Raw genomic sequence first — 71567 nt, forward strand, 5'->3', positions numbered from 1 at the left:
TGTGAGACCTCTTAACACATTCAGCGGTGACACCCTCCACACCTGATGATCGAAGATCTTGATGAGAGGGCAACGAGGTCCAAGATCGCTTCTCATGCTCATTTTACTAATTCTGCATTTATTGCTTCTTTTTAGCCCCATGATGTTGGACATGCTCTTTATGATTCGAGTTGGGTCAATGCCATGCTTGAAGAGTTAGAAATTTTTGAGAGAAACAAAGTTTGGGTCCTTATAGAGCCACCTCCCAATGTTCGCACCATAAGCACAAAATGGGTTTTCATAAACAAATAGGGGCAGGATGGGTCTGTAGCGAGAAACAAGGCTAGACTAGTGGCTCAGGGTTTCACTCAGGTAAAAGGGATAGACTTTAGAGAAACCTTTGCACCCGTAGCTAGGCTAGAAGCCATTAGGATCCTTCTTGCATTCACGACATCCGAGGGTTTTAAGTTGTATCAAATGGACGTCAAGAGTGCTTTCTTAAATGGTTTCAATCACGAAGAGGTCTATGTTAGGTAACACCTAGGCTTTGAGCACCCCAAATACTCACATAGAGTTTACAAGCTTAGAAAGGCTTTGTATGGGCTTAAGTAGGCACCTACAGCTTGGTATGATAGGCTTAGGTCTTTCTTTTTATAGCATGGGTATGTGATGGGGTCAACTGATAACACTTTGTTTACTCTCAGGCATGGTAATAATTTCTTACTTATTCAGATATATGTGGATAATATCATTTTTTGGGGTTCTTTTCATGCACTTGTAGCCAAGTTTGCCAAAACTATGAGTAGGGAGTTCGAGATGTCGATGATGGGCGAGCACAACTTCTTCCTTGGGCTACAAATCAAGCAATGCAAGCAAAGTACATTTATCCACTAAACAAAGTACATCAAAGATTTACTGAAGAAGTTCGATATGAGTGATGCGAAGCCTTTGGCAACACCGATGGCTACCTCAACCATGCTTGATCCAGACGAAGATAGCGATGAGGTGGACAAACGGGAGTACTGGAGTATGATCGGCTATCTCCTATACTTGACGACGATAAGACCTGACATCCACTTCGTCATCTGCTTGTGTGCTCGCTTCTAGGCTTCACCAAGGATGTCTCACCGCCAAGCGATGAAACGCATTCTGAGGTACCTCAAGCACACTCTTGAGTATGGGCTTTGGTTTTCTGCTTCTTATTCGCTTTCTCTTCGAGGTTTTTCGGATGCGGATTTTGCTGGTTGTAGAATTTACAGGAAAAGTACCTCTGGTACTTGTCACTTCTTAGGTATTTCTCTTGTGTGTTGGTCTTCTTGCAAATAGTCTAGCGTTACGTAGTCTACTACTGAAGCTGAATACATAGCTGCTACTAGCTGTTGCTCACATATTTTATGGATGGTTGCTACTTTGAGGATTTTTAGGTTGAATTTCAGGAGTGTGCCACTTTTGTGTGACAACACCAATGCCATAAGCTTAGCCAACAACCCAGTTCAACACTCTAGAACCAAATACATAGATGTGAGATTCCACTTTCTAAGAGACCACAATGAGAAGAGAGATATTGAGTTGAGCTACATAGATACCCAACATTAGCTAACCGATATATTCACTAAGCTTCTAGATGCTACAAGATTTGCCTATTTGAGAGGAGAGCTTGATGTGTGCCACCCTATGGCATTGTGTGAGGAAGAGTTGTCCTTTGTACATACACTATCTTACTTTTGTTGTATTTGCATTACATTTTATTATGTAAGATAATCATAGTAGTTGAGCTTTGACTTGTATGTCTTTAACATTTTTTATTGTTAGACTAGAATTTAGACTAAGCTGAGTAGTTGTGTGGAGCAATCTTTTAATCTTAGGCTCTTTTTGATGCTTTGACATGATACATTTCAAGCAAGCTTGCTTTTCTTAAGATAAAATTTGGCAATTTTATGAATCATGTAGGCTATAAAATGCTACATTCCTAATCACCATGTTCGTAATTGTTTAGGCTTAGTCAATGCTTGTGTTAAGGCTAGTCTAATGAATATCTTGCTCTAGGTTTTCTTGGTTCACGACAGTGGATTGGAGAATATTGCACTATATTTTCTGTCTTTGTTAAATGTTTAGCTCATGATAGAACCTTGGGGGAACATGTGATCCTTGTGTCGCAAAGTCACTACTTAACCTAATCTTGTAACCATCTTGATAACTTATGTGAATCGAATACTCATAAAAAATCAAGTCTCTTGTGCTAAAATATGATCCAATACGATTGTCTTAAGGTCTCAAGGTGTTTATCGTACCCAGTCGTGCGACAGTTTGCTTGAATAAGAGGCAACTTAAGGATAAAATAAAATTCAAAGAAATGTGCCTAACTGTTTAATTCTTTTTAATCACTTGATCAATCTAAGTTTAGGTTTCATATGTGAGTGTTTGCAAAGACTATAGTAATGAATCGTTGTTTGCCTAGTTTGAGATTAAAGTTATTTAGTTCTTAATGCTTGTATTGACTTGGCACGAGTGGAAGCTTATGTGGTGGTCAACTTGCACATGATTCGGCTATGTGAAATTTAATGTGTCGATCAACTCTTCGGGTTTAACTTGTCAAGCTTCATGGTCTTGTTTCACGGTCTCTTTTTGAGCCTCTATACAATTGTGAGCTCCATCCTTTCCTTTCCGGAGCCCTTTTGACATCTCTAGCACTTGCAAATACTTTGTGGTATACTTGTGAAAGCTCAATAGGATTGCATATTCATGCATTGCATAATGTTTTGTCTTTGATGTTTGCATTTCCAAAGGGGGAGAGCATATGCACAAAGAAGAGAATATGCTACAAAGGAGGAGAAATGAGAAAATTTGCAACAACTCTCAAAGGAAAATGAAAATGTGCATTCATCAAGGGGGAGCATTTGTGTTTAAGTTTTTGAGCTTTTCTTGATCTTTTGAGGTTTTGGCTTGTATTTGCCTATCTTTGGCCTTTTGCAATCTGTCTTAGGCCAAGTGATTTGTGTTTACCCTTTTTTCAAGTTTTTGGTCACTTGGATGTAATTTATTTCTTCTATCCTAAATATTTGTACTTTGAGGGTTGTCAATACACTCATTAAGGGGGATTGAGAAACCAAGTGGATAAGTGCCTTGGTTTGCATGTGATGAGGTATTGATAATAGTTGATGTGTCTTGAACCTGGTTAGCATGTGTTTGCGGCTGCTTGTTTTTGTTTATGTCTAACTCGAGTTGGTGGTGTTTGAAATTGGAGAATTCTTCTTTGTACGTAGAAAAATTACACACACCAGAAGTTCTGGTGTGAACATCGGATGATCCGATATTCACCAGAAGTTCCAGTATGGGCAGTGTATACTCGCTAGACTATTTCTCGCAGAGAGCAATTTTTCAGGTGAAATTGGAGATCAATGCACCGGAAGGTCCGTTGAGTGTGGTGGCTACACCGGAGGGTATCATCAGAGTATTTTCAGTGCTGAAACAGAAATGAAGGCAAACACCGAATAGTCTAGTGATGGACTTTGAGATCGCTAGAGTATTTTATGCAGAGAGGAGATTTTTGGCGCCAAAGTTTGATTATGTACGCCGGATAGTCCGGTACTGAGATTGTGAACACCGGATTATCCGGTGATGGACACCAGAAGCTTTCACCGGACCTTTTCTTGCACAGAGCAAAATTTTTCTAGAACAAATAGTGTTACACTTACCAGATGGCCCGGTGTTCAGGAGCAGAACACACCAGAACATCCGGTGTTCACGTTTTCTGCATGATGTGCTCTGAGTTGAAGTTTTTGATTTAATGCTAATCTGGAGATGTTTTAGAGTGTGGAGAAATGTGTTTGCTTGTTTCAAGGTGTACAGGTAACGGATGCAACTTGGCGGTCGACGACAGGTGATCGGGGCTAAGCGGATGCTTGATGCCGGACGATCAAGGAGGGCCAGGCAGAGTCGAGGGTGATCCTAGCTATACACATGAAGGTCAAGAAAAGCATGCAACAGAAGATGAAGATGACGTGTTGAAAAAGTGAATTGAAGGGGATGCCGGTGCAAGTTACAAGGCGGCCCGAGGGATCGGGAGCAGGATAAACTTGTCAGCGGTCAAGATCGCAGACGGAGGACACACGTCATTATCAAAGCGCTAGCTTCATATAGAAGCAAGTGGAGGCTAGTCACGTTTTGAGAAGCGTGCTAGGGTTTCGTGGTTTAGCCTCAAAACCATGGGAATACTTGAGGAGTACGTGGTACCATCGTGAAGTTTGCGTCGAGGCGAAGCTAAGTCGTAAAGGCGCCGTGGTCGTTCGATGAATGGAGAAGAAAATAGACTAAAATACCCTCGATGGTAGGTAAAAGTGTACTACAAGAGAGGGGTATTTTAGGAAAAAACTAGGAAACTTTGGTCAAATTTTTTAATCCTATAAATAGAGGGGTAGGGCTATGGGAGAGGGTGAACCAGTCATTTGAGCTCTTATACCACCCATATGAGAGCATCGTGCTAGGATTTTAGAACAGAGGAAGATGAGTGCTTAGCCTATGTAATAGGTGAGAGTTTTGAGAGATAAATCTTTATAATCTGTTTAAAATAGGGCTGACCTCTTTAAGTAATAAAGTTTATTTTGTTTCATATGCTTGAATTCCTCTCCTTCTAGTTTCCTTCTCTCGGTTCATATGCCTTGTGTGCAAGTTTTTCCTTTCTGGTTTTGATTTTTGTTTTTGTTTTTGGGCCAAAATTTTAGCACCTTGTGAGGCCATTCTTCTAGCTGCTACAGATATAAAATTCGCATACACATGATTATGTAATGGGTCTTGAATTCCCTTACCTTTAGACAATCAACTTGGAGAGTTTCGTTACTCGATGTTCATCTTTTCTTGTTTATTTACTAGTTATAATCTTTTGAGTGCTAAGACATATGGATTGATATTAAATAGAACCTACAGTTCATATAGTATCCCTGGTGTTATATTATCTCGATTTTCTCTTTTTAAAACTTCTCTCAATTTTTTACTTTCGCTTGGGTTTTAAGCTATATTAAATAGATACATTATGAGATAAGCATAATCTAAGATCGCACCGAGAAGCAGAAGTTGCCTGCACAAGCTATCTGCATCCTATACGAGTGGAAACTGATAAACGAGACCAAAGTTCTATGCCATCCGCACATGCTAATTTCGGAGCACTTGCTACGGGATCCTGCTCGCTCTAGGTGTCACGTTCCCAATCACTCGCTACTTCAACCATTAGCCAGTTCCACCCATTCCATGCATGTATTGCACTCCCGAAAAATGTTGCACGTGTATTTGGTGATTGGCTGCAATATAGACCTCAAGTTCTAGATTGGACAAGTGTATTATGTTGGCTAATTAGAAATGAGATTATTTTTTATAAATCAAAACCAAATACTTACATGCAAAAGAAGAACTTACTGGATTTCATAATGGTCCCTACTGCAAAAGGAGAAGACAAGATGTCAAATAAGGGACGTGCCGTGTGCTGAAGACCACAGTAATAGAGATCTTCGTTAAACATGAGTGAATGTTTAACTAGGAGACTTTCTGCTTAAAGTTTGTTTTTCATTGTATTTTTTATCGGTGTTATATTATATTTTTTATTTGTCAGCCTTGGGTAAAGATCAGAATAATAAAATATTCTCTTATTAAAAAAGTTCCATGCATGTGTGGGGAGGGGATAAGCACAATGCACTGGGGTTTGGAGACCCCATGCCACCCCGCCAAGAAATGCATGCCACACTCACCGGGCATCGATCCCGGCCGGCCTGCTCAAGCATTTCCATTTTTAACTCCACCGCACGGCGCGTTTCCTATTTAACACGTACGCGCGCTTGCTCTTCTCGCTTCACGACCTGTGTACGGGTACAGATGAAGCTTCTTCCCGATAGAGTTCGGGTCCGTACTTCAGTAGTAGCTGAGAAGTGAGAACACGCTAGCTACTTCGCCTTACACTTAGTTACGGCTGCATATACGTCCGTGTGGGAGGGGAGGAGGAGAACAGTTTGGAATGGGCTGCAGGTCTGCAACGGTGAAGGCGCTAGTCCTGCTCCTGATCATGATGGCGCCGGCGGGCGCGGGCCGGCCGCGGCGAATCCTCGTAGACACCGACGTGGACGCGGACGACATCTTCGCCATCCTCTACCTGCTCAAGCACGACCGCTCGGAGTTCGACCTCAAGGTACGCAAGCAAACTACTAGCTTTGCTTGTAGCTAGCTTGCATTTTGCTTATTAGCTAGAAGATCACTCCTTGTATGCCTGCTTGCTCTTTTTCGTTTCTGGAAAAGGATAGCAATAGCATGCGGCGGCAGCTTGTGCAGTGCAGCTTATTTCGTTCGTTCTCTCGATCGTTTTCTCGCTCTCGATCGGCATGGTGCGTCGTTCCGGTGCTTTAATCTGTCCGTACTTAGCTACTTAAAACCATTTCAGTGCAACTTAAATACAATTTAAAATCTAATGGCTGAAATCACCTAGATGAAAGCTCATAAATGTATCATAGAGTTTAAATGTATTGTTGTAGTCGAGTGGTACTTAAGTAGTACAACTTAAGATTCAATAGCTGAAATTACTTGGATGAAAATTAATAAATATATCGGATGATTTAAATATATAATTATATTCAAGTTGTACTTAAATGATAGTTAGCGGAACATTTTCTTTTTATCCCGGAGTGGTGCGGTGCGCTTTCTCAGGCGGATAACATTGGCACCTTTTGCAAAAGGGCTTGTACTTGGGAGTTGAGAATAGGCTAGAGTCGGAATCGGATGGCACACTACCGGTAAATGGTTGTTGCAATCGGAATAATTAATTTGGATGGCCGGATGAAGAAGAACGTATATGCTTTATGCAGTCATTTGGTCATGTGAGGCAAGCTAAAGTTTATCTAATTCTGATATTTCCTCTCTTAGGAATAATGATTGGATTAGAGAGCTAAATAAGCACACATGAACCATTGGATATTAATCGGAAACCTGTTCTTTTTTTTTTTTGGTGGTGTGGGGTGGGTCTTTCAAGAAAATGCCTTGGAAGAAAGTGCACACACTTGGTCAAGAAAAAACACATTTCTTACCGTACTTTGTGATCCTAAGGTTTGTTATTATATTGCCTAGAGCTGGCATTTTGCTCTCGTCACCATATTCGTTCTTGGTCCACACTGGACTCTTATCTTTGCTTACACCTTTGTATTTATTCCATCTCCACTATATATACTCGGGAGTTGAGACTGAACATATGCATTTCGGGAATCGTCGCTTCTAAATAAATATAGATATTGAGGGTAGGCATCCTTTCGGTGGAAAATAAACATTATGCAAAGTTGCAAACCCATGTAGAGCTTTTTTTTCCAGAGCAAGAGACGAAAATGATTTTCTCGAACAACGATAGGAAAAATGAATAAAAGCAGGCGTACGCAGTGCCGGTGGCCGACCATTACGTGAGAGAGTTTGGCAGGGGCACGGTGGTGCAGTTTAGCTTGCCAGCGTGGTACACTGTTCGGACTTCGGCCGGACTGCTGCACACTGGTGTGCGCCTGCAGCGAGCGAGTTATCGGTGATATTCGAGAGTTTCGTAGGAACGAGATTGCGAAATCACAATTTGGATCATCAATACACCTCAAAACTTAAACGAAAGTAAAAATAAAAATAAGTTTTAATAAAAAAAATCGATGCAACATAACTTCACGAATGTTATATGAATCAAAGGTTTTATTTAAGATCAATCTATATATCTTAGCATCCAAAAAATCATAACTTATAAAGAAAAAAAAAAGATGAACACCGAGCAACGAAACTCTCCAAGTTAATTTCTAGAGGCAAGAGAATTCAAAATCCCCATCACAAAAATATGCATATACGAATTTATACTTCTAGCAGCCAGAAGAATGATCTCACATGGTGCTAAAATTTTAACCAAAAATCAAAACGAAAATCAAAACAAGAAAAAAAAACTTACAAAAATTACAAGAGAACCAATAGAGAAAAACTAGAAAGAGCGGGATTCAAACATATACAAAAACATAAACGTCATTACTCAAATAGGTCAGTCCTATTTTAGACGGATTACAAAGATTTATCTCTCAAAACTCTCACATATTACATAGCTTAGGCACTCATCCTTCTCTCCTCAAAACCCTAGCTCTAAGCTCTCAAATGGGTACCACAAGAGGGCTTAAGTGGCTGGTTCAAATTCTCTCATAGCCCTACCCCTCTATTTATAGACTAAAAAACTTTATCCCTATGTTTACTAGCTTTTTCTCAAAATACATTTCTCTTGTAGTATACTCCTACCTACCATCAAGAGTAATTTGGTCTATTTTTTCTCCATTCATCGAACAGTCGCGGCACCTTCATAACTTAGATTTGCCTCAACGTAAGCTTCGCGATGGTGCCACATACTCCTCCAGTCCTTCTACGATTTTGAGCCAAAACACAAAATCGTATAAACGCTTCTCAAATTATGACTCGCCACCTTGCTTACACCTTAAGCAAGTATTTCGATGTTGATACGTGTACTCCGTCATACGATCCTGATCGCCAACAAATGTCTTCTACTCCCGATACCTCGAGCTGTCTTGTCACTTGAACTAGCATCCCCTTTGCTTGACTTTGTCAACACGTCGTCTCCATCCACCTTCCATACTTTGCTTGACCTCCACGTGTTCAGCTAGAATCACCCTTGACTCCGTTCGGCCTCTTAGATCGTCCGGCACCAAGCACTCCGCTTGACCCCAATCATTCCATCATCGATCGCCAAATTGCATCCATCGTCTGCACACCATGAGACAATCAAACACATATCTCCAACTCCAATTCCGATTTTTTCATAATCAATATGCTCAAATGAAATCCCAAAACAATTCAAATCAGATCAAAGTTTATGCAAAACTGAAGATCATCAAGCCAAATAAATATCAATATCAATCACTCATCACAAGTAAACTAATGCACATTTCAATTTAGTTTCTCAAGTTTTCTTTCAGAATAAAACATATTCTAGCCTCGACATCCATAAACATACACACCCGTTCATTCATTATTACAATAATTTCAGCCATAGCTTGTTGAGCTAAAAGGTAATAACAGAGTGCAAAGTTTTAGCAAGATAGACAATGTTTTGCCAAAAGGTCATGTAACTGTAGAATCTTATGAAATAGATGACCTACTTCTTGTTTACCTAACGTTCCTCAAAAACGTACAAACAGAAACATAAACTTTAGAGAGACAAAGTGAGATTGAAAGTTGCAAGGAAACATGACTCCACGGATAGAATATTAACAATAGGCTCTATTTAAGACCATTTCATGTGTCTTTGAGCACAAAAAGTTTAAAACTTGAATAAAGAACAAAACAAAAAGACAGGCACCGAAATAAGCAACTCTCCAAGTATATGATCTATAGACAAGGGGATTCAAGACCCTCTCAAATACATAAGTATATGAACGTTTATACCTCTAGCAACAAGAAAAACAACTTCCTAAGATTGAAAAATCATAACTAAAAGGCAAAAACGAAAATCAATAATAAAATCACAATCAAAAAAGAAAAATTTACAAACTTGCAAGAGAACCAATAGAAAGATATTAGAATGAGGGGAATTCAAGTATATCAAAAACATAAACTTCATTACTCAAAGAGATCAACCCTATTTTAGACAGATTACAAGGATTTTTCTCACAAAAACTCTCACCGATTACATATGCTAAGCACTTATCTTCCTCTCATTTAAAACCTTAGCACTAGGCTCTCAAATGGGTGACACAAGAGGCTTAAGTGTTTGGTTCAAACTCTCTTGTAGCCCTATCTCTCTATTTATGGGACTAGAAAACTTGATCCCTAAGTTCCTTAGCTTGTTACCAAAATACTTCTCTCTTGTAGTACAAACCTACCTACCAACGAGGGTATTTTAGTCTATTTGTTGCTCTATCCATCAAACGGTTGTGGCGCTTTAACAACTTAGCTTTGTCTCAATGCAAGCTTCATGATAGTACCACATACTCCTCCAATCCTCTTACGCTTTTAAGTCACTACCGTGAAACTATTTGCACGCTTTTCAAAATATGACTCACCACTTGCTTACACCTTAAGTAAGCACTCTAATGTCGATATATGTACTCTGTCTTGTAATCCTAACCGCTGGCAAGTCTCCCCCGCTCCTGATCACTCGGGTCATCTTGTCACTGGCAGTGACATCCCTTTTGCTTGACTTTATTAACACGCTGTCTTTATCCTCCGTTTCATGTTTTGCTTGACATCCACGTGTACAGTTAGGATCACCATTGACTCTGTCCGGCCTTCTTAGCGTCCGGCATCAGGCACATGCTTAGCCCCGGTCATCCGTCATCGACCGCCAAGTTGCATCCATCACATGCACACTATAAGACAAGCAAACATATTTCTCCAACTCTAACTCCAGTTATTCCATAATCTAAATGCTGAAACCAAGCTCAAGCAATCCAAAACTCGACAAACTAAATCGACAAACTTGCCAATGACTCATCACATATAAATCATTGCACATTTTAACTTGGTTTCTCAATCTCCCCGTTGATGAGTGCATTGACAACAGCTCAAAGCACAAAGATTTTGGTTTGAAGAAGATAGGCTCATCCAAGTAATCAAAAACTCAAGAAATAGCAAAAACATATCACTTGGCATAAGAAAGGTTGAATAAGGCCTAAGAGAGGTAAAGACAATCCAAAAATCTCAAAAGAGCAATAACAACTCAAAAACACAAAATCAAATGCTCCCTTTGATGAATGCAAATTTTCAATTATGCAAGATTTTTCTTTGATTTGGTGCAAATCTTTTTTTCTCTCCTTTTTCATTCACCCCCTGGCAATGCAAGCATCAAGGACAAAATATTATGCAATGCATGAACATGCAATCCTAATGAGCTTTCACAAGTATACCACAAATAATTTACAAAAGCTAGAAACATCAAATGGCTATGAAAAGTAGAAGATGGAGCTCACAAATGCACAAAGGCTCAAAAAGGAACAATGACACAAGAACATGAAGTTATACAAGCTAAACCCGAAGAATTAGTTGTCGCATTTAATTTCACATAGTCAAATTTTGTTTAAAGCGACCATCACATAAGCATCCACTCATGCCGAGACAATATGCATTAAGAGCTAGCCAACTTCAATCTCAAACTAACAAAACAAACATTCATGATAGTAGGCTAAGCAAACGCTCACATTTGAAACTAAGACTTAGTTAGATCAAGTGATTTAAAACAAAATCGAGCAATTAGGCACAATTCTTTCTTTTTTATCCTCAAGTTACCTTTTATCCAAGCAAAGTGTCGCGCGACTGGGTAAAAAAACACCTTGAGACTTCAAAACAACCGTATTAGATCACATTTTAGCATAAGAAACTTGATTTTTCAAGGTTATTCAATTTTACGCAAATTATCAAAGTTTCACAAGATCAATTCAAGTAGTGTCTTTCAAGGAGCACATGTTCCCCCAAGATTCTATCATGAGCTAAACAGTTGACAAAGACAAAACATAATGCAATGTTCCTCAATCCACTGACTTGAATCAAGAAGCCTAGAGCAAGATATTCATCAAACTAGCCTTAACACAAGCATTGACTAAGCCAAAGTAATTACAAACATGGTGATCAAGATTATAGAATTTAATAATTTACATGATTCATAAAATTGCCAAATTTCATCTTAAGGAAAGCTAGCTTGCTAGCTTGCTTGAAATATTTCATATCAAAGCATCAAGAGGAGTCTAAGATTAAAAGCTTGCTCTGCACAACTACTCAACTTAGTCCAAAATCAAGTCTAGCAATCAAAAAAGCTAAAGACATAAAATCAAAACTCAACTACTATGATTATCTTACATGATACGATGCAATGCAAATGCAAATGCAACAAAAGTAAGATAGAGAATATACAAAGGCAACTCCCTCTCACACAATGCTATAAGGATGGCACAACCAAGCTCTCCCTTCAAGTAGGCAAATCTAGTAGCAACTAGAGGCTTGGTGAATATGTCAACTAGCTGGTGTTGGGTATCAATGTATTTCAAGTCTATATCCCCTTTCTCATTGTGGTCTCTTAGAAAGTAAAATCTCACATATATGTGTTTGGTTCTGGAGTATTGGACTAGATTATTAGCTAAGCTTATGGCACTAGTGTTGCGTCACAAAAGTGGCACACTCCTGAAATCTAACTCAAAGTCCCTCAAGGTAGCAACCATCCACAAAATCTATGAGCAACAGCTAGTGGCAGCTACAAACAACTTCAGTAGTAGACTGTGCAATGCTAGACTGCTTACGAGAAGACCAACACACAAGAGAAGTACCTAAGAAATGACACATATAAGAAGTACTCTTCCTATCAATTCTACACCCAGTAAAATCTGCATCGAAAAAAACCTCGAAGAGAAAGCGAAGAGAAAGAAAAAAAAACTAACTCGAGAGTGTGCTTGAGGTACCTCAGAATGCGTTTCACCACTTGGCGGTGGGACGTCATCGGTGAAGCTTGGAAGCACGCGCAAAGGTAGACGGCGAAGTGGATGTCCAGTCTTGTCACCGTTAGGTACAAGAGGGAGCCAATCATGCTCATGAACTCCTGCTAGTCCACTGCTTCGCCATCTTCATCTGGATCAATCACAGTCGAGATACTCATCGGTGTTGCTAAGGGCTTCGCATCGCTCATGTCAAACTTCTTTAGTAACTTCTTGGTGTACATCATCTAGTAGACGAATATACTCCGCTTGCATTGTTAGTCCAAGGAAAAAGTTGAGCTCGCCCATCATCGACATCTCGAACTCCCTACTTATAGTTTCTGCAAATTTGACCACAAGTGCATGAGAAGAGCCATTAAAAATGATATCATCCACATAAATCTAAATAAATAGGAAATCTTTTCATGCCTGGGAGTGAATAAAGTTTTGTCAACCTACCCCATGACATACCCATGCTCTAACAAGAAAGATCTAAGCCTATCATACTAAGCCCTAGGTGCTTGCTTAAGCCTATACAAAGTTTTCTGAAGCTTGTATACTCTATGTGGGTTTTTGTTGTGTTCAAAACCTAAGGCTTGCTTGATATAAATCTCTTACTGTATAAAACCATTTAGGAACACACTCTTGACATCCATTTGATACAGCTTGAAACCTTGGGATGCCGCAAAAGTAAGAAGGATCTTAATGGCTTCTAGCCTACCTATCGGTGCAAAGGTCTCTCCAAAGTATATCCCCTCTATTTGAGTGAAACCCTAAGCCACTAGTCTAGCCTTGTTTCTCACTACAGACCCATCCTCCCCCTACTTATTATTTAAAACTCATTTTGTGCCTATGGTGTGAACATTAGGGGGTAACTCTACAAGGATCCAAACTTGTTTTCTCTCAAATTTTTCAAGCTCTTCATACATAGCATTGACCTAATTTGAATCAGATGAAACATGTCCAATATCATGGAGCTCAAAAGAAGCAACGAATGCAGAATCATTAAAATGAGCATGAGAAGCGGACTTGGACCTAGTTACCCTCTCATCAAGATCTCAGATCATCATGTGTGGGGGATATCGCTGCTAAATGTGATGAGGGGCCACATGCTATGAGAAAACCTCCCCATCAAACACAACTGGTACAGCCTCGAGAGTCGCTGAAGTAGATGTAGAGGCTGCAGAACCCTTTGCTAGAATAGAAGTAGGAGCCAGCACTGGAGCAGGTGCGATCAAGGGAAGTAGTGGATCATCCTCATCATCACCGAGAGCTGGAAGGTTACTATCTACAAAGATGCTCTTGCACATCTCCTGATCTCCTGCACACTCAAAGGCAGAACTAGCATAGGGGTTGTTTCATCAAAAGTTACATCACAGGATTCCATGATGGTGTTAGTGTCAAGATTATAAACCCTGTAAGCATGACTATGAAGAGAATACCCCAAGAAAATGCCATCGAAAGAACATGACTTGAACTTGTCGAGATTGCCATACTTTAGGATAAAACACTGACAACTGAAAACTCTCGAATGTGAAACATTTGGCTTCCTCCCAAAACGTAACTCATAAAAAGTCAAATTCAAGATCAAGCACAAGAAAAACCGATTTGAGATGTAGCACACTGCGCTAATTGCCTCAGCTTAAAACTTCTTGAGAGTCCTATGCTCATCGAGCATCGCCCTAGCCATGTCCATCAAAGTCATGTTCTTTCTTTCAACCATACCTTTCTGTTGAGAAACGTGTGTGGCAAAAAATTGATGCTCAATGCCATATTCAATGCAGAAAGTATCAAAGAGATAGTTTTTGAACTTGGTGCCATTATCACTGCGAATTACTTTCAATGCACTTGAGAGTTCTTTAAGCAATCTCAAAGCTAAGCTTCGAAAGTCTAAGAACACTTCATCCTTACTTACAAGAAAGAAGACTCAACAGTAGCGAGAGTAATTATCAAAAATAACAAGTACATACCACTTCTCACCCTCCAAACAAACCCGGAAAGGAACAATAATGTCTATATGGAGAAGTTCTCCTTGTTGTTCATTCATCACCAGATTGACTAGTTGGTGAGGAGCGATAACCATCTTTCCATGCCGACAAGGAGCACAAACAAGGTTCTTCTCAAACTTGAACTTCGGCAATGCTTGGATCAAGCCTAGGGTACTCAAACAAGTAAGCAAATCAAAGCTCATGTGCCCTAGTCTCGTATGCCACATCCAAAGCTCAGAAGAAGGTTGGACAATTAAACACCGAGAAGAACCAAAAAAACTCAGAAAAATCATCTCCAAAAACTCTCTTAACTCGAAAAATCTTGCAAATCAAAGCTCCAAAAGAATTAAGAACTTAAGAAGTATCATGCTTGAAACGCACTTCCAAGTCCTCATCAATCAACTAAGATACAGAAACCAAGTTGTATCCTAGATGCTCAACTAAAGCCACATCTTTGACAGTGAAACTCTCATTTACCTTTACCGTTACTTTGGTCTTCACTCTACCTTTTCAATCATCCTCGAATATGATGTACTCATGATACTTCATTGGGGTTAGACTGGAGAACCATGATGAATCTCCAGTCATGTGATGTGAACAACCAGAGTCGATGAGCCACTTGTTCTCTAGGCCTCCGCCTGTCACCTACATATGAGAAGAATAGAAAGTAGATGGCTTAGTACTGGGGTTAGTTAGAAACCTCCTAGGAATCCAGTACTGGGTCATCTTCCCTGAAGCAGAAACAGTATGAGCATGCAACTTAACACCAACACGCTAGAGGTGAGTATCACGATGAGGAAAACGTGGTCCACCTAAGCGCTGGGAGTCAAAGCCTCTTACATGTGGATCAAAACCATATGAGTCATGGTAAAATCCACACCGGGCAACACCTCTAGGAAAAGATTGAAAAGCACTAGAGACTCATGGGTAGGAGCTGGGAAAAGGCTCATGTACGAGGGGCGGTACATGTTCTGGTACTCCACTTTCACTCACACCTCATCTTTCATACGGTGAGAGCAAAACCCAACCAAATGACCCTTCCTTTGACAGTAGATGTAATTGTAAAGTCTCTCGGGAGTTCAACTGCCGGTCACTCCGGGCTCTCTCACAGGGGCTCTCACCTTAGGTTGTGAAGTTTTCTTGGGCTGTGGTGTAGGTTTATTCGTGATGGGTTCTGATGTGGGCTTCTTCTTGATGGGTGCTGGTGTAGCATCAATGTTGGACTTTTAGTTTCTAGGGTAATAGGTGTAGTGAATGCAGTCTTACTCTCCCTATTGTAAGCCACCCTCTCAAAACCCAACCCAAGAGTCAAACCCACCTTGTTAGCACACATCTTGGTTTTGGCCAAGATCAAATTCATTTTTTTCTTGCCCTCTAAGTACTTCTCCACTAGAGAAAGGAGGTAGTCATTCTCTATCAAAATCTTTTGAAATTGCCCTAACCCAACTGAGCTTATCCTAAAAGACTATGCAGGTGGAAATGTTTGGTAACACATTATTTGAACACCCAGCACTCTCCAATCTAGAATCTAGCTCCTTAAGGCGATTGTCTTTCAGTTCAACATCCTTTGCAAGTAAAGGACAATTCTTGCAAGCACCTCAGAGAGTAGACCTAAGCTCCTCCTCAAGGAGCTTCTTCTCGGCACTTTCAAGCCGACAGGCAACTTGAGCATGCACATTCCGAAGCTCGGCAAGTTTAGCCATGACAATCAAACAACTCTCACACTCCTCAACATCAGACCTAGACCTAAGCAATACAAGTTCAGTAGACACAGACTCATACATAGGCTGGTCCTTCAAATCACACACAACTTTCTTAAGAAACCTATCCTGGCTAACAAGAGCACCATTCAAGGTATCGATTTGGATGGAAAGCTGGTCGTAGAAAAGAAATACCTCGGAAGGATAAAACTCGGGGTTGCTGTCGTTGTCATTGTTATCCGCCATGAAGTAGAGGTCGGTAAAGTCCTTGGCCTTCTTCTTGCTCTTCACTTGAGGTTCCTCCTCCTCCGAGCTCTCCTCCTCGCTTGAAGAGGTGTCAATGTCGCTAAGAACCACCATAAATGCCCTAGAAGCCGCATTGGCCGCCTTGTTGGCCATCTTATCACTATTCTTCTTGAAGAAGGGATTCTTGTTCTTCTTCTTATAATTGTTGTAGTCGTGGTTATTGTCCTTCTTCTTGAGCTTTGGGCACTCCACCTTGAAGTGAGTGGTTTTACCACACTCAAAACAAGCGTGAGAAATCCATTTCCTCCGGTCTCTTCTATTGTTGTAGAAGCGAGTGAACTTCATCGCAATGAGCGCAAGGTCCTCATCATGCAATGCGTCCACCTGCTCCTCTATGATAGAAACCTAGAAAGACAAAGCAAATCCACTTTGTGAAGTGTTAGCATAAGAAAATCTAGCTCCAGCCTGATTTCCACCACTAGGTCCGGAAACCAACGCCATGTTCTGAGATAGGGGGGTTTTGGAGACTGATCCGAGCCACTTTGGCTATCTCGATCGACTTGAGCTTGCTGGAGAGTTCATCACAAGTTAACGTGTCATAAATTGGTGACTCTTCAATGCTCGAGATCTTAACTTCTCATATGCTATGGTAAAGAGCATAGAGAAGCTTGATCACTCTCTTATAGTCAGAATAGGGCAAAACACAAGTGGATCTAAGGTTGCTAACAATCCATCAAAACAAGCAAACATAGCATCTAAAGACTCTCCAGGGTTCTGTATGAACATCTGGTATTCTTGTTTGTACGTGCTCTAGCGTCTGGCCTTGATCTGGCCTTGATCTGGTTAGTTCCCTCATAAAAGACACTAAGAGTGGACCAGATCTCGCAAGCAATACGGAGGTGTTGAACTTTGTCAAACACATTACGACTCAGGCTGGTGAATAATATATTGTGAGGCTTATTGTTGGCCTCATATTGTTCAATCTAGGCCGGAGAAGAACGAGCAACATGAATCACACAGTTGGAGTCCACAATCTCCCATATTGCACTTCCTTGGTTTAGGAGATAAGCCTCCATGTGCGCCATCCAGTACGAAAAATCTCGACCATTGTCACACCCCAAAATTTTAATTTTAGGATGTGAATAGTTTAAAATAATATAATAGCATTTTATTATTTATTTAAAAGTCTTTCCAAACTTTTGGCATTTTTAAAAAGAGTTTATTTTTGGTGATAAATATTTTTTTGAGTTCAAAGCTTTCCAAAATGCCTCTCTGAAATTTTCCTGGATTTACCTTCTCTTCCTATTCCTAAGGCTTTAACTAGAAGTTAGTTGAGTGTAATTGCTATTTATTTGGATTTTATTTTTGCTTTTATTATTTTCTCTGAAAATGATTTAATTCCTAAAACCTTAAAATCCTCTTGGACTGAATCTTAACCAAACCCAGTCTCAAATTCTAAGCTAAGCCCAGCCCACAACCTATCTAACCCAACCTAACACTCACTCCTCACCCCCTCCTTTTCTTTCACCTGGGCCGAAGCCCATTCCTTCGTTCTTGGGCTGAGCCAGCTGATGCCTAACCCCCTCTCCCTCTCTCCTCTCTCTGTCATGCTGGGACCGTGCATCAGCTTCCTCCTCCTCCTGCTCTCTCTCCCTAACCACTACCACCACAAGTTCTCCACTCCGTGCCCCTCTCCGTAAGCTCCCTCTCTCGCCTATAAATCCCCACTCGGCTCCCTTGTTCGGTTCCGTACCCCATTTGCTGCCTTTAGCGCTTGCCCCCGCATCCAGTCGCCTTCTTCTTCTTCACCTCCTAAGGCCGAGCGCCATCGCAACTGTTTGCTGTTACTGAGCTGCCTTAATCTAACCCGACCACCTCTACGGTACCACAAGCCATCGAGCAACCACCCTAACGGCTCCTCATCGACAATCCACATCGGGAGCACCCCCTTCGACGAGCATCTTCATTGGTGATCGCATCTCGTCATCTTCCCGCCTCTCCGTGCCACATCTACCCAAGCCGAGTTCGTCTACGGCTTCCTCGAGTCCGTGCAGTGCCAAGACGCTTCTTTCCCGCCAACCCCAACCACCGCAACCCCGCTGCCTTCGGCCGTAGTGCGTTTCTGCCTGCCATCCTCATCGGCACGACCACCTCTGAGCGCCATCATGTCGATCTCCCCATCGATGAGTTCTCCATCTTCTCCTCTCTATTTTCCATCGTTCCCCATCAAGGTTGGTTCCCTGTAGCGCTTGCGTGCATTACTCCAGTGAGACCCGAGGCGGCGGCGCCATTTCCATAGCCGCCGACCGCCAACACCCCCCCTAATCACTCCACCCTTTAGATCTCGCACGGACAGCCCTGATTAGATCGGGGCGTACCCCTTCTTTTGATCCCAGTCAGCACCTCATAATCCAACAGGGTGCGCCCAGTCAACGCCACGTGTCTACCACCTCAACAGCCCAATCAACCCTTTTGCACAGTCAGCATTACCTTTTGTTCTCATTCCTCTCTTTATTGCGTCAGCCTGACCTCATCATTGCGCAATGAATCCCTTTTCTAGTAGAGAAATAATTCCAATAATTCCTAAAACTAGGTCTTTTTACAGTTTAGCCTCTAAATTCTCCTGTTTTTAACAAAATACCCTTCTCAATATTGTTGTTATAAATAGCCCTGCCTTTTATAGAAAGACCCCTATAACTTCAAACATTTATAACTTTTTTATGCGAGCTCCGTTTTAAACGATTCTTGTGCTCTCGCGATCGTAGTAATGAGTACTTTCTGTTAGTAGGATTTTTATAGTGCTTTGCTACTGTTTGGTATGCTTTTGTTAGTGTTTACTTTTTGTTATTTGTTGGTAGTCCCTGTGATTAGTCGATAAAATTCTGGAATAGTTCGAGGGACTTCAAGATCAAGATTTTGAAAATCGATGAGCAGCATCCAGACAAGTGTCCTTGATCACATTGATCTCATTGTAGGAAAGCGTGTCTTTTACTTTTAGTTGCATGCTTATCAATATGAATCATATTGTTAGGGTTTACTAGTGATTATACTTGTCGCTTGTGTGTAGTTTGGGTGTCAATGGTAGAAATGCTTAGTCATGCTATCGAGTCAGGTGATTTAAATATTAATCTATTTAATGATCCATGCAATATGAATGGGTTTGGGTAATCTTTGTAGCAACATAGAATATAGAGATTCTGAGTAGGAGGTGGTATGATGATCGTGCGGGTATGCACAGGTGTGGCTATATACTGTGGGTTGGTGGTAGTACCTGCTTGGGATCCTAAGGATCGGTTCTTGAAGTCTGTAACCCAACTGAACAACCACGAGGCTTATGTGGGTACGGCCTAGCCAATTAATTAGATGTCATCCTTATTCTTTACGCACCAGTGGACAGTTGAGTGGCATAAGAGGGAACCTCTGCAATAAATGGAATCCCTGTTAGCGGTGAAAACTTAGTGGGTGCATATAGATTTGGAGGCGCTTTGTAAAGGCCTTGTAGTAAGACCCCCGCTCTACACCCTGGAAGTGTGAAGCAAAACAGGAATGATGACTCGTGGGTAAAGTGTACAACCTCTGCAGAGTATAAAACTGATCGATCAGTCGTGCTCACGATCAAGAGCGAGCTTCGACTTCTTCATGATTAGTGGGGGATCTTGGATGGTTGGTTTTTGTAGTCGAGTGGTGGTTGCCCGATGAGTTGGTAGCCAAATATGGGTGAGTTTGGTAGTCAGATGGAATCCGATGAGCAGTTCTTGTAAAGTCAGTGTTGTCACACATAGTAAATAGGATTGTTATGTCTTTTTAGTCATAGATTAGGATAGCATAGATGCAGTAAACTTGAGTCAAGCCTTTTTTGTCTTAAGCCTTCATGTCGTGCTTTCCCACACTTACAGAGTATGATATGTACTCACACTTACTATTTCCAATAATAAATGTTGCTTAGTTGGAGAAGACTACGAGTAGATCAAGTAAGCTGAAGACTATAATGAAGACAGAGCGTCCTAGGTCACGTTGCTCCTAGTCGATTTACTGTGGTGTGCCCCGAAGCTTTCGTTAGAGTTTCCTCTTGCTCTTCCGCTACTGTTTAAAACTCCAGTATTTGTTTCGATAAAGCTATTTTTATTCGATATAGTATTATTTATCACTAATGATGTCACTATATGTATGATGAAACTGATCCTGGCATATATGTAGTTTACCTCCGATTTGACCTTGTAAAATCGGGAGTGACAACCATCGAAGAACGGAATTTTCTCACTTCTCTCTATTGTCACTTAAGGATCACAAAGCCGGTTAATGTCAACAAATTATCAAACCGACGCTGATACCAATTGTAAGACCAAGAACGGCAACTAAGGGTTGAATAGGCACCTTACAAATTTATTACGAAATAGATGGCCTGCACCTTGTTCACCCAACACCCCTCAAAAACGCACAAACGCAAGCATAAACTTTAGAGAGACAAAATGAGATTGAAAGTTTCAAGACAACATAACTCCATGGATAGAACATGAACCATAGTCTCTATTTAAGACCATTACATGTGTCTTTGAGAAAAAAACTTAAAACTTAAATGAAGAACAAAGCAAAAGGACAGTCAACGAAAAAACAACTCTCTAAGTTGATGGTCCAGATACAAGGGGATTCAAGACCCTATCAAATGTGTGGGTATATGAACATTTATGCCTCTAGCAACAAGAAGAAGAACTTCCTAAGGTTGAAAAATCGCAGCTCAAAGACAAAAATGGAAATCAACAAGAAAATCATAACCAAAAAAGGAAAACTTGCAAACTTGCAAGGGAACCAATAAAGAGAGACTAGAAGGAGGAGAATTCAAGCATATGCAAAAACATAAACTTTATTACTCAAAGAGATCAGCCTTATTTTAGACAGATTACAAGGATTTTTCTCTCAAAAACTTGCATATTACATAGGCTAAGCACTCATCTTCCTTTCCTGTAAAACCCTAGCACTAGTCTCTCAAATGGGTGGCATAAGGGGCTTAAGTGGCTGATTCAAACTCTCTTATAGCACTAATCCTCTATTTATAGGTCTAGAAAAATTGACATCTAAGTTTCCTAACTTGTTACTAAAATACCCCTCTCTTATAGTACGCTCATATCTACAACTAAAAGTATTTTATTCTATTTCTTACTTTATCCATCGAACGGTCACAGTGCCTTCATGACTTAGCTTCACCTCGATGCAAGCTTCGCGATGGTGCCTCCAATGCTCCCACGGTTTTGAGACCCAACTGTGAAACCCTCTACACGCTTCTTAAAGCGTGACTCGCCATTTGCTTACATCTTAAGCAAGTGCTCTGATGTTGATACGTGTACTCCGTCTTGCGATCCTGACCGCTAGCAAGTCTCTTCCGCTCCTGATCCCTCGGGCCGCCTTGTCATTGCACCATTATCCATTTCGTTTGACTTTGTCAACATATCGTCTTCATCCTCTGTTTCATACTTTGTTTGATCTCCACGTGTACAGGTAGGATCACCCTTGACTTCACCCAGCCTCCTCATCATTTGGCACCAAGCACCCGCTTAGCCCTAATCACCTGCCGTCGACCATCAAATTACATCCATCACCTGCACACCATAAAACAAACAAACACATTTCTCCAACTCTAACTCTAATTAGTACATAATCAAAATGTTGAAATCGAGCTCAAGCAATCCGAAACTCGACAAACTAAATCAACAACTTTATCAATGACTTATTACATATAAATCAAAACACAATTCAATTTAGTTTCTCAGCAACATCAAGCTTTTCCGAGAGTGACAACTTGGAAATAGCTTTCGCTTCTCCCCGATGGTTCCCTTCGAGTAGCTTAATATTGGTCAAGGATGTCTTTTGGGCGGCAGAGCTTGCCCAAACTTACAATGCATCAGTAGTTTGATTAATAGGCGAAGACGGTGGTTGAAAAATAAGTTAGTTTTAAACTGTTAAAAATTAGCAGAACTGATTTAACAGAGCACGAATTGGAATGAAACTGAGATACTCCAGAGTCCCACCACCAGGAGCAATATGATATTTTGGTCATGTACTGTTGTTCGAGTAAAAGATGGTTATTGTCATAATTGTTTTTCCAACTGAAAGTGTAACAAAAGATATGTTCTTCTGTGAAAATAGTCGTATTTGGAATCTGTGCGCGCATAAGACTCTTAGCTCATCTGAAGTGCATTGTTTGTTCTGCTCTAATTTTTCCAGTAACTTCGGAATAATTTGGTAGTATTTCATTTGACACAGGCTATCACTATCAGCGCAAACTCATGGACCGATGCTGGCCATGCAGTTAATCAGCTGTATGATCTACTGTACATGATGGGTCGTGATGACATAGCAGTTGGTGTTGGAGGGGAGGGTGGTATGTCAGATGACGGTAGGATTTATCCCAATGTTGGTGGCTATTTCGCGATAATTGAGCAGGTTCGGTAGACTGTGCTCTCTAACCACATCTGTTTGCCACTTCTGCACACAGAATGCTAGATTATCACTTTTGCCGTGGACTCCAGTTCTTCAGTAACAAAACAGTTTGTGACTGTAATTCTCCAGGAAATGTCAACAGTGGGGGGATGTCGATACCGACAGACGATTCCGCAGGGAGGAAATGGACGATTGGATGTCAACACCAACTATGGAATCAGACGAGCATTTCTTCCTCAGGTACATAATTCAGAGAAAGGTTCATCCATTATCACAAAATTATGTTGCCGACGAATTCAGGAATTGTAGACCAGAAAGTTACAATTGTCTACTCCTTTTTGGTTCTTGAATAAGGGCAACAGGAGATACTCCCCTCTTCGACAACCAACGACTCAGCAAGTGATGATTGACACAATAGCTGCTGGACCGACGACTGTCTTCCTTATTGGCACACACACGAACTTTGCACTGTTCCTCATGAGCAATCCGCATCTGAAGAAAAACGTGGAGCACATTTACATAATGGGTGGCGGTGTGCGATCACACAATCCCACTGGCTGCTGCCCTAAGAACAACACGCCATGTGTGCCTCGACAATGTGGCGATCATGGTAACATGTTTACAGCTTACACCATAGACCCATATGCCGAGTTCAACATATTCGGGGATCCTTTTGGCGCATATAAGGTAACTTGGCTGCTCACGACTTGTTTCTTGTAACCAGATTTTAGCATCTAGTTATGCAATGATGCATCTGGAGCTAGTCTTATCTATTCATTTGGCTTTACAGGTCTTGCATTCTGGTATCCCTATCACCCTTGTGCCGCTTGATGGAACCAACACAATACCGATCACTGAGCACTTCTTCAAGGCATTTGAGCAGCAGCAGAACACTTACGAGGCAAAGTACTGCTTCCAATCTCTGAAACTTGCTCGGGATACTTGGTTTGACAACCAATTCTACACGGTTAGTTTCTACATCTGGTGATGTTCTTTTCTGAATACACACTTTATCTGTTGCTTTAACTTTTTTTCTTTTGGATGAATCCAGTGTTACTTTATGTGGGATTCTTTTATGTTTGGTGTGGCACTCTCGATTATGCGCAATGGTGAGAAAACGAATGGTGAGAATGATTTTGCTGAGATGGAAGTGATGAATGTAACTGTTGTTACATCCAATGAACCATATGGCGTTCATGACGGATCAAATCCGTTCTTTGATGGACGTGCGACGCCTAAGTTCGACTTACTGGAAGGTGGTGTACATAGTGGTCATGTTCAGACTGGACTTGATGATCCTTTTTGTGTAAGGAAGGGGAGCATTAAAGGGAAATGCCAGGTAGGTACTTTTTTATTCAGAAAAGGACAAAAATATTACATAATATCAGAACCTGTAGAGGTATATGGGTGATTACAAATTCGAGATAAACAAAGATCTCAGTGTTGTTCTTATATGCTAATTTATAATCATGTAGATTTGGGAGTCATGATTCATGATGATAGATAACATGATGAGCCTGAATATTTACCAGGATGGATACACTAAAGAAGTGCAAGGTCCTGGTTCGGCTGCTGTACTTGTTGCGATGAAGGCAAAACCTAATAGAAATGCTAACAGCCCACTTGATAGAGAGTTCTTCAACAGCTTCCTGGAGGTAGTTGTTTCTCTAGTGCTGGTATAATATTTATCTAACCTACGGTTGTTGAGTGTGATCGAAAATGTCATTTTAAGTAGCTTTGCTCGATCTTGCGGTATGCCTAAGTAATGGCAGAAGATGATAGAAAAAAAATTCTGATTTCGTGTCATGCACTTGAACCTGTACGTGGTAAAACTGCTAGCTCTTGAGTCATGCCTAAGATGACCGAGGAAATACATTTGCGTTTATGTATAGACTTGCACACCATAAGTTCTAGAAAAAAATCCATTTTCTCCTCCAAACTATACAATTGGTCCAGAAAACCCTGAAACTATTAAACCGTTTATTTAGCCCATTGGTAATCCAAATCCGAATCATTTTGCATCTTTAACAGTGATTTTGTACATGGAGACAGTGGTTTTGCTAAGCCGAGGAGAAGATGAGGGGGTGGAGACTGGGCGAGACCGGTCGGGCTAGGGGTTTTGTGCTACGTCAGCCAGCTTATGTGGTAGGTCCAGTCAGCAAACCAGACTACTAATCAGCTCAAACAACTGTCAAAAGTGTAAAATGATCCAGATTTAGATTCCCAAGGGGTTAAACATACGGTTTAATAGTTCGAGGGTTTTCCGAATGAAATGCATAATTTAGGAGAGTAAAATGGACTTTTTCCTAAGTTCTATGTTATGGAATCCCCATCAAGAAACTTGAACATAAGTAGTGGGTTCCTAGGTATATTTTAATTTGGTTATAGATCTTATTGTGTAGTGTAGGCATGGGTGGAGCTAGGTGGGGGTCTGTCCGGGACTACCAAATTTTTTGTCTAAAATTTTCATAGTATATAGCCTAGAAAAGAAAAGAAAACTCAGAGAAGAAAGAAATGAGATGGCCTGGAAAAAGAACGAGAGAAAGATAAAAGGAATTGGGCTCAACCTAGAAAGAATTAGTGTTTTGGTCCAAAGGTTTTTTCTTTCTAAGTTTTCTTTATTCTTTTCCTTTTCTATTATGTTTTCCAATTGATTAATAAATTCCAGAAATCAAAGCAAGACTAAAGAAATACCAGAATACTTCAATTAATTCCTAAAAAATATGGGGGGCTGTTTGGAACTTAAGGAACACTCTAAAAAAAATTTAGCTCACGAATTGCTTTTAATGATTTCTAATTACCTTTTTTATTTTTCAAGTTGAGTTTAATTCAGGGGAAATTTGCTATAATGTCAGATTAATTGTAGTAATGTAATATTCTATTTGTGTATGACCTTATTTCATATTTGAACTATTTATATTGTAATTTTTGCAAAATTTCAAACTTATTTGTTTAATTTATGATATTGTGAGACCTTCTTAATATATTTGCATTAATTTTGGTAAATTTTATACTCGTATATTAAATTTGCAGTATTATGAAAAAGTGCACACCTAACAGAAAAATCCTTGCTCCACCACTGAGTGTAGGGATTTAAGGTGTTTTAGCACCACCAACAGCATGCTCAACCTAAGATGACCAATGCAGATTATTACGATATATTAATGAAGAAATAGATGGAAAAAAGAATAATGGCACAAGAAAGGATTCCCTGCAGTTAACACGTTGTCTAGTGCTCTGTTTATAAGTAAATATTCTCTCATAATCTCACGCAGGTTCTGAATCATCCTGCACACTCAGGCCGCTTCAACTTCACTGACCAGTTCCCTCACTACAAAGAAATTATGTACAAACCTGGTTTCAGAAATCGGATTAGAGGAAAGCCCGTCATATTTGACATGGACATGAGTCCAGGTGATTTTGTTGCTCTCCTGTGTCTCCTGAAAGTAGACATAGAAACAATTGACCTCAAGGTCAGTATCATGTGCGCTCAGCTCCCTTCTGATAAATTTATGAAAACGGATTAAGGAAAATAATGTAGTCAAAATTACCAGGTATTAAGTGTGTTCTTACCTATGCAGGGGATACTAGTGAGTGGGAATGGTTGGGCAAATCCAGCAACAATAGATATTATCTATGATGTTCTTCATATGATGGGCCGTGATGACATTCGAGTAGGACTGGGTAATGTCACTGCGCTAGGAGCCCCTGACCTCGGTTGTGAATACGTCAAGGCTATACCACATGGTTCTGGGGGGCTTCTTGACACCGACACGCTTTTTGGACTAGCCCGGATGTTGCCAAGAAGCCCCAGAAGGTACAAATGCATGGCTTCACCGAAATATGTACTTCTTAAAACTACATAATTTGGCTTTCTTGTAGCATAAATATGTAGATCTTAGTGAACTCATTTGTATGAATAGAAACACTGGTAATATTACTAGATAGTACTCTGTTTCTTTCTCTTTCTGCTGTCCTCCTTTGTACAGTTTTCTTTCTTTTTTGGCTTTATATTAATATATTTACCACAGTAGGGGAATGTTTCCCTCAAAAAAATATTACTACACCGTAAGTACTATGACAGATGTAGAACATGAAGTATCAAATCTCATCTCTTTTATCAGGTATACAGCAGAAAATTCAGTGAAATATGGTGCTCCAAGGGATACTGCTCACCCTGAGCTCAGGCAGCCATTGGCTTTTGAAGTATGGCAACATGTTACAGAAGAACTCAAATCTAATAACAAGATAACCGTCCTAACAAATGGTCCTCTCACAAACATAGCTAACATCATTCTGTCTGACACAAACGCAAAATCGACAATCGAGGTTAGCCTGCTAGTTTCAAAATCTTTGAACTAGTATATTTTTGCAGGGAAATTGTTTAAGTCAAGTTTTTACTGACCTTCCTTTTCATTGCGCACAGCAAATTTATATAGTCGGCACCCACTTGGCTGATGGAGATGGAGAAGAAGGCAATCTGTTTACCGTCCCGTCAAATAAGTTAGCTGAGTTCAACTTCTTTCTTGACCCTAAAGCTGGCAAGATAGTTGTAGAATCTGGTTTAGACATTACCCTCATTCCTCTGAGAGCTCAGCGCCAGGTGTCTTCTTTTGAAGACGTCCTAAAATCACTACGTTTTGCTGAGAAGACTCCTGAATCGTCATTTGTGTATCAGTTGCTGCTGTTGATGCAGAAGCTGCAAAAGGAACACCATGCATTCAGTCACATTGTAAGTTGCCTTTACAGTTCTGTTCCTCTAACTGCCATAGTGGAATACTGGACATGATCTCCTAGTCACAGGAAGAAAAAAAACTTCCAAACATATGTTATCTGGGTTCGGGATGATGTTATGGATTCCGCATTCTCCTTTTTGTGATAAAGCATTCAGCATTCTCCATTCGTCCATAATCATTGTCTCATCCTGCATCATTATTCAGCAATAGCCAATAATGGTGAAAGAGGTTATGTTTTCCAAAGCCTTTCATTCGAACGGTTCATCCTGCATCATTTGACTTGGTATTAGCAACCTTTTTAATTTCTGCCTTTTCTTTTCCCTCAAATTGCAGGATATGTTCCTCGGGGAGCTTCTGGGCGCGATGTTCTTGGCTCAGCAATCACATCGTAATTACTCAATCACTGAGAGGGCTATCAGTGTTCGTTACGGTCATGTGAGCATCGATGGCCAAACGATCCTTGACGAGACGAATGGGAAGCTAGTGAAGGTATTAGATCATCTCGATTCAGATGCTTATTACACAGAGATTGCGAAGCTGCTCGCTACCAAGAAGCAGTCTGCCATTGTGGGTAGTTTTGATGAGCAGAAAAGAACGTGGAGCAAAGGAAACTACAAAGATCGCGATTCCGGCCGGGTTCGTTAAAAATAACATAGCCTAATGGAAAGCAGTAGCTCTTTTCCTTTCCTTTTTAATCCCAATGTGTCAAAGTTCACTGCAAGCAGCGTTGAGCTGCCTTAAGATGTGCTGAATTTGTACCTCCTGGGAGGAACCCGGGGTTACGCTGTAACGTCTTGGTCCATTCTAACGATGCGACGGGGGCAAATGCCCTAAAATTCTTAAAGAGAGAAACTCGCTGCAAGAGAAAACAGTGTCACAAATTTGCAGTTTCAAAGCATTTGTGCAAGACCACAAGTTCTCGTTAATTGTCTGTGATCAGGTATTTCAGCTTGTGTGACTTGGTAGTTTTTGCTACATCAGAATCTTGTGATCAGGTATAGGCAGCATTTTTTTTTTAAATGAACTAGGCAGAGATCTGCCGATTGTATTGATAAAGAAGCAGGACCAGATAGGACAAAACAATGGCGCCAAAAGGAGTTAAGCGATGAAACAACAACTGCTACAACTAAAGCAAATAAAACAACAACGACAATAATCACGATAGAGAAAAAACCAACAACAACGACGACTATCAACAACGGATGGTTAGATGAAAGCCCCAACACGCGCCGCACCACCTCTGTCATCGATGTGCCGCCTCGAAGAGCACGGCTGCTCTTCACCGAACCGACCACCACCATACAGGACCGGCCGCTGTGGAGCCATCATGCCCCGCAGGGCCACCACAACCACCGGACACCAGCCGTCATCAATGGAGCACCAATTGAGCACCATATCACCATATCGCCGAGCATCGGCCTAGCTGCCACCATGCGGGGCTAGCCGTCGCCGCGACACCAAGCCTCCTCAAGCCCCAACACATCTCGACTTGCGCTTGCAATCGTCGAAACCCCGGTCTTAACCAAGCGAAGAGGAAGCCATCACAAAGCCGACTGCACTGCATCGAGCAAGCCACTACTGTGCATGGCCCATCACTACAGTGCCGCTGCAGCACCGCATAGACCCACCAACCGAAGAAACGGACCAAATGCGATCACCTCCGAGGCCACCTCAAACATCGCTTTGATCACAGTGTGCGGGCACCGCCCCACACCCGCTGCCGGACACAACACTTTGGATCCAGTTTGCCTCACCATCAGGGATGTGCGACCTCACCTTGCAACCCGTGCAAATCCTCCTTCCACCGAGCCACCACCAAAATCATGGCTGTACCACGCAGACAAATGCCCAAATGCTGCCAACAACACCGACTCGGCTCCTTGGTGGCCTCCAACCTCGAAACTCCTCAGCAACGCATCCACCGCACCGCCGAAATGTGCGCACACCTACTAGATCTGGCTGTCGCTGAGCAGAACCGCCGTCAGGCTACCCACTGTACCGGGGTGGCAACAGACTACACCATCAGGGTGTGTGGCCTCGATGCACTGTGGTGCGTTTGTAGTGCCCATTCAGTCAAACCTCCACTCTAGAGCTAGTAGACGTCGGTCCCGTCGAGATCGCCGATGCGCTCCGCACCGCGTCTGCCATGGTGCCGACCACCAGGGTGGTGGCGCCGAAGCATAGAGCCACCTGAGTTGTCCCCTAGGAGAGACGCGGGGCGTGAGGAAAAACTGAATTTAATCGATCGAGTCACCCTAGGCAGCAATAATTTGTATGAAGCACACTAATACTGAATTAATCGCTGCTATCGTGTTGATGATACCTAGTGTTGTTGCAGGATAGTCACAAGGAGGAGGAGCTACGCAAAAGGCTTGGCAACCAAGCCATGGACCATGGTTTGGTTTACCAATGAAAATAGGAGCACGGAAGTTCCAACAGTAATTGGGAAACTACTCCATATGCTGATTCGAGGATATCCACTGGATCATCAAGAAGGTCCTGCTGCATATCATCAGATCAACACCTCGGATCATACTGGTCCTCACCAACTAGGTTTATTATACTTATACCTTCTCGTCTTTAGTTCCTCTCGCACGGATAGCTGGTTCTCTCATGCGAGTATAATTTCTAGCCTCTGTACCAATTAGGATGAACACAATCATTTCAAAAAGATAGACATTTAAATTCATTTCTAAGTGAACTCAAACATAAATGATCTAAACATATATTTACACTCTCAACCAATTGAGCTAGACCACATTTCACTATCTTATGTGCGTGGGGCAACATGGCTTGTTGACTTTTTCTTCATCGCCTTCACGTCCTCTCTCCCCGTGGTAATACTGAGGGGGCGAAACTAAATGAATCAGGCTCCGTTTGGTATTTTTGTTAAGGGATGTTAATTGTTTTCTTAAGAAATATAAAGAGGTCCACTACTGCTCTCACTCATGCGTCGTGTATAGGACCGAGAATGATGAATAGAGAGAAGGGTGAATAGTCACCTTATAAATTTATTAGAAAATAGATGATCTACTTTTTATTCACCTAACACTCCTAAAAATACATAAACAGAAAGTTCCAAGGCAGCATGACTTCACAGATAGAATATGAACCATAAGTTCTATTCAAAACCATTTTATATATCTTTGAGCACAAAAACTTAAAACTTGAATGAAAAACAAAAAAAAAGACAGTAACCGAAAGAAATAACTCTTTAAGTTAATGGTCTAAGGACAAAGAGATTCAAAATCCTCTGAAATACATGAGTATATGAATGTTTATACCTCTAGCAATAAGAACAACTTCTAAGGTTGAAAAATCATAGCTCAAATAAAAAACAAAAATCAACAAGAAAATTACAATTAAAAAAGAAAAATTTGTAAACTTTCAAGAGAACCAATAGAGAGACTATAAGAAAGGGAATTCAAGCATATACAAAAATATAAACTTTATTATTCAAATAAATCAACTCTATTTTAGGCTAATTATAAAACTCTCACCTATTAAGTATGCTAAGCACTCATCTTTCTCTCCCCTAAAACTCTATCACTAAACTCCCAAATGAGTGGCAAAAGGACCTCAAGTGGTTGGTTCTCAACTCTTCTATAGTCCTACCTCTCTATTTATAGGTCTAAAAAACTTGATCTTTAAGTTTTCTAGCTTGTTACTAAAATATCATTTTCTTGTAGTACTCTTCTACCTACCATCAATGATATTTTGATCTATTTTGCTTCATTTATTGAACAGCTATGACGCCTTCATGATTTAGTTTCGTCTCGTCGTAAGCTTCGCGATAGTACCACATGCTTCTCCAATCCTCCTACGGTTTTGAGGCACAAGTATAAAACCCTCTGTATGCTTCTTAAAATATGACTCGTCACTTACTTACATCTTAAGCAAGTGTTCTAATATCGACACGTGTACTCCGTCTTGCAATCCTAATTACCGGCAAGTCTCTCCTGCTCCCAATCCCTCGAACCGCCTTATCACTTGCACCGACATCCCTTTCATTTGACTTTATCAACACGTCATCTTCATCCTTCGTTTCATATTTTGCTCTACATGTACAGCTAGGATTACCCTTGTCTCTGCCTAGCTTTTTGATCGTCCGGCTGTAAGCACCCGCTTAGCCCCGATCACCCGTCATTGACCACCAAGTTGTATTCGTCACCTGCATACTATGAGACAAGCAAACATATTTCTCTAACTCTAACTCCAGTTAATCTATAATCAAAATACTCAAACCAAACTTAAGCAATACAAAACTCAACAAATCAAATCGATAATCTTATCAATCACTCATCGTATATAAACTCAAACACATTTCAATTTAATTTCTCACCGTGTCTACATTCTGTGATTCAATTGCCAGTATAATGCTATATATTATGGGACCATCTCTATTTTCATACCATGTAGATTCTCCATCTATCTATAGCGGTTTGTGACAAAACAATTCTTAAAGAATTAACACCTTGCCCTCCTTCCCTTAATTTTTAATTTTATTATTTTTAAAAAGAGGCTTTTAATTGTTGCCACTACCTCAATTTTCATTGAAGGCCATATAAAAACTGGCTCCACTTTGAAGCGCAACCGTCAAAGGTGCGAAAGTTAGAGATCAAATCCCCGACTCGTTGGTTCACTTCCCTTGAGTTTACCAATCAAGCATTCGCTTGTTCGCAGATGAGTCCTTCCCTTACCTTTATGTATAGTTGAAAGCTTAAAAAAACTAAATTGAAAAAATGTAAAGGTATAAGAAAAAAAGCAGACGAGTCTTGCAAAGAGAACCAAAATAACACAATCACGACAAGAACGGAAATATTTGGTAAAACCATCCACAAAATTGTTTGAGCTCAACCACAAATGAGTACGGGAGATTGTTGTTCTCTTATAAATTTCTCAAGCCTTTTGGATACTCGTGGAACCTCGAATTTTTTGTTTTGTTTTTGCCGTGCTTTAAAATTTGGCTATCATTTATTTGGGACTCGCTCTCGCTGCAAGACACGAGCACTCGAGAATTTTGTTTCAAAACATCGAAAACAACTGGCAACACTAGTCTTGCTACCATATCTTTGATTAAAAATTAGTCTATTTAGTTTTTAGTTAGTGTCATTTAGTTAAAAAAAGGTATAAAATTAAAAAAAAATTATCTTAGTAAAAAATAAATTTATTTATACTTCAAATTTGTACCAGAATCATATACACATATTAGGTCAATTCGTATACATTTGATCAACTATCAAAATCGTAAGTATGATGTAGGTAGCTCAACCAAAAACAAAATAAATTTGCATTGCCTACATGATGTGCCTTGTCTATTACTTACTTGTGACGGACTTGAGCTACACAGTACTTCTTAATCTATTATCTTAGTAAGAATTTTTAAAAAAATTTCATTAATTTTTATTATAAGTTTTAATTGTTGATTAATTGTATTTTACATCGACTCTTTATTTAGTTATTTGATTTTTTATAAGACTATATTTGATATTGATCCTTATTTTTCTATTTAACCCTAATTTTAATTATTATTAAATTTATTTTATTTGGCCTCTTTATTTAGATATTTTGCTTCCCAAATCGTATGAAAATCGAACTGCTAATTTTTTATAATTTTTAATTCTAAATTTAGGTATTTATTAATCGTATTTGATATGGACTATTTGATTCAGAATTTAGCTATTTATTAATCGTATTTGATATGGACTCTTTGGTTTAATCTAGAACTTTAGATGTTCATAACAATGAGTGGTCTAGATTTTTTTGATTAACGTGGTAATTTCAACCATAGCTACTCACCTCGCTCTCAGCTATCTCAACATCGGCACAAAGGGTTACTATTTGCATGAGCAACTTGTCACAGTCACAAACATCTGTATCATGTTGTTTTGACTACAGAGGTATGTTATTCGTCATCCTCTCTAGTCTCATTGTCTGCGACGCCCCCATTACAACTACAGAGGATATTAGAGTATATAACATGTGATACACATAGGTCCAGTTGTTATAGTAGAATAAAATTAGTTTCTATCTTACCTCTAGAGTTACTTAATATGCAAGCCATATGCATTCTATATATTCGACCATCAAGACTCAATACAATGCGTCGGCCACAGTAATCAATCCGCATACTCTTTCACTAACCTTGGCTGAGAATGAACTGAAGGATGATGGCACACTGATTATTGCAACATCATTGGAAGAGGGCCACACAGATCTGAAGGAGCTTGATGTGAGCATAAACATGTTCCAGAGGGTTGGAGCTCGGTGCTTTACGCAGGCAGTCACAAATAAGCCTGGTTTTGTGCAGCTGAACACCAATGGCAATTTCATCTCCGATGAAGGGATTGATGAGGTGAAGAAAATTCTGAAGGATGGTAAGAACTCGCTGAATGTGCTCGGCCCACTAGATGAGAATGAGCCTGAGGGGGACCCTGAAGATGGTGATGAGGAAGAGGATGAGGATGCCGAGGACGACACGGTGGGCTCGATTCGAAGCTGCAGAACCTGAAGGTTGAGCAGGATGATTAACCATGCATAGGTTAACTAGCTCTAGCTTCAGTAACCTTCTGAATGTCCACCAGCTAGGTTAAATTCACTTATAAACAAATGCACTGTGGCTCCGTTATTTTGAACCGAGCAAAGCAGCCTGGGGATCGCCTCGCGTTTTCTCAGAACTTATTTGTAGCTTCCTTCTGAACTTGTTTCATGTTTTAGAAACATCTGCGTTGTCAACGTCAGGTGACCCTGAACCCTCGATCCATGGCATGTGTTCACTGTGATATCTTCGGATGCTTTGTTGTGACACCTTTTGAACCCTGTAGTATCTGTTGCATGTGTGGCGTGAGGCGTTGGTGCCTATGTCGGCGACGGCAAAGATACTGGTGAAATTGTGTGGTGTTGCTAGAATATGCAATTTCCTTTTCGAGTGCATCGAATGGATTATTAAATTCGGCCTGGAAGCGTTTTGCTGCTAGGAAATTCTCGTATTCTAAACTGTCGTTGGAGTTTAGTTGTTTACCACCGAGTCGGATGAGCCAACGGTCCACATCGACGGGCGACCGCCCATCTGTTTCCATTATATAAAGGATCAGCTACCTGTCTATCCAATGATATGTACTTCCTTCGTGCGTAAGAAATGTGCTACGTCAGCTAAAAAAGAAGAAGAAGAAGAATTGCTACCTGTCTACCTGATGGTATACTCTCGTCTAAATAATAATAATGGTATACTTCGTGTCTAAGAAATAGTACTGCTCCGGTTCTTGTATCGAAACGCCACATCATCTTCCGTCTCCTTTGAATTATATAAATATAATGAGCGAATGGTTTTGTGCTACACCATGAAATTTTCAGTATTGGTTAAGCTACAATCGTGAAAAGACACAAATAAATGAGAAAAACCATACAAGTTGATATAGTGTCTACATCTTTGATAAACTTAGCCCATACAACCTCAATTAATAAAGGACAACACCTCATTATAATAAAAGGAAACTTAGCAGGCCTTGACAGTGGTGTGAGGCTTTGTTTGATATGGCTTTAACTTCAACCCTTTATATTAGATATTGAGTTTATAGACTAAAATAAGATGGTTTAAGTCTTCATTTTTAGATTGAAATGGAAAGAAAATAATTTATTCAAATTTTTTTGATGTACCTGTAGTTTTAACTCGACAAATTTCTAAAGTTAGAGTATACAACTTTAATAATCCTTAGATCTAGAGCTCTGCAGATCTTAGATCATTTCTAACCATATTTCCTTCATTCGTTCCCTTCCCGATACCCTTCTCTGTTTCTATCTCTTTATTTTTTCTATCTTCAACTGCTTTTCTTCGATAGGAATCGTGAAGAAAAATGAGAGAGAATCCCTTCGTGATGAAAATCGTAAAGAAAAATCTTTGAAATGATGAAAAGAACGAAAATCCCTTTACGACAGGATTTTCGCCTACGACAGGAATTCATAGCATAGTCTTAGCTTTTTATTTTTGCTTTTTTTAATCAGGATCCCAAAAAATGTGAGCCACGGAACTAGTGCAACAAGGTGTCACGAGTGCCACCGATTAGGTATTCAAGGCAAAATTATGTTGGCAATATAGAACGACATATCGATATGGCCGAGGACAAATTAAAGGTGGGCAATAATTGCCGCGGCGGCTAAGCGATGGTACTGAGCGCCGTACGATAGGAATAACGTAGGAATAATGGTTGATAAGATCGTTAGAAAATGAAGAGGCAAGAGACACCTAGCATGTAAACCTCTTTGTTATTTTCAACAAATTTGTAATGGTTTTAACTTTTTGGCGATATAGTCAGGTGGTGCACTGGTCACCCATCTGTTATACCATATGCTATATATTCAAATAAAAATTTAGGATTAAAATTTTATCAGATTTTGTTTGAATTGAGCGTGCAAGCAAAAATATTCTCAGAAACAATTATCCGAGGGCCTAAACGGAAAAGGGGAACGGATGGCCTTAAGCCGTCCTCCGCCCGCAGTGTCGGGCGCCTCCTCGCCTTCCTGCTTCAACTCTCCCCCTTGCGCGATCAGAGGGAAACCCTAATCTTTTCCCTCCTCGCCGCCGGAGCCAGCCGTGGGGGAGCTCGGTCCCGGGGGTCCTGTGTCGATCCTTGGCATCTGGGGTTCCGAGATGGGCGATCACAAGGAGGTCTTTCGCTCCCTCCGAGAACTCTTCCCTCAGGTACGATCGGCTCTTGTTCGTGTCTCGCGTACAGCTCTTGAGATTTCGTTTGTGGGAGGAGGGAAAAGAAGGATTTTGTAGTGAACGTTTATTGAGACGATTGTAGCAGAGGGTAGGGTTCTTGGCACATGGAATTCCAGTAGGGGTTTGAGTTGCTAGTTGCGGTGAGGATAGATGCGATTTTAGATTTCAAGAGTCGAGGTATTTCACCGCGCGCATGGGTGGGGATGCAATAACACTCTGAGAATCCGTGACGATGAGCAATAAAATCGGGTTCTGGTGTCTGGTCAATTTCCGCTTTGAGGTTTCCCCGTAAGCTTATGTATGACAGAACAGGTTTAGTGGTGAGGTTCATCGGCTTTTGTTGGACAGAAACTTGATTTACTTTCTTGCATGTTTGTTTTCCGGACGGTGTTCCATTTGAGGAAGCTGGCGGACATGGTGTTTTAGCTATCTTAAAAATGAAGACACTATTTACGTTTGTGCGAGTATTAATTCGTTTTTAGGGGCGCTGCCTGTCACGAGCATCGGTAATCAGCATTGCAGGGCTTGTGTCGTCCATGGCTGTCTTCTGAGAGGCAGATTGGTTACGTCTCTCTTGTCTGCAGGTGGACCAACGGATACTTAAGGCCATTGCCATCGAGCATTGTAAAGATGTTGATTCTGCGGTGATTGCTGTCCTTGATGAAGTCATGCCGTCTATGATTGGTTCGGCGGGAGTATCGTCCACTTATCATGAGGTCGTGCCACCTATGGATGATTCTGCCACGAATTTATTTGCTAATCACAGCACACGTGAAGTGGGAAGTTCATCATCTTCCGGTGAGTATAAAGACTCAAGTTTTAGTCAATTTGTACTTAGTGTTAAAGGTATTTCCTTGGGCTGATTTTTTTTTACATATATTGTAAAATAGATGTGATGAAGATGTATTGCTGATAGTTTGCATAGTCTTGTGCACAGATAGTACCCCCGTCCTTTTTTTTTTCCTTTTTGGTTCTTATGAGTTTTATGATAAGGCTAAGAAGTTCCCAAAACAAATACACGCAATTATGTCATTTGGCTCACTTACCAGTGGCGTTTTAACTAGTTCAGTGATGCTGTTCTTCATTGAATCAAGTATATTTTCTCTTGGATATTGTTGCCATATATTACCTTTCCAATTTTTTGAAGTTGCACTAATGAGTTGGCTGTTTCCATACATCAGGACATGATATGCGTGTTGATGAGGTTGATGGAAGTGTTCATTCTGCACAACACACATCATCTGTGGAAGTTAAAACTGGTACACAAGAAATTGTAGACAGCGAACTATATGTGGGAAGACTTACATCGATACAAGGGATGAATGAAGAACTAAATTTACCTTCCCATCCTATCCCAAATGGTAATCAGCATGACTTGATTCCTGACCTTGATGTGAGATATTCAAATCCCAGTTCCGAGAGAAAGTTGGCTAACTCGGATAATGAAGTTGGATATGGTGGATATATATCAAGTGAATGTTTTTCTCAATCACGGATTGGGGAAAAGGGTGGTGACAGCATAAGTATTAAAGCTACACAACTCCATGAACAAGATTCTAATAATATAATTTCAGTTAAGGATTGCATTCCCCAGAACAATTCATTGAATTTCTTTAGTGGTTATTCGGACATAAATGATGGTTTTGATTCCTTCTTCTCCAACCTTTGGGCTGTTGCTTCCAACAATGAAGTATCTTCTGGAATTCTGAGTGCTGAAAAAGGTGCTTTTGCCTCCGTTGTGGATGTTCCTTGTCCAGATACAGAAGTATCTTCTATTGGGGCTTCTGGAGTTGTAGAACAGAAGAATACCAACAACTCTGGCACTGGTTATGACAAGCAGCCATCAGGGGATGTAATTGAGAATGGTGACATACTCTTGTCTTCTAAAACAGATATGCTTCCTGATCTTAATTTGAATCACTTTTCTTCTACGGCTTCAACTCATTCAAGCCATTCTGATAGTATTCAATCACTTGAGGATTCTATTGTTGATGCCAGAAGCAATAAGGTACTATATTTAAACTTGTTCTGCACTGATGTTTTTGAAAATTTGTCGGTATTATCTTTTCTGTTGTATATTCACTTACATGTCACCGTAGCAGAGTTCAATCATTTTGGGCTGTGGTTAGTGCATCCTTTGTGTATTGGCGAATCCCAGGGATGTCTATGTAGCCTACTTGCTAGGTTGTTGTGTCTTTAGCATGACAGCAGATTTCTGAAAAGGAAACCCTTCCAGTCCACTAAAGGGTAAAAGACCACCATGTAAGTTGGTTGAATAGATTGCTGACTGGGAGCCATTTAGAGCCGTCTGGGCTAACTCATTTCTAGCAGTATTCTGAACCATACCTAATCCCATACTTTAAACTGCTGCCATCTATTTTTCAGAATATTACCTTTGTGAAGATTGGTCATTGTTTTAGTTTGCTAAGGATCTGTTTCTTTATTGTATATGAGCATGAGTTCCTGAAAACTTCTGTGCAAGAAGCTGAATCAGCCATGAGCCATATTTCTTATTTCACTTTCTGATAAATGCTCAAATTTAAAACATTGCTTGTTGGTTTAAACTATAAATACTGATTTTGTTAAAAGTAGGGTTAAAATGTACTATTGTATTTAATGGTTGAATTATAGATTATTGTTGATATTAGCGACTTATTCTTGTGCTATGACATAATGCAGAATGATCTGTTACCTTCTCTAGAGTTGGTTACGAAAATGATAGAGGATGTAGAGCTTCTTGAAGAAAAGGCTAAAGTAGCCAAGCATGAGTCATCTGTTGCGGGGACAGGCATTCTGACAAAAGTTGAGGAGCTCAAAGAAATGTTGACTCATGCAAAGGAAGCAAATGATATGGTTTTTTTCCTTTTTCCTTTGACCTAATATTTCATAATACTTATTGATTTGTCTAGACTCAAGAGTCAAACCTAATGGATATCTGACAATTTTTCTATTCGCAGCATGCTGGTGAAGTTTTAGGCGAGAAATATATTTTAACCACAGAGGCACGTGAGCTTCAATCTCGACTTCAGAGGCTGTTAGATGAGAGGAATAGATACCTGGTGGTAATTGAAGAGGTACATTGTTTCTTTAATTCTAGCGTTATTTTAATTTTTTTATAAAGTACAATGTTGAAGGAATGCCACCTCATTGGTTACAGTTAGCATGATGTTTATTCTTTAATGTTTGAAGACATTTGGAAGTTTTCTACTCTGGTTGAGCTTCGTTCCAAAACATGGAATTTATGGTCCCTTCAGCTCTAAATTTCCTTATTCTTCGGCTATATTTGATTTTTTTTGTTCTTTAATTCTGACTCGATTAAATTTCATGACAAAATCATAGGTGCTAAAAATCGAACATTATTTGTTGGTTATGTTGGACCTATAATTGCATTAAATTATATAGAAGTTGAATGAAGCTCATGTGATCTTTAAATTTAATATTTATAGATACGCCAAACTCTTGATGAAAGATTGGCTGCTGCACAACAAGAAATTGGAGCAGCTGAGAAGGAAAAGGTTGAAAAAGAGACCGCCGCTCAGGCACTACTTGATGAACAAGAAAAGATGATGAATTCTATTGTTGAAGAATCAAGAAAATTGCAGAAAGAAGCAGAGGAGAACTTGAAGGTTTAATGTCCTTCCTTCATAGTCTGGGTTTTGACCATTTTATCTGTGTTATTTCCTTGTTTTGTGAAACATGCTGCACCTGTGTACAATTGATATTGATATTTGCTCTATCCAGTAAAAATGCTGAACGGATAATTTAGTCCTGAGGAGTTCAGGCACATTTTGTCTTTTGGCATTGATAAAAGCAATAATTATGTTTAACAACAAATGACATTATGAACTAAGCTAAATTATTTACTGATGTTATGTTTATATTGTTTGACGGACAGTTGAAGCAATTTTTGGTTGAGCGGGGTCAAATTGTTGATACGCTGCAGTAAGTTATCATTTCATCTCAGTAAGCTATTTAATTTAGTAATAACTAGTTCCGTTTGAACTTTGAACTATTTTATCTTCATCTTTCAAAAACGCTCACTAACATATCATTCTTACACATTCAGAAGAATGTCTTTTATAATATTTGTCCAGCTAAACAGGAATTGAAACATTGAGTGAGATAATTCTTGCGTAACATTTTTTAATTATTTTACTGTAATGTCGACAATTTTTCTAGTCGTGTTTTGTCTGCACTCTGCAGTAATGTACAGTCAGCCTGCCAGCTCAAAATGATTTATAGTGAGGATAGTAAATTAGGTATAGTGTTTGTGAGCTCAAATTTTACAATCCTGTAATTCATATCCTTGTCCTCATGCAGAGGTGAGATGGCTGTGATCTTTGAGGATGTCTCGCTGCTCAAGCGAGTGGTGGATGATCGCCTATCGTTGAGCAAGTTGCAACGTTCAACAATGTCGAGCCTCTCCTCTTCATTGCATTCATCGCTTCACAAGAGCGGGAGTTCCTCGGATAGGGCTATTGAAGCAGTTGAGTCTACAGATAAGCACACAGTTGCTGAAGCTGCAAGTCCAGTGGCTAAAGATCTGGATGGCAACGAGAGAATCGTTGAAGTGTCAGATGGCAACGACAGTACTGATAAAGGCATTTGCATGCGTCAGGTTTCCAAGGAGGATGGCTGGGAATTTCTTGAAGATGTTCAAGAGTAGCAGGGTTGCCATTGGATCTTGATGAATAGAGAGTATAATAATTATGTATAATCGTTCTGTTCGCTAATTTAGTGGATTTCATATGAATCTGGGAATTGTCATGGAATAGCTGACGGTAGCAGTTATAAATCAGATGAGTTTATAATGCTGCTGGATATTATTGTATATATTTGAGATCCTAGCATAATTATATAACTGATTAGTGCGACAACCTCCTCTGCCACTGTTTTGTGATATGGGTGACACATTTTTATAGCTTAATTATTAATTATATACTCCAATCCAACTTTTAAACGTTATTTGGAAAGAAAATGGCAACATCATGTAGGAACACGTGTCCATGTCCTAAATGACAGTAAATAGAACTGGAGGTAGTAACAGATTTTGCATCCAATCTACTCTCCTATTACAAAAGAGTGCCGTTTTGATTATCAATGTCTCTTCAAATATTTTGATTGAATTTTTAAAAATATCGTAACTAGATTTGTTTTGAATAGTACTTTCATAATATTACAAATTAGTGGTCAAATTAGCTTGTTTATGACTGTCACATATTATTCATTGCTTAACCTATGTGTGAGATGCCATAGTACATCCATTATACTCATGACCTCTTCATATGGAACTTATACTGAACTCTCCTACTCTTATTATTATCTCCGTCTAGTCTACTCACTAAACAAATATTGCCTTAGCTTAGATGAATTCCAAGTGCACATGTCGAGATTACAAGACATATTCACCCATCCAAAGACACTAGTAATGTTCGTTTGCTCACAAAAGTTGACCAATGTTAGCATCTAGCAGCTATATCATCACTAGGGTATCCTAATTCAAACTATTACTTCTAGTGTCTATTGATATCAAGGACGTATCTACTATAGGGGGAGGGGGCTCAAGCCCCCACTCTCAGCGCACCTGAGAGCCCCTACACTCCCTCCTATTTTTTGGGTATGAAAGTGGAAAAGGAAGAAAAGAAAATGATGAGAAAGAGGAAGAAGAGAGAGCACTCACTCAGTGTCAGAGGTGTGGTAAGGACACGTTCAAGGAAAGCAGGGTAGCCTCGACAAAAAGTCATAGAGGTCTCCATCCTCTCAATGCAAGCCACACTTCCACTTTAGGTAGTGTTTGTTTGGGGTATTTATAATGTAAACAGATTACAGGGTTAACATATTATGTTAATTTTTGTTTGTTTCAACACTCGTCATAATTGTATTCTGTGTAATCAGATATCGACATGTACAAACTCGATACCCCTCCCACCCCTCCGTAATGAGAAAGTGCTACATCGCAGCCCCATCGTTGTCTCCAACCACTTGATTGCGTTGGCGGCCATACATCTCCATTGCTTTCTCTCTTCCCCACCACAACCCCACGCCTCCCCTGCTTCTTGGCATCTGTCATGTCCTCCCCTCCTGGCGAGCATGCCATGGCAATTGATTCAATGAGCACGTGACGAAGATCGATCCGGTGAGCACGCGGCGACGTGGTCCAGTGAGTAGGCGGCAACGACCGACGAGCACACGTAGGTGGTGGTGCATGAATTCATGGACTCCGCAAGCCCCTGCTTCCCCAGTGCGGAGCTCTATCCCGACGAGGTCGGCCCCGTGAGGAAGATCATCGCCAATTGAGTTCTTGCTTTTCATCGGTTTGAGCTCCCATTTGCTAACCAAACATCGTAATGACACTCGATCCCTTTCTCTAATAGAACCAAACAAATCAAGTGATTTGCCCATTCCACTCTAAATTCCATATAATGGAATCCCATTATGTTTGCGTTACCGATTCTACCTTATTATCAATCCCGCCACTCAAAAAGGTACCAACAAAGCCGAGAGGACTCTCGAACACTCTCCTCTCCACTGTAGCCCTCTCTTGTAGCTCTTTCTTCACCAATCGAATCTCCACCAAGTTCATGAGGAGCTTCTCTAAGTAGGTGTTGGCGTGATGACGTTCTATTTTCCCCTCTCTCCTGATCTTGCCCAAACCAATCCAAATCCTGATCCCTCCATCCACTTTCTCTGTATGTGCCCTCCCTCTAACATGGATCCAGAATCAACTCCTCACCAATCCTCTATAACTAATCCTACAGTTACCATAGACTTTGATTTCCAAAGCCTAAATATCTCGCAAAAAGAAGAAATCAAAATGATCTTGAGGAACAGAGTCAAGATCAGTTATCCACCCCTTTCAATCTACTCTTCAAAATTGGACCTCCATCGAGAAACATCTCGCTCCTAATGTGATGAGATCGACTTGGGGCTGTATATTTTACAGAGCCACTCAAATTTTCCCCAATTTGTTCATTGTTCATTTCAGTGAGGAAGATGATCTCAGGTGGATTTGGCAACGTCAGCCTTGGATTGCAGAAAGGGAAACCATGCTTGTCAAGTGGATTGATCCACAAGGGGGTAGGCCAATGGAATCCTTCACTTTTAGGTACCTTCCAGTGACTGTCCATCTCTACGGTATCCCAAAAACTCTTCGATCCATGAACTTAGTCAACAAGATCATTGAGAAAATTGGATTTAAGGATGAATCAACTGCGTTAACAGAGAGCATTATGTTCAAGCCTTAGGATTTTGTTCTTGCTAGAGTTTCCTTAGATGTGAACAAACCGCTCCTAGATAGTGTCACCATCAGCATCTCTCAAACGAAGAAAATCAAGGTTTATGTTCATTATTAGAAGCTTGCCAAGATCTGCAAATTTTGTTGTTGCTTGTTTCATACTGTTTCTACTTGCATCCAAAGGCAACAAATCATCTAAAAATTAAGTCCTAGTGAAGCTGCTAAAGTCCCTCAAGATGTTTATGGAAAATGGAGAACTCAAGAAATGGAAATCTCTATTGAGGCTAGAGAGGAACATATGAGCAAATCGCAGAATTTTTACATTCAAACTTTTAGAGATTATTTTCAGAACATTGCAAGTTCATCCAGCTCATCGGACAGTGCAGCAGTTCCTCCAACAAGTTCAGCTTGCAAAACTCTTAATTGGCAGTCAATGCAACCCACTAGTTTGCAGATGGTACCTTTCAATGCAACAAAGATGAGAGAGTTGGAAAGTCTTAGGCAGGCTCTAGAAGGGGTCGGTGAATGTAGGTGGGAAGCAGAGGCGCGAGAAGGAATATTTGGCTCTAGTCAGGGGAATTATCAGATGGATCAGAGTATGCAATTGCAGCCAGACTCAGGCTCAGGAATGACCCCAACTGTTTGCGTTTCCAACTACCAGAGCCAGCATTGCCAGGCCTAGAAAACTCAATGGCAATATCAGAATCCCTTCCATCAGAATCAACAGTGGCAGCATCAAGCAAACCCTTTTGTCTTCCAAGTGGCTCCCTCTTTCAACCTGCAAGGTGACAATATTCAAATTAAAAGTGCAGAAAACCAATCCAGTCAGGATATCCTTGCTCTTCCCTTTCCTGAGATGACTATTCACAACCCTGTGCAGGAATTTCTAAGCTCCTCATCCAACATATTTGATCAATTGCAGATTACATTTTCCCTTGGTAACTCTAATGCTTTCTTCACAAATCAAGAGACACTCCACGTTGCACAATGGAGTAAGCCATATAAAAAAATCAGATAATCTCTTAACATTATAAGGAAAAATCCTAACTCCTCCCATTCATTCAAGAGACAAGGCTCTCCCCTACCTCAGCCTATCTCTAAGAAACATACTAGTCCCCCCATTATTCACCCACCTAAGTCTCCTCCTCTGCCTTTTTCTTAAACAGCCCAATCGTAACCCAACCAGAAACCAAGAAGACGCAATGGAGGTCAGTCTGGTAGGTGGGATAGAGAAGCTGACAATAGCTTGGGCAGCAAGCTACTTCAACAGCCTATTATTCATGGCGGTCAAGCTCAAGATGATGGAATCCTCACCCATTCCTACCTGGGCAGTATTCTTGCTGGGGGTGATGGATTCAATGCTGCAAGTCATGGTGATCCAACTTTGCGTGCTTATGGAGGTACTCCTGTGTCTGTTTCTAAACAACATGGTGATGATGGGGCTTTGGCGCCAGCCTTCAAGGTGCCACAGGTGCCATGAATCTCCTTTCTTGGAACTGTAGATGGGTGGGTGGCTCCCTCCATAGTTCTAGGTTGCACCACTTGCAAAGGCTCATTACTTCAACACAAGCTAAGGTAATCTTTATATCAGAAAAAAAAAACCAATAAATTCTCAGTTAATGATCTAATCTTCAACTTTTTGGTTTATGATAGTTACATTGTCCTTGCTGATGGAATCTCTGGTGGTTTGTGGCTTTTGTGGACTGAAGAAGTTGACATAGCAATGGTCAAGTCTAGTCCTAACTATACCCTAGCTAATGTTAGTGCTAATCAAGGTTTAGTTTTTAGATTGGTTTATGTTTATGGAGATCCCTATCATGTGAGGACCAGGAGTATTTGGTCTGATGTGGCTACTTTTTCTACTACTGATAACAACCCTTTATTTTGTATGGGTGACTTAAATGAGCTTCTGAATGCTAATGAGAAGTTAAGCTCGAAGCTTCCTAATTATAATTGCATCTCTTACTTATATTTTATTATTAATAACTATGGCATGATTGACCTTGGTTACAATGGTCCTGCTTACACTTGGACTAATAGGAGATTTGCTTCGAAAGCCACATTTCAAAGGCTCGACAGGTGCCTTGCAAATGATGCTTAGTGCAACGTCTTTCCTAATACTAATGTTTATCATTGGCCTTTGCTGTATGGAGATCATGCCCCTATTCTTTCTATTCCTCATGCTAATCCTAATCACAGGAAAAAGTGCTTCAAATTTGAGAATCGGTGGCTTTATGAGAAAGATTTTCAATAGGTAAGTAAGAATATTTGGAACAATCATGCTCACCTTCCTTTTCATAAAAGAACCAAACAGTTAGGCTTTCACCTTCAAAATTAGTCCAAAAAGAATAAGCAGTTTGAGGATGAGATTGCTAATCTCCAGGCACTTCCTCCTAACTCTTATAATCATTCTATAGAGGACACCCTTACCAATAAATGTGCTTCCATTCAAAATAAATTCTTTGAGTACTACATGCAATGTTGCAAGAAGAAATGGGTTCACTCAAGGAGACAAGAACACCTCCTTTCATAGAAGTGTGGTTAAGAGGAGAAGGAAAAACAAAATTAGCTCAATCAAGAATTCAGAGGGACATTGTTGGTGTATTGAGTAAAGGGGTACCCTGGCAAACGTGCCCCACGAGGGATATAATGGCCAGAGGCATATATTTCCTAAAACTGGTCAGTCGCATGACTAGGGTATGGTTCCCACGACTAGTACGAGGCGTATGTGACCAGTCTCCTTACACCATCACATAAACCCGCGACCAGCTTCACTGGTCGCAGGGCTGGATTTGACATAACCTGTCCAATTGCATTTATTGACATTCACTCAAGTGTTTTACTTCCCCAGGTGCCAACTCTAGTGGGCCAAGTCATGGATGGCGCAGAGGAGCCTTGTCCCATCTCGTAGCATTAAATGCTACAGAGTGGGACTTTTGCAGGTCGACGTGGCGCCGCACGACGGATGAGACATTTTCAGCAGGTCAATCAAGCAAGTGGTCGGGGATGGTTCTCCATAATGATGGCTTAGGTTGGATATTAGGATGAGCGGGGTCTTCTGTTTGGACCCACACATAAGTTCTCCTCCTCCCTACTATATAAAGGGATGAGGACCCCGTTTGTAAAGAAAGATCAAGTCTGACAGCTAGCTAGAAGTACCTCTGTAATCAACTGAGATCCTCCATAACACAACACATAAGATGTATGGCTATTATCCTTCGGGAGGCCAGAATCTGTATAAGTCCCTGTGTCCTTGTGTTAATTATACGTACACACATCAATTCTTAAAACGCCGTTCACGCACTCGTTGTCCAGCATACCCTGAAATCACTGTCAGGGACTAACCCTCGACATTTGGCGCGCCAGGTAGGAGGCGCATTTTCGTTGTTTCATCAAGTTTGAAAAGCTTGATCAGGTTACCCATGGTCGAATCCACGGCAACCGCTGAGTTCTGTTATGAGAACCCCGAGTGTCGTGAGGCATTTGTCATGGGGTACCACCCGGATGAACCCGGTGTGCTCCAGGCATGGGACACTAATATGGAGTCTGGGAGCTCTAAGACCCAACGCGAGGTCTTCATGGTGGACCATGTAGCAGGGGGCGTTGGAGGCCCTCATGTCCCAAGTGCCAATGGAGAACCCCTGGCTATATGCCCAGAGGGAAACAAGTACGGCGCTCGATAGGTAGGTGCTTCGAGATAGCCCTCGCATACCCAGCACTGTCTCGAGGAGCCACTGCACTGGGTGCAGTCTACGGTGGCATCATCGCCTAGGCCATCGCGCTACCCAAACGTTGAGGGCTGCCCCCTCATGACTTATCATTGCTCCACGCCCAGCATCTCGACTACGAGACCATGACGCCGGCATATAACCTACAGACCCTGTGAGTGCTCCTTATCCACCCACCGGTACTTATACTAGGGGGCTCGCCTGTGGCTGCGTGATCTCGCCCTCCTGGCCAAGACCGCCTGACACCAGACCGCTTCAACATGCACCGCACCTATCGCAAAGGTCGATAAGGGTCACGATTTCCAAGGGTCAAGGCAGGGCCCACGGTGGAATAAGTCACGTGCTCCCTCAACCACAGGGGGTACTCGTGGACCACTGTCACGTTGGGACAACCAACCTTCTGACTTGCGCGACTCTCTGCGCCAACGTGACCTCCGTGGCGTGATCCAAAGCCAGGTGGCCACTAAAGAGTAGGAGGACTAGGCTAGGCGGGAGCAAGAAGGGGGCAAGTAGACCTACCGCACGCCTTCCCTTTGCAGCGAGGCATTGGATGGCTCCACCCCATCGTCGGGACTCCGATACCATCGTCTCTCCCCCTGGGCGCGTGCCACCATTCAACAACGAGTGGCTCCCCGTTACAGGACAGGGTGCAATGCCCTATCCATCCGGTTACGGGAGGTGCGCTGGCCGGACAAGTTCCAGCCAGTCCTAGCTGAGAAGTAAGATGGCTCGACCAACCCGATGGAGTTCTTGCAAATCTACACCACCATAGTGCAGGCTGCAGTGAGGCCTTGGGAAGGTCATGGCTAACTACTTCCCTACCGTCTTTGACCAGTTTCGCCCAGTCCTAGCTGATGAACCTCCCCCATGGGTCGGTTCACTCCTGGGAGAACATGTGCGACCAGTTCGTCATCAACTTCCAGGGGACCTACGCCTGACCAGGGGTCGAGGACGACCTATATCAGGTTCGGGAGCGACAAGGAGAGTCGCTGCGAGACTTCATACAACGTTTCACCAAACGCCAGAACACCATTCCAAGGATCACGAGAGAGTCTGTGATCATAGCGTTCAAGCCAGGGGGGGGGGGGGGGTCAAACACCAGAAAATGGTCAAGAAGCTGGCCACCCGGGTAATCCAAACCACAGCCAAGCTCTTCGAGCTTGCAGACAAGTACATGCAGGTCGCCGAGGCCCGAGAGTGGCAGATCGACGCCAGGCCACGACCTGCTTCCAACCAGCCCGCCTCTTCCAAAGGGGCCAGCCAGAAGGACAAGAAGAGCAAGCACAAGGTCGGACCTCATGAGATCATGGCGATCGAGAAAATCGGCCTAACATGCCAGCGCTTCGAGAAGAAAGATAAGAAAAAGGGTCAGGGCTACAGCTTGATTGACCATACAGATGCCCACGACCTGACCAAGTGCAAGGTCATTCGAGGCACCATCAACCTGGAGCTCGGGGAGCGCAACCACAAGCATGGTAAGGACGATGAGGACGGGGCTACCCTTGACCAGTCGGCATTGGGATACTAGCAGGCCGATCACATGGTCCACCACATCTTCAGATTCACCATGATATATTCCTCTAATAGGGAATACAAGTCGGTGGTCCGGGGGGTGTGGGCGACCGCATCGGACCCGAGCCCACGCCTGAAGTGGTCGAAGGCCCCACTCACTTTTAGCCAGGCAGACCACCCCGCGTGTGTCAGACGTGCTGGTTGCTACCCCATCGTGGTTGAACACACGGTGTAGAACATCCGGCTAGGCTGACTACTCGTCGACGGGGGAGCTTGATCAACCTCCTCTTTGCCGATGCATTGGATACCCTATAGATTCCGAGGAGCTCGTTGAGGCCATCTCCACCCTTCTTCAGGATCACCCCGGGCTCCTCGGCTAAGACTCTAGGGAAAATCGAGCTGTCCGTTACCTTCGGCTCGCCGGACAACTTCAGAACTGAAATTGTCTTGTTCAATGTGGCCGACTTCGGGATCACGTATAATGCAATCCTCAGACGACCAGTGATGGCCCAGTTCATGGCCATTGCCCACTACGCATGCCAAGTGATCAAAATCCCTGGGCCAGCAGGGGTCATCACCATTGTTGGCAACGCCAAAACGACCTTGTACTTCGACAAGAGGAGCCTTGACATGGTCGAGCTGACTCCTGGATCGCAACCTGTGACCGCTAAACCCAGCGGGCGACCGATAAATGTCCATGTCGTCGCTAGCCTAGACAATCGGCTCAAGGCAGTGAGCCTGGACGACATCGACCCGACTAAGTCGGTCCAGATAGGGGCCGCACTAGACCCTTAATAGGGACTCGTGCTCACCACCTTCCTCCAGGCGAACACAGACGTCTTTTTATAGAGTCCGTCTGATATCCTCGGAGTCCCCAGGGATGCGATCGAGCATAAGTTGTCTGTGTGACCAGACACACAACTAGTAAAGCAAAAAGCGCGTTGATTCGCAGCCGACTAGTAGGAAGCGTTTTGTCATGAGATCGACAAGCTCTTAGAAACAGGCTTCATTCGGGAGGTGCAGTATCCAGAATGGCTGGCTAACCCAGTCATGGTCTGGAAGCACAATGGCAAGTGAAGAATGTGTGTTGACTTCACCGACCTTAACAAGACGTGCACAAAGGACCTTTTTCCTCTTCCTCAAATCGGCCAGCAACTATTTGTTATGTTTCTTAGATGCTCGACCGGGGTACCATCAGATTAGTATATTTAGGGAAGATGAGAAAAGACAACTTTTATTACACCCTTTGGGGTATTTTGCTATGTAAAATGCATTTTGGTTTGAAAAGCGCTGGTGCCACTTACCAACGGTGTATTCAACTTATTCTCCGACCATAGTTCGGAAGAAACGTTGAGGCATACATGGACAATGTGGTCATCAAAAGTAAGACCAAGACAGACCTGGTTGCAGACCTTCAAGAAATGTTCAACAATCTCCAGAAGTACCGCATGAAGCTGAACCCAGAGAAGTGTAAGTTCGGGGTTCCGTCAGGGAAGTTTCTTGGATTCCTCGTGTCTCATTGAGGGATAGAGGTGAATCCTGACAAGATCAGGGCCATCGATTAGATGAAATCCCCGACCAGGTTAAAGGAGGTTCAAAAACTAACAGGATGCATTGCTGCTCTGAGCAGGTTCATCTTAAGGCTAGGGGAGAAGGGATTGCCGCTCTTCAAACTTCTGAAGAAAAATGACCACTTCCAGTGGACGACAAAGGCAGAGGCGGCATTCCAAGAGCTCAAAAGGTACCTCTCATCCTCTCCCATACTGACCGTGCCTTGACCTGATGAGGAGCTTTTTCTCTATGTTGCCTTAACACCATAGGTTGCGAGCGCGGTCCTGGTCGTCGAGCGGGAATGTCTCCAGCGACCAGTGTATTACGTCAGTGAGGTCCTGCATTACGTGAAGGCTCGGTACCCGCATACTAAAAACTATTATACACCATCCTAATGGCCTCTCGCAAGCTCAGACACTACTTTCAGGCTCACAGAATCAAGGTGATTTTCTTGTTCCTAATTAGGAAAATTCTCCATAATAGAGATGTGACAGGAAGAATAGCAAAGTGGGCAGTAAAGCTCGGGGGATTCCATCTCTAGTTCATCCCTCGAACGTCTATCAAGTCCCAGACGTTGGCTGAGTTCGTAGCCGAATGGTCATCCTTCGAGCCCAAGTAGGTACAACGACCAGAGGCACATGCACTTTGACGGATCGTTCACACTAAAGGGAGCCGGGGCTGGAGTGGTTCTAACCTCACCTATCAGCGATATCCTTAGGTACGTAGTTCAATTATATTTTCAAACCACTAATAACACAACTGAATATGAGGGCCTCTTATCTGGAATGCGAGCAGCTTCCATACTTGGAATTAAACGACTATTGGCGATAGGAGACTCGCTACTAGTTGTGAACCAGGTGCAAAAGAAGTTTCAGTGCTCTGACCTGACAATTGTGGCATACCTCACCGAAGTGAGAAGACTAGAGCGACGCTTCGTCGGCTTTAAGGTCAAGCACGTCCCTCGTAAGGATAACTTCCTAGCCGGTGAGCTGGCCCATCTAGCTTCTTCTCGTGAACCTGTCCCGGTCAGAGTCTTTGAAGAAAGACTCTCATGACCATCCACTGTGGTCTCGGGCCAAGGTGAAGGGGATGCTCTGCTCGGAAACGGAGGACCTGAGGTAACACTTTTGGAGGCACCACCTCCTTTGGTACCGTTGACCTCGGGCGACCATCATATGGTCGCCCTGCTCAATTCAAATCTTAGACTACCTTCAAAATCGAGCAGTCCCTAACGATGTTGTGTCAGCAGAAAAGGTCTCGCAGCAAGCCCGCGGATACTCCTTGGTAGAGGGACGCCACTACTGTCGAGGAAGCAACAATCTTTTACTAAAATGCATCACTTAGGAAGAGGGGAGCACAGTGTCCTCTAATATTCACAGAGGCATATATGGTAGCCACGCTTCATACCGCACCTTGGTCAAAAAAGTGTTCCAACAAGGATTCTATTGGCCTACTACCCTCCAAAATGCCTACGAGTTGGTGAAACGATGCGAGTCGTGTCAGTACCACGACCGAAATACCAATCTACCAGCCCAGGCACTGCAAACCATACCACTCTTTTGGCCTTTCGCTGTCTAGAGGCTCGATATCATGGGACCATTCTCTAAAGCCCAGGTGGTTTTGAGTTCCTGTTCGTGCCAATCGACAAATTCACTAAGTGGATCGAGGCTGAGCCCATCAAGAAGATCACTGCCACAGCTGCGATTAAGTTCATACAAGGGCTAGTAGTGTGGTTTGGCAGTCTGAACCACATAATCATGAATAACGGAACTCAGTTCATCAATAGTGCTTTTAGATACTATTGCGAAGAGATCGGGACTAAGGTTTGCTATGCGTCTGTGGCTCACCCCCAAAGCAATAGACAAATTGAAAGGGTGAATGAGATGATACCGCAAGAGATCAAAACTCGGGTCTTCGACTGGCTTAAAAGCTATTTGAGACGTTGGATGGATGAACTCCCCATAATACTATGGTCGTTGTGAATGACCCCTAGCTGGGTCACAGCCGAAACCCCTTTCTTCCTAGTTTTTGATGTCAAAGCAATGCTCCCCTCTGAAATTGCCCTTCAGTCGCCTCGAGTCAACAATTACTCAAATAACGACCAGGTGGCACGACGGGAGGATGACATAAACCTGATCGTAGAGTTCCGTGATCGCGCTCTAATTCGAGCTGCCTGTTATAAGCAGAGCCTCAGACGATATCACGACCAAAAGGTGCGAAAGCAAACAATGGTCGTAGGTGATTTCGTCCTAGGCAAATCAAGAATAAGGCCTATCGGAATAAACTCTCCCCCAAGTGGGAGAGATCATACAAAGTGGTCTCCATCACCCGACCTAGTGCGGTCAAGCTAGCCATGGAGGATGGCCATGAATTACACAACTCCTGAAACATCGTCTTGTTGTGCATGTTTTTTTTGTGTAGGGTCACTCGAAGACAGGCTTGTCTTCCTATTTTGTAGGACCTTCTCGACGAGCGTGAAATACAATTTGTAAGTTCTTAAATTCAAAATGAAAACCTAGACTCTCTGTTTTGCAGGACTTCACAACCAAGCCACGTGCTACCGACATATTGATTCTTCGGCCACAACACGCGACCATGCTCGACGACCACTATAGAACTTAGTGAGCAAGATGCCAAACGAACAGGAGGCCGGAGACAACGACCACCTGGCCACAAGTCCTTGCTAGGGTCGAGCGCTACTCGCCCTCGACGGACTTGCTGAGCCGTGTCTTATTCCGCACACTAAGAACCTAACTAGCGGGCGGATAGAACAAGAACAAGCATTCAACCCCCATGCTTTTTTCATTCATGGAAAGGTTAGGTTACAAGCGAACTAGTTGCATCCAATCGGACTAATTATCCTATTACATCCTACCATATCCTCCTTGGCTCAAGGTTGACAGTAAGAGTCCATCGAACTCTCACCTCTATTTGCTCTTGAAGGAGTCAAGGAACCTCTTGTACTCCTCCTTGGAGCGGTAACGCACCTCTCCGGGGATCGGACGACGACCGACAGAAGGTCCAGGGAAGGTGGCCAACGCAAAGACCCTGTTGAGGCTATTGACCAGCACCGGCGCACCCTGTAAACCTCCCTTCCGCTTCATCTTCGACTCTTCCTCTTCTTCTATCTCCTTCTCTAGAAGGTCCCAATCAACCATCTCCTCATCGTCGGAGATATCGATGACCTTGGTCGAGGGATCCACTCGGGCAGGAGATCGAGAAGGACCGGAGGGGGCAGCCTTCTTTGGAAGGGCATGAGCTCGATGGTCGCCGGCTTCAACCTCGTAAGCGTACCCGCGGCAACTGCTGTCTCCGAAGGCACCTGTGGGGAACCATTCAAATAATATTCTAATTAATCACTAGGAGGATCATTATTCATAATCATCACCTCGATGATTAACCAGAATATCTTCCTGGTAGTTTCGGCATGTGTTTTGTGCCCAAGGATCGGAACACATGCCTTCCAACATGTACATCACAACATAGCTTAATAAAGAGCGAGTAATAAATATTTATGTTACAAGTATAAGCATGCAACCGATTTCAACAATTTACAATAAAAGCGAGCTAGGAGGAGACAAAATCCCTCAACTCCTAACCACAAAAGAACTACGCAGCGGAAAGTTAGACTTAGTAACAACAAAAGAGAACGACGCCACATGCCTTTAGACACCGTCCCAATACACCACCTTCAGAGTAGGATGCACTACTCTTGCCTGCCACCCTGATCGGCAAACACGAAGTAGCCAAAAATAGCATCTTCTCCAGCAACAGGAGTACCTGAAAGCGTAGGCATGAGTACGAAGGTACTCGCAAGACTTAAACCACATAGAGCACATATACATAGCTCGACTCCAAGGATTATGCTTTGATCATTAGCAAGGATGAACCACAGGTTAAGTAAAATATAAGCACTAAGTATCCTAGACATATGTGTGAGCGACTGAAACCGTACCAAAACATATGAAAACTACCCTGCAACTAACAACTGAACAGAATTAACTGTAAACAACATGTACATCAATAAGTAACAAGAACCAAGATCACCATCTCCCACATACAGAACCACAAACCATACTCGAAACTCTACGACCGATACAGATGGACAGAAGCATGCTCATGACCGAGAGCGCGGTAGTTCAAACCGTTTATACACACTGCAGGGGCATACTCCTGGACTCACATGACATGAGGACTATTCGGCTTGTGCCACTGGCCCAAGTGCACACAAGGGGGTACTCGTGACAACCTTTCCCAATCAGCCACAACCGTTTGGATTATGCATCGCTCGGTGCGGTGGTACTAGAACTACTCCCAGAGCAAACTAGTACTGCTACAAGCTCGCTCGCTCACACCGTTGATGCCCAAGCCCAAAAAGCCACAACTGCGAAGGTATTCAGCTCGCCTTACCATTAGATCGGCATGTGGTGAGTAAGGTAAGTGCTAAAGCCAACAACACCGACGATCGGTGCTTAACCAGCGCAAAGCGGTCTACGGTGTCCGTTTTTCTATGCCAACCTACCCAGGGGAACTCCACATCCGGGCAGGACAAAACACCATTCTAGCACCGCCCACACCCCGTCTTGTACTCACTACTCATACAGCCATCTCAACTTCAACAAGTGTATGTAATCATAAGAAGGCCCTATGCTCGCGAACAACGGGGTGCGCCGTCGTTCGACTTCTACCGAATGACCTAAGCATGGCTAAGCATATAAGTCGAACTCATACCTAGACATTGACAGCATCTCAAGGCTACAAGGAATGTAAATACTAGAACTTGCTCATCAACTACCAACACGACTCTATAGCTCATTTTTGATCAAAACTCCATTTTTGCTCCAAAAAGCTCAAGAACGCCAAGAGCTTCAAGAACTACTCGATTCTACCACAAAAACGAAAATGGATTGGATAGATGAGTAGCTCATGAGATAGAGAATGTAATGGTACCACATGCATACCTTGAATCCTCCACTTGAGCTCGCATTTTGGGAGAAAAGAGAGAGTGAGCTTGAGCTTAAGTGGGAGAGGGAGAGGGGGAGGGGAGCTGCTGCTGCAGCTTGGGGGGGGGACGTGTGGAGTGAGGGAGGAGAGAGAGAGAGAGAGGGCAAGTGGGGTGCTGTCCACTTGAGAGAGGGAGTGGGTGGGATGGTGGGCCCACATGTTAGAGAATATGGGTATTTCCAATGCAACTTTAATTATTTTCTCCCCTAATTTTCTTTCTCTTATCCAAATGATTTTTAATGAAGTGCATTAGCACTCCAAATTACCATTATGCATAATTAAGCACAATGCTTAAGAAGCATGATTTGCTTAAATGCGTGATTAAGAATTTGGGATGTGACAGCACCACGGTGAGCGGATCTGGAGTCACAGCCGACTCTACCCCCATCGAGCTGTCCAAGGTCATCGACCTCTCCGGCGATGAGGGAGGGAAATACGCCATGGCTTCCGGGTCTGCAGACACTACGGGGCAAAATGCATGACGTGATGGAGGCGAATAGATTCTAGGCACTAAAAGCTTAAGGGTGAGAAGGAAGGCGAGGGGGTGGCTTGACAGGCCATCAAGCACTCCTCCTTTATAAACCACAGCGACACCCCACCAAGTGTGGCCTTCAAAACCGCCCGAAACCCAAGAGGGTGCACAGAAGAAACCAGGAGTCCTTCAGGTCCAGCGGCAATCAATGTCTCTCTTTCTCTCATACCCTCTTTTTTCCCTCTCGGGACATTTAAAGCTCCTCACGTGATGCGAAGTTCAGAGTTGCACTCTGAGGACTAACGGCGTCAATGACCACTCTATAGGCGGACTACGTCCTCCTGGGGCCCAAGTGGTATGAGCAGGACGGGCCACGGTCACGAGGAAGCTCAGGGGCTACTGTTGGTGTATTGAGTAAAGAGGTACCCTAGCAAACGGGCCCCGCGAGGGATATAATGGTCAGAGGCGTATATTTCCTAAAATTAGTTGGTCGCACGATCAGGGTTTGGTTCCCACGACCAGTATGAGGTGTACGCGACCAGTCTCCTTGTACCATCACATAAACACGTGACCGACCTCACTGATCGTAGGGCCGGATCTGACACAATCTGTCTAATCGTATTTATTGACATCAACTCAAGTGTTTTTCTTCCTCAGGTGCCAACTCCAGTGGACGAAGTCATGGACGATGCAAAGGGGCTTTGTTCTGTCTCGTAGCATTAAATGCTACGGAATGGGACTTTTGTAGGTTGACGTGGTGTCGCACGATGGATGGGACATTATCAGCAGGCCGATCAAGCAAGTGGTCGGGAACGGTCATCCGTAATGATGGCTTGGGTTAGATATTAGGATGAACATGGCCTTCTGTTTGGACCCATACGTAAATTCTCCTCCTCACTATTATATAAAGGGATGAGGATCCCGTTTGTAAAGAAAGATCAAGTCTGACAGCCAGTTATAACTACCTCTGTAACCAATTAAGATCCTCCATAATACAACACATAGGACATATAGCAGTACTGTAACACTGAAACGTTAGCTGCATGTTAGTTCATTTTTTGCAATGTTAGTTCCTATGTCTTGCATTAATAGGACATTTACAAAATCATTGCAAAAACGTTAGCTCTCAAGATGCGGCGTTACATGCCCTCTTGCATTAATAATTCCCAATATGTCTTTTTCAGAGGTCGTAGAATTTCTAAAAACAGTATTGTTGCCCATCAAATTGTCCACTCTTTCCATCTTAAAAAGTGGGATAATCATGCTTTTATGCTAAAAATTGATCTTGCAAAAGCTTTTGATAGATTTGAATGGAGCTTTATTAAATATGCTATGCACTATCTTGGTTTCAGTGATCACTTTGTCGAGTTGGTTGCAACTTGCATTGAATGACCGAAATTCTGTGTCATTATCAATGGCCAATATTTTGGAAGCTTTCAAAGCTCAAGAGGAATCTGACAAGGATCCGCATCCTCTGACTTTGCTTCAGAGGCGCTACAGTAGTTCGTGAGGGCATATAGCAGTACTGTAACACTGAAATCCTGGCCGCCCATTCGTGATCTGGCGGACGAGGGAGAGCAAACTGCTGGTTACTGTAGCACATCTGACATTGCCGAAGCAAAGTCAGAGGATACGAGTCCATTTGACAAGGATGCCCCCTGCCTCCTTATCTCTTCATCATTGCAATAAATGAACTAACATGCAGGTTGCATGACGCTATTCTGGATGGGAGAATATTTGACATTAAACTAACCCCTCAAACACCTTCCATTCACTCTCTCCTTTTTACAGATGATGTTATCATATGTGGCCAAACATCAATGCAGGAAGCTCATGTAATTAATCATATTCTACAAGACTTTTGTAGTGATTTAGGTCAAGTTCCTAATTGGAATAAATTTGCTATTTTATTTAGTTCTAATACCCCCTCTTAAGTTTGTAATGATATTAAGAATCTTTTCCAGGTCCCTTTAATGAATAATGATTCTACACATTTAGGGCATCCTATTTTTATCTCCCACCTTCCTAAATCTAAGGTTTATGCTTTTTTGAGAAATAAGTTGAGAGCTAAGTTTAGCGATTGGAAGGCTGACAAGATTTCTCATTCAGGAAGATCTACACTCATTAAATCAGTCTTTCCTTCTATCCCCATTTACTATATGTCTCATGTTCTCCATCCTAAATCTCTTATTGATGATTTAAATGGCATCATCAGACACTTTTGGTGGAAAGGTAATAGCTCCGAAAATAATAACAAACCCCTATGCCTCTCAGCCTGGGAGAAATTCTGTATTCCAAAAGGAGCTGGAGGCTTAGGATTTAGAGATCTTTGCTCTCTGAATGAAGCTCTCATTACAGGTTTGGCCTAGAGATTACTGATTGAGCCAGAGAATTTATGGGCACAAGTTCTTAGAGGTAAGTATTTTCCTAACTCTTCCTTTTGGAGTGCAAATTCCAATGGCCCCAAATCTTGGACCCGAGACTCAATTTTAAAGGTAAGAAAACATTTGATTAATTCAGCCCAATGGCACATTTCTAGTGGTAATATCTCTATCAGGAATGAACCATGGTGCCCTCTATCTGGAATGAACTCTACTCTTCCTATTAAGATCTCGGATTTATGGTTGTCTCAACCAAAAAGGTGGGATGCAGATAAGTTGAACTTTATTTTTGGCCCAACTTTAAAAAACTCTGTAATGCAGATTCCTCTCACTCAGTTTGATGAAGAAGACATTCTTATTTGGATGCCAAACAAGTCAGTGAAGTGGACAGCACAAAGTGCTTACAAGGTCATTCATCAAAGGAAAATTCAAAGCACTGTAAGTAAACCTAACTTTTCTCCTCAAGCTAGAGAAAATAATCGACCTTAACTGGAAAAACAAAAAGATTCTCCCCAGAGTCCAAATGTTTGTTTGGAGGCTCATGACTAAGAACATTGCCTCGACAAAAAGAGTTAATAGAAGAATCAATAATGTTTCCTCTCTGCTCTAGATGCTATAATGTTGAGAATGATGAGCACTTGTTCTTTCATTGTGATTATTCAAGAGCTGTTTGGTTTGCTTCTCCTTTTGGCATAAAAACTGATAGCCTTCATGGCTCTTGTGCTCAAATTCTCAGCTCAATCATTTAAAATGTTAATTCTTCTGAGCACATGGATCGTATCTTCTATATCCTTTGGTATATCTGGAAAGCCAGGAATGATCACAGATTTCATAACAAAAATTGGTCTGTCCTTTTGGTCAATTTTCAAGCCAAAGCTGCTCATAAGGCGCAATATGAAGCCTACAATGTTGAGGAGGATCTTCTGATGTCCCATTTAGGAAGCCCAACAATTGTTGAGCAAGATAACTTGATTTCAAATTCCAAATGTTTTTGCAGGACTGATGCTTCTATCTCTCAGGACATGCAGGCTGGGTTAGGCATTTACATTAGTAATCTAAATGACTAGCCCTCATGGTCTCTACAAATTCAAGCAAAGACCCATCATGTTGACTGTAATCCATGTTGAGGCTCTAAGCCTCTACTCCCTCTAATTACAAATATAGATCGTTTTAACTTTCTCAACTATTCTCTAAATATAAGTCATTCTCGAACTTTCATGCACTTTTTCTCTCTTTTTCCCGTCTTACCCTTGTTTAATAAATTCTACTACTCTCACAAATGAATGAGTTATCTTTTCCAATACAGAATAAATGAAGGGCAATAAAGTCATTTGATCTACTTTCTTAATCCTTGTGCATAAATCTAAAACGATCTACATTTGCAATCGGAGGAAGTATTTAGGAATGGTCATTGTTCATAGTTTGCAGGTAAAAGAATATGCCTTTTTCACGGATTGCATGACTCTTGTGAACTTCTTGAAGAATCCTCATGGAGACATGCTGGATTGGAGAATTCGTCACACTACAATTGGTATCCAGCATCTACTGCGTCAAGTTCAAGGATCTATAAATTGCACTCCCAGAGAGCAAAATTTGATTACAGATTATCTAGCTAGGAGTGCTCTTGGCTGATGATGCTTACCCTGCTTACCAAACTTTGGGCGTTTTGACCATAACCCCCCCCCCCCCCCCCGCCCCGCAACTCTCTCTCTCCCAGCGAGCAGTCGCCTGGGCCTAGAGCCGCACCGGTCACGTGTTTGGCGGCTCCCAAAAGAAAAGACGTAACGCAGACACGCTTGGGCCCGGGCCCACATAGCCGGTCGCAGACAACACCGGCCTCCGCGTCGAACTCTGCCATCGCCCACCGCCCGATCCAGAGCGCCGACGGCTCGGGTCGATCGCCTGTCGCTGTCCCCTCCACGCCAACCTACCCCCACCACTCGCTTTCCCCACCCCCAAAGCAAAGCGAGCAGAGGAAGCCAAGCGCCACACGCCGACGCGAACCAAGGAGCTGGTAGCTGGCTAACTAGCTCGGGATCGGACTTCGGAGGCCTCGCTGCGACGATGCTCCCCCCCGGCTGCTCCGGCGCCGTCCTGGCCGCCGCCGTGCTGCTCGTCGCCGCCGTGGCGGTCCCTGGGGCCGCCGGGTTCCACCTCGGCGGCGACGAGAGCGGCCTCGTGCGGGGCATGCTCGCCGCGCTCCGTGAGCAGGCTGAGGCCGAGGACGCCGCGCGCTTCGCCGTCGCCCAGCATAACCGGAACCAGGTGCGCGGTCCCGTCTCTCTCCTCCGCCGAGTCCAATTCCGCCGGTGTGAACTCTTATGTATGATGAGTAAATTGCATCGATTTACATGTTTGTGGCTCAATTAGGTCAATGAAGCTCCTCTCTCTCTCGAGAGAGAGAAGTTAGGTCCATGAATTCGTGAAGGGGCTTAAAACGCATCAACTTGCAAGAGTTCTTAAACTTAGGTCTTATCGGTGCAAGTTTAAGGACACTGTTTACTAGATTTACTGGATCATAGTTTCGAGATCTAGTTGCTGAATTCGCTAGTTCGTTGTACTAAGTGGCAACATATGATGAGCCGTCGAATAGGAAAGTGGAAACACATGCAGCCTCTAGCAATTTCCTCCTTATTTCTTGTTGTTCCTACGGTGTTTTGAATATTTAGATTTTCCTCGATTGGTCTTTTACTCTATTGGAATATTTGGACGTGACTAAAAAATATTTCGGGTGTTTCCTCATATTGGTAGGATGATTTCTTCACGGAAGCACCAGATTCTCTAAGAACCGTTTGATTTGGTTTATCCGAAACGTTTCTATGATGAATCAGATTCACTTTTAAAATCCTTTGGCTAGTTGGCTGGATTCTGATTCCTGAAATAGAGAATGGTGGTCCAATTGACAAATATACCCTATTTGTTTGTGCTGAGTTTTTGTAATGAAATCATAATCATAGTTGTTACGGCAGTGTGGCGAGGCGTGGCGACCCAACACCTTCACACCTTTACAACGCTTATGGCGCGCGGTGTGGCGACGCCACGTGATGAATACACACATCAGTCTAGGATATCTATTCCCCTTGTGCTCACAGTAATACTTGGTTGAGAGATAGAGAGAGACATAGAGTACTACTTGGAGAGAGACTGTGAGAGAGATAGAGAGGGAGTATTACTTGGTTGGCATCAAATCAGAGTAGAGAGACTGAGAGAGTAGTACTACTTGGTTCACTGGTTGGCATCGAATCAGAGTAGAGAGACTGAGAGAGATATATAGAAACTGAGACTGAGAGAGATAGAGACTGAGACTGAGAGATAGATATAGAGAGTACCTTCTACGGCGGACGGCGGGCGAGGGATCCAGGCAGGTGGGGATCCAAATTGGTGAGGCGGACGGTGGAAGGGAGACAACGGGGATGGATCTAGGTGGGCGGGGACCCAGGCAAGCGAGGGGCAGCTGGTGAGGCGGATGGCAAACGTCGGACGGGAGACGACGAGGCGGGTGGGGATCTAGGCTGGGGCGGGACGAGGGCGATTGTCTTGGTGGCGGCGGCAACGTCGTCGTCGACGGCATAGGTATGCTCAGTCGTTCACTTGGCCACCGTCTATTGCGCCTACCATAACTGGATTGGTCATCACAAAACACCGAAGAGGCGCCATAGGGAAGCCACGACGCTATGGCGGACGCCTTACGCGCTGGAGCTGTGGTGTTGGTGTGGCGAGAGGCGGATTACCGCCACGGTGATATAGCTTCGCCATAGCGATGCCATGACAACGATGATCATAATGCAATAATAACAACCATTAATCAGGTCACAATAGATTCGAAACATCATCCATGTATTCTGATATCCAAAATATTAATGCATGAGTTTGGCTATGTGGTGGGAATTTTTTGGTCCAGTGGCAAACCACGTACTCCCTCCGGTAAAAAATACTTGACGTTTTGGACATGGCACAATCTTTGATGCATACCTTTGACCACTATTTTTGACTAGAATATATTTATACAGTCCAATAAATTTATGAGATTATGAAAGGATTTTTGAAGACAAATCAACGCTTATAAATTTCATGTTTTGAAACTAAATATTTCAAAAGTTATTTGTGGTCAAAGTATGAAAAGTTTTACCGGACCTTGTCCAAAATGTCATGTATTTATGACCAGAGGGAGTAATTACTTTGGAATGGTAGGGGGAGGTAGGAAAGGAGGTGATTCTTGTGTGAAACCACATTTAACCCGTTTCTCCCTGGTAGTGTAAAAACAAGAAACATTTCTCTGGTTTCTACTTCGAATCACATGCCTAACCGTTTGGCAAGGATTCTCTTGTTTCTGGATAGAAACACCCCCAAAAATCCCTGCCAAACACCCAGAAGTAATGTTTATTATTTTGTTGTGCAGGGTACTGCTTTGGAGTTTGCACGGGTGCTGAAATCGAAGCGGCAGGTGGTGACTGGGACCCTGCACGACCTGATATTGGAGGCAGTTGATGCAGGAAAGAAGAATCTGTACAGCGCAAAGGTATGGGTGAAGCCATGGGAAGATTTCAAGTCAGTTGTCGAGTTTCGTTATGTTGGAGACTCCGAGTCCAAGTCTGTTGCTTCTGATGGTAGCTCTGGGCAAGGTATTGTTGGTCTAAGATGTTTGGATAATACCTCAGTGGATAATTATCCAATGTAATTTACTATGATAATTGTATTGTGCTCTTATACTAGATTTACATTTTTCAGCTATTGCCAAGCTCTCTCTTCAAGCACACATGGTACAGGAACATGAGGCTCGCCTGCACACCATTGAAAATGGTGGACTTTCCAGCGACTTCTCATCCTCCTCTTAGGTATGATGTCATCTCCTTTCATGCTCCTGTTCTACATGTCAGTTCTGGTCAATTGCTGTTTGGTTAACCAACCTATGACAGTATGACCACATGTGTCAAGGACAGTCTGTCAGTGCATGTTATTGAGTTCATCAGCGCCTCAAATTTGATGATTTACTGCCCTAGGAATATGGGCCGATCATGGATCCTGATGCAGGGCAATCTTTTCATTTGACAAGTATCGGGATCCAAATAGATTGACGCAAAAAGTGTATTTTATTCCCATACTACAAAGAAGCTTGCAATTCTTTCTGACTGACTTAAATTTCTGTTTTGGTCTTGCTTGGGTCTCCCAATTTCTTGTATACTGGTGCTTCAGTACATGATGAAAACGGATTTTGAATAGCATTTGGCTTTGTAGTTGTTTTATTTTTACCGTGGCCATTGTGGGAACTGGGAAGTATCTAGTGCTGATGTGAGTGTTGTTTAATGTGCGACAAAAAGAGCATTAACACAATCCCACATATAGAATAGAAACAGCAAAACATGCCATAGATGATAAACACGATCTATCAAAATGAGCGACCAGTTGAGAAACAAAAAGATCATTCATCATGTATAGAAAAACAGTACTGAACAAGTGAATATACCATCTCTCTTACACATGATATCACAAGAAAACAGTAGCAGTTCCAAGTGATAATCACAATAAACATGTGTACTAACAAATCTGAACAGCAATTGAATAAATTAGATAAAAGAGCTCTTAGGTGATTTGCAACAAATGGCCCCAGGACAGTTAAAGTCCTGCCCCCTAAATATTGCAAGCTATACATCATAAATTGGAATGAATCTAAGCCTTTACTAATTTCATAACCTGTATACCAACTCTAGAAGAAACAATTGAGGTGACAGTGCTGTTGTTCCACCAAAACAAAAAACAAATGTTCAGAGAAAGAAGTCAGATCATAGATATAATCAGAACAACAACGGAGCATTAGTTCTCCAAATCAATCACTGACCCATCTGGACAGTGAAAGCATGAAGAACACCTATCGCACCTGATCAAAATGGATCAACAACAGCACTCGTCTAGAGACACAACAAGCAGAGTTAAAACAACTAGAGAACTTCTCAGGTTAGAAACTAGCTTACTCAGATCACATTACCAATTTCAGTGTACCATCGACATCACAGAGCATTTCATTTCAACCAAGCCAACCAGATTAACAGAGAGATGGAAAAGAGAAGTGAAATCGAAATACTCACAGTGAGATTCACTTAAAGCAAATCAATAGAGGCAAAGCACGACTCGAAGGTCGCTATCCCAGAAATCCTATTCGCCGCCGTTGCCACCGGTGAGGAAGACGGAGATACAAAGCCTCACCGCACCGCATTCAGCGTGTGCGGGCGAGCCTCCGCATTCACAGCTCCGGCCAAATCCAACACAGGTGCTTCTCCACTCAATCCCTTCAACCACAACACCACCAAAGCCAAAGACTGAGCAGCTCTCGGCTCAAGCTAAGAGATGGTGAACCATAGCAGGAAGGAGGAGATCAGATAGGGAACAAGGGAAAATGAGAGGATTCAAATCCACACCAGAGAAGAAAATTCCCTCTGCACTTCACAGGGAGAGGGGGCCGGCCTAGCAATGGAGGCATCTGCGCTTCCACCACCCACGACTCCCCGAAGGAACCGCATGGAAGTGGCACCGCCACCACAGCATACGGCTCTCTGCTCTCTCCTTTTCCCTGCTTACCCTAGCCGAACTAATGTCCAGCTCATTTATCCAGCACCGCATGGGCTTGGAGACCACAAAGACAATTGGGCCAGCTGGTCCAGCACAGAAAGGGGCCCAAGAGAAACATTAAAATTCATGTTTTTTCTCAACAGTGAGACCTTACAAGTTAGCATCTAGGGGATGGGGTTGCACTGGACACTTACTGTTAGTCGATTACCATTTTTGGAATTAACTCCCTGTTTTCTGTGAGCATCCGAAAATGAGGCCTTGAGGCATTAACATGGTACTGTTCTTCATACCAAGTCCATACTCTTATCTTATCTATTCCTCCATACTCCATTTTTTTTTGGGTTCTGTACTGCATCATTTTGTAAACACAACGTGGCTAAGAAGTTTTGACCCATCTCATTTTCAGACATACATGTGTGACTGGTTTCCAGCAGAGGATGGAAGGCGTGAATGTCGTAACTGAAGTTCTAAAATCTAGCTTTCAGCAATTTGTGGACCAGAGCAGTAGTTATCTTTTCACTGTTATTAATGATATCTAGATAATAGGTTGCTGTTAAGCTGAAATGCTTTGACTCGTTGCCGTACTATGTATATTTCTTCTAGAACGTGGCAACATATAGCTGTATATTTCACATCGTCCATTTCCATGTCTGTACATAAGGCACTTCTTCTGCCTGTGTATGGCAGTAGTACCTTAACTGCTGTTTGTGTTTTGATTTTTCTTGTGATCCGGTGCTGTTGGTTTTGCTGGTGCGTTTCTTATGCGATCTGGATGATCGGTTACCTGTTACTATCTGCTTTGAATCAAAATCGCCGTTTAGTTTCAAATAAATTCCAAAGTGATCGTAAAAAAGGAACCCGATGACCCTTAAAAAATCTTTCTCGATGCATTATGAATTCTCCCGTAGTCTTTGTTATCGATTATCCTCTGTCAACCAATGATGGCATCTGAAGCTAATGCTCTTACACTGTTCTCTGTATCTCGTGAAATTCATACAGAATTTTTATAAAATTACTGCGCTTCAAACAAGCCCTGACCCCAACGAAAAATTTCATTATACCCTAGCCTACGCTACCCTAGAAAGTTTCTTGTATGAACACCCACCGTCCCAGCAAAGCTGGCGAGAACAGCGCACCTGTTGCTTATTACTTATGTCAATAAAATATAAGATCATCTGATTAAAGTAGCAAGTAAGTGAAGCTAATTCTTATCGGTGGAAAAAAAATCAATTGACGTTTTCAAATCGCTCTCCTCGCTTTGCTGGCAAATAATAGCATTCCCTTCCATCCTCCCGTCCGTGACTCTGTCGCTTCGCTCCCGTCTCCCGCTCTTCCCCTTTCAAACCCCCTCCCCCTCCTCTCTCTATAACCCCCCTAGGTAAGGCGAGGGAGCGCGCATTCCACCCCCGAACCCGATCCCCCGGTTCGCCTCCGCCTCCACCTCTTCATGGCAACCCTGTCGCCGAGGCGCATCTCTTGCGGCTCCCTTCTCCAGGAACTGCAGGTCCGATCCCACGACACGAAGCTTCGCTGACCGAGTTGTGTTGTGGCGGCGTGGGAGCAAGGTTCCGCTGGCCAAGTTGTGATGGCATTGGAGCGGGGCTCCGCCGTCCGAGTTGTGAGAGAGTTAGTGGTCGGCTTAGTTAGCGCGTAAGTTGAGTTGGGTTGGAATTAGCTATCGTTTGGTTGTGTCGTTGGTTTGGTGTCATTCTGCTTCGAGGTCGTATTGTCGTTTTGGGGTTCTTTGCTGGTTCCGGTAAACCGTGCAGTTTGTGGGGTTTTTGGACCCGGTTTCCCATATAAACTAGGTCATTTGGCTATTTTGACCTTTTTCCTATCTTAAAACAATGATGCGTAGATCTACTGCGTATTTGAGAAAAAATGCCTTTTATTTCTCAAATTTTGTCACATTCAGCATGCTTTGTTTTTGTAGTTCACCTTGTTGCCTCGTTAGCCTATTTTGTTTATAGTTATGTTTTCTTGTGATGAATTGTAATTTAGCACAGTTCGGATCATACAAATGATACAACAATTGTAACATCAAGAGCTCAACTATCGTCTGATTAAGATGTCACAAAATTACTCTGTATAGTTGTGCAATTCCTGCTACAAATCTCAAGTCTAAGATACCACAAAATCCCCCCCCCCCCCCGCCCCCAACGTTTTCATTCTATTTTCTGCTACGTGATTCTCTATGTATAGTTGTGCAATTTCTGCTGCAAATCTCAAGTCTAATGGGTAATTGGATGTTTCAACTATTTTCAGGAGCTGAAGAAACTGCAAGAACAGTTTGCTGCAGAACAAGGTGCAATGTTTGGGACCGAAGCCGAGCCCTATCCGTCCTCTTCCTGCAAGGAAGCTCCTTGGGCACAGCTCTAATGTCAACATCGTTGGTGGAACTCCAACGAACCGCCGTGCTTCTACCCCAATGTCTCGGAAGGGAGGGCTGTCTTCTGGAAAGGTGATGGAAGTTGCCAAGACTCTTGCGGCACCAGCAAACTACGTTGCCCTTCCGAAGGATTGCTCGGACAATTCTGCCCTTTGAAGCGTAAACCCCACCTGTAAGTTGAAGCTAATCTGACCATTGCTTGACTTTTCTTTTGTTTGATCTATATAGATTAGCTGCTTGCTAATGCATAAAAAGATCGTTGACCTCAGTGTCTGATGCGTACTTTCAGACTTGAAAGTTTTTATCCTCAATAGTATAATTTTCTCTATTGTAAAATTGGAAATTTTGGTACTGATTCACAGTTTCGTGGGCTAATTGCAATGTGAACATTCCTGCCTCTTGTAGTCTTCTGCAAGTTTAGCAATATTTTTTGTATTCCATGAGTATTCGTCTGTACGAGAAAAGAAAACTATGAAGTTTTGGGTAGTTTACTTGGATTGTCTTCAGTTTTTGCTAGTTGCTACTCCATTCAGTACACAGCAGTCTGTTGCCTCATCTATAGTAAAGGCCGTACCATGGCTAAGAATTCTTCCTTTTTAAATTCAATTTTTTTTGAACATTTTTAAAGTTGGAAAATACTTAACTAGGTGATAACGGTTAACCGTTATAACATTTGGGGAATTATTCAGGTTTGAGATCTACTGCTACTGATATTGTCTGACCTCTGAAGCAAAGTGGACTGGAAGCTTACATGAACAAAACAATTTGGTCATATTTTTGAGTCATGTCTGTGTCCCTTCATGCTAATAACAAAACCTTCTTCAGTAGCTGCCCAAGCTCAGTAGTCATTACTAGTAGTGTCATGCAGATGATCTCATTGAACCACACTAGATATTAGTGTGGCCTGCCTGGTCATTCCATTGATCCCAAAGGCAGTTTTGGTGCTCCTTGTCCCCTTTCCCCTTCGCTCCCATGTTGATGATCCAACAGGTAAAGTCAGTGAGATACTCTGTAGCTAAATAATTCAGTGACATCAGCCCCCCAAGATTTGATCCCAAAGTAAGATTTATATAGTCGACACCCGAGTTGAAGTCAGAAGTGTTCCTCTAGTGAGAACCCTAATTAGATGCAACCTAGTGTTCCTCTAGTCACGTGTTCCACACTAGTTATTATTCTCTAGCTCTGATGCAGACTGGGTTTGTCACTTTATCCGTCTTGTGAATTGTGATAACCTTGTTAGCTAACACAAATTATCTCGAGAATATTGCAAAGCGTGTGCAGCGATCTGGAGGGCTCTACTTGGAGCTGGAAGAAATTACTTCTTCCCTTGCAAAACGACGCGGCTGAACTGCAGGACTAGCTTTTCTAAAGATAATAGCGATGTAAATTGTTCGCCAAATAAGCAACTGAAAGTACTTTACATGAAAGTAATATCAAATGCAGTGAAAGTTACCAAATCATTAAAGCGTTTTTATGGTAGACGATGTTACTTGGGAAGTTAAAAATCAGATAGTATTAGTTAAAGCTCACAGAAAGAGTATCAAGGATCCCATTGTGTTCTTCTAAGCCATAATTTTCTTTCAATTTCTAGTTGAATCCTTGCTTGGTCATGGATGGAACTGTACTTTATTGGCTCCGCGATGTATCAGTAATAGACGGAACCAAAAGCTTGGCACTTCCGTAGCCGTTCTCTAATTGATCCAATAGAATACACAGTTAAACTTTCCGATTAGACTCATTAGAGTACTTATGCTGCAAAATATCCTGTATGAGCTAATTTTTCTTCAACTCGTAGCAGGTTACAGTTCTCCAGGGGGACAAAAGGCCCGGAATCGGATATATGCAATTTGAGCTAGCATATTGCAACATGGTCTGGCCTTTGGCATATTGCCGGCTGCATGATTTGACAAATCGTGCTAATGCCTTCTGGCTTGGAACAAGGAATCTTAACAAGATTATTATCCGGCATACGACTCACACTCTCGCATCCTCCTTTTTAGTATTCTGCTGAGGTTATCATGTAGCGAAAACCACATGGGTTTTGGAGAGTAAGGCAAAATTAAGGGAATATAGGCTGAGTGGGGAGTCACTAACCTTGTGTGTGTAGTTTGCTTTATGGTTGCATTGCTTCTCTTGTTTCTGTTATTCCCAAGATGTTGACACATGTTTAGTGGAAGCACTTCAGTTTTTTTCCTATGGCCTGATTAGGGGATAAGTTCTGGACTTTATACTCGTCTACTCTTAAACCAACTGAAGCAAGCATCTTCCATACTGACATACACAACCGCGCCTTTTTCGTGCACTCATAACTGAAAGATAAGATTAATACATGCCAGGAAAAGAGGAAGAAGAATTGCAGAACGACACGTATCTCAAACAGATAACGAGGCAGAGCCCTATGGCTACGAGTCACCTTTGTGTTGTTTCTTCTGCATTCATGTGATAAAATTTGCTTCATATGCGCGCGAAATGTTTTACCACTCGTCACACGGTTCTTGAGCTGAAGATCAGTCCTCAATGTGAATCTCACGTAAGCGATGCAGCGTCATGATAAGAACCACGGCATGATAAGCATCACCATGCACAATAATAACATTGTAACACCTCAGGGATTACTACAAGTCCAGAGCGCTACTAACCCACCAATGAGTTTGCCAAACAATAAAATTTCGACACCATACCCTGTAACTAGAGGTATAACTGACCATAACACTACACAGAGATAGATATATAACATCACACTAATAATAATGAGTATCCGAGCAAGAGAAATAAACATCGATCATACATCCAAGCCATCACGGACCAAAACAAATACAACATGGCTAAGAGTCACTGACTGACAACAAATTTGAACAAAAGATAAAGGTGAATGTACAAACGACATGTTGCTACCCACCCTGCATGCCCAACATCACCCCAAGGCGTACCTGAAAATATAGAAATGATGATATATGATCGAGATTGGCGACTAGAGGGAGGTGACTAGGTGCCTTAATAAATTTCTTGTGAAATCGATAGCCTTCTTCTATTTGGATCATCCAACGCACATCAAAACTCAAGCGGAAACAAAAATAGAGTGAAATTTAACAAGAAAAAAATCTAGACAACACAATTCCACCGGATGGTATATGAACCATATATTTTATTTAAGATCAATCTATATGTCTTAGCACTTGAAAGATCACAACTTGCAAAGAAACAAGGAAAGATGAACACCGAGCAACAAAACTTTTCAAATTGATTGCCTAGAGGCAAAGGAATTTAAGAACCCATCACATAAGCGTGTGCATGCAAATTTTATGCCTCTAGCAACAATAAGAATGACCTCACAAGGTGCTGAAGTTTCAGCCTAAAAATCAAAATGAAAATCAAATCTAGAAACCGAAAAATTTACAAAGTTGCAAGAGAACCAATAGAGTGAAACTAGAAGGAGATGATCACAATAACATAAAGAAAAATAAACTTCATTGCAGCGGAGGTTAGCCCTAGTTTAGACATATTACAAAGATTTTTTCTCACAAAGCTCTCACCTAATACATAGACTAAGCACTCATATGGATGGCACAAGGGGCTCAAGTGGTTGGTTTAAGTCCTTCCATAGCCTTACCCCTCTATTTATAGGTCTAGAAAATCTGACCTCTAAGTTTCTTAATTTTTTTTTTCAAAATACCCATCTCTTGTAGTACACTCCTACCTACCACCAAGGGCATTTTGGTCAATTTTCTTCTCCCTTCATTGGATAGCCGCTACGCCTTCACGACTTAGTTTTACCTCGATGCAAGCTTCACGATGGTACAACGTACTTCTCCAGTCCTCACACGGTTTTGAGGCCAAACTGCAAAACCCTAGCACACATCTCAAAGCGTTACTAGTCACCATTTGCTTTCACCTAAAGCGAGCGTTCTGATGATAACGCGTATTCTCCGTCTTGCGATCTTGACCGCCAGCAAGTCTCTCTCGCTCCCGATCCCTAGGGCTGTCTTGTCACTTGCACCAGCATCCCCTTCGACTTTGTCAACACACCGTCTTCATTCTCCGTTTGATGCTTTGCTTAACTTCCATGTGTACAGCTAGGATCACCCTTGACTCCGCCTGGCCTCCTTGATCACCTTGAACCAAGTCTCCTGCTTGGCCTTGATCATCCTGCTGTCGACCTCCAAGTTGCATCCATCACCTGCATAAGACAAGCAAACATGTTTCTCCAACTCCAAACAAAATTAGTTCAAAACCAAAATCACAAATCCTCAGTTCAAAATACATTGTACTGAAAACTTCAACACCGGATGATCCGACATCTTTTACCTCTGAACATTGGATCATCCGATGAGTGTAGTACTATATGTTCTAGAAAAATTATGCTCTCTGCAAGAAAAGATCTAGTGGAAGCTTCCAGTGATCTCATGTCCATCAATGGATAATCCGGTGTGTGCAAATCTATCGAACCACCCTTATGCAACCTCTCTGCAAAAAA

General features: G+C 42.3%; 4 protein-coding genes and 1 pseudogene across 4 annotated transcripts; all 5 read left to right on the plus strand.

Annotated features, from left to right (window-relative positions):
* Nucleotides 1-22629: 22629 nt before the first annotated feature.
* Nucleotides 22630-28390, plus strand: LOC133929790 (nucleoside hydrolase 3-like). Its single transcript, XM_062376560.1, has 11 exons — nt 22630-22803; nt 22930-23040; nt 23155-23487; nt 23591-23767; nt 23852-24139; nt 24333-24455; nt 26076-26273; nt 26382-26617; nt 26925-27129; nt 27227-27532; nt 27870-28390. The coding sequence occupies exons 1-11, from the start codon at nt 22696-22698 to the stop codon at nt 28179-28181; spliced, it is 2397 nt and encodes a 798-aa protein (XP_062232544.1). The 5' UTR covers nt 22630-22695; the 3' UTR covers nt 28182-28390.
* A 5210-nt stretch (nt 28391-33600) lies between these two features.
* Nucleotides 33601-34126, plus strand: LOC133928085 (RAN GTPase-activating protein 1-like; annotated as a pseudogene).
* A 1874-nt stretch (nt 34127-36000) lies between these two features.
* LOC133928873 (uncharacterized) lies at nt 36001-41135 on the plus strand. The gene is made up of 8 exons (XM_062375376.1): nt 36001-36234; nt 36843-37056; nt 37440-38266; nt 38938-39111; nt 39216-39332; nt 39705-39884; nt 40154-40200; nt 40579-41135. The coding sequence occupies exons 1-8, from the start codon at nt 36184-36186 to the stop codon at nt 40922-40924; spliced, it is 1956 nt and encodes a 651-aa protein (XP_062231360.1). The 5' UTR covers nt 36001-36183; the 3' UTR covers nt 40925-41135.
* Nucleotides 41136-50093: 8958 nt separating this feature from the next.
* Nucleotides 50094-55769, plus strand: LOC133928086 (uncharacterized). The gene is made up of 3 exons (XM_062374364.1): nt 50094-50245; nt 50363-50473; nt 55631-55769. The coding sequence occupies exons 1-3, from the start codon at nt 50094-50096 to the stop codon at nt 55767-55769; spliced, it is 402 nt and encodes a 133-aa protein (XP_062230348.1).
* A 4177-nt stretch (nt 55770-59946) lies between these two features.
* On the plus strand, nt 59947-65450 carry LOC133928874 (cysteine proteinase inhibitor 3-like). Its single transcript, XM_062375377.1, has 4 exons — nt 59947-60405; nt 62540-62762; nt 62869-62975; nt 65111-65450. Exons 1-3 carry the CDS (start codon nt 60205-60207, stop codon nt 62973-62975), a joined length of 531 nt encoding a protein of 176 aa, XP_062231361.1. The 5' UTR covers nt 59947-60204; the 3' UTR covers nt 65111-65450.
* The last annotated feature ends 6117 nt before the right edge of the window (nt 65451-71567 follow it).

Source organism: Phragmites australis, chromosome 9, assembly GCF_958298935.1.
Source record: "Phragmites australis chromosome 9, lpPhrAust1.1, whole genome shotgun sequence".
Taxonomy (NCBI): Eukaryota; Viridiplantae; Streptophyta; class Magnoliopsida; order Poales; family Poaceae; genus Phragmites; species Phragmites australis.

What these genes read in the sequence shown, in the direction of transcription:
- LOC133929790 (XM_062376560.1), top strand. Translation starts at nt 22,696, where the DNA reads ATGATGGGTCGTGATGACATAGCAGTTGGTGTTGGAGGGGAGGGTGGT. An exon ending in TCTTCAACAGCTTCCTGGAG is followed by an intron (nt 24,456 to 26,075) that starts GTAGTTGTTTCT and finishes AATCTCACGCAG; the next exon opens with GTTCTGAATCATCCTGCACA. An exon ending in ACGCAAAATCGACAATCGAG is followed by an intron (nt 27,130 to 27,226) that starts GTTAGCCTGCTA and finishes CATTGCGCACAG; the next exon opens with CAAATTTATATAGTCGGCAC.
- LOC133928873 (XM_062375376.1), top strand. Translation starts at nt 36,184, where the DNA reads ATGGGCGATCACAAGGAGGTCTTTCGCTCCCTCCGAGAACTCTTCCCT. An exon ending in ACCTGGTGGTAATTGAAGAG is followed by an intron (nt 39,333 to 39,704) that starts GTACATTGTTTC and finishes TAATATTTATAG; the next exon opens with ATACGCCAAACTCTTGATGA. An exon ending in AAGCAGAGGAGAACTTGAAG is followed by an intron (nt 39,885 to 40,153) that starts GTTTAATGTCCT and finishes TTTGACGGACAG; the next exon opens with TTGAAGCAATTTTTGGTTGA.
- LOC133928086 (XM_062374364.1), top strand. Translation starts at nt 50,094, where the DNA reads ATGGACAATGTGGTCATCAAAAGTAAGACCAAGACAGACCTGGTTGCA. An exon ending in AAGTTTCTTGGATTCCTCGT is followed by an intron (nt 50,246 to 50,362) that starts GTCTCATTGAGG and finishes TGCTCTGAGCAG; the next exon opens with GTTCATCTTAAGGCTAGGGG. An exon ending in GCATTCCAAGAGCTCAAAAG is followed by an intron (nt 50,474 to 55,630) that starts GTACCTCTCATC and finishes GGGATGTGACAG; the next exon opens with CACCACGGTGAGCGGATCTG.
- LOC133928874 (XM_062375377.1), top strand. Translation starts at nt 60,205, where the DNA reads ATGCTCCCCCCCGGCTGCTCCGGCGCCGTCCTGGCCGCCGCCGTGCTG. An exon ending in CCCAGCATAACCGGAACCAG is followed by an intron (nt 60,406 to 62,539) that starts GTGCGCGGTCCC and finishes TTTGTTGTGCAG; the next exon opens with GGTACTGCTTTGGAGTTTGC. An exon ending in TGATGGTAGCTCTGGGCAAG is followed by an intron (nt 62,763 to 62,868) that starts GTATTGTTGGTC and finishes TACATTTTTCAG; the next exon opens with CTATTGCCAAGCTCTCTCTT.